The sequence below is a fragment of the Periophthalmus magnuspinnatus genome, chromosome 1, assembly GCF_009829125.3.
Source record: "Periophthalmus magnuspinnatus isolate fPerMag1 chromosome 1, fPerMag1.2.pri, whole genome shotgun sequence".
Classification (NCBI taxonomy): Eukaryota; Metazoa; Chordata; class Actinopteri; order Gobiiformes; family Gobiidae; genus Periophthalmus; species Periophthalmus magnuspinnatus.
In genome coordinates, this window is record NC_047126.1 from 33,127,065 (window position 1) to 33,185,858 (window position 58,794).

The 58,794-nt window shown below is 43.8% G+C and overlaps 1 protein-coding gene across 1 annotated transcript; it reads left to right on the plus strand.

Moving 5' to 3' along the window:
- Window positions 1–437: 437 nt before the first annotated feature.
- Window positions 438–55,055, plus strand: LOC117370434 (multidrug resistance-associated protein 1-like). Its single transcript, XM_055221758.1, has 32 exons — window positions 438–479; window positions 1,384–1,563; window positions 5,108–5,230; window positions 5,273–5,451; window positions 9,295–9,452; window positions 9,677–9,780; window positions 13,794–13,916; window positions 13,992–14,053; window positions 14,292–14,431; window positions 15,921–16,137; window positions 17,167–17,344; window positions 19,739–19,900; window positions 21,554–21,646; window positions 21,966–22,169; window positions 23,016–23,162; window positions 24,778–24,865; window positions 26,191–26,414; window positions 26,866–27,042; window positions 28,108–28,275; window positions 28,770–28,959; window positions 30,914–31,001; window positions 31,368–31,464; window positions 32,024–32,231; window positions 33,921–34,231; window positions 35,641–35,840; window positions 40,962–41,088; window positions 42,107–42,208; window positions 42,636–42,782; window positions 48,014–48,172; window positions 48,986–49,152; window positions 53,651–53,845; window positions 54,947–55,055. Exons 1-32 carry the CDS (start codon window positions 438–440, stop codon window positions 55,053–55,055), a joined length of 4,869 nt encoding a protein of 1,622 aa, XP_055077733.1.
- The last annotated feature ends 3,739 nt before the right edge of the window (window positions 55,056–58,794 follow it).

The window sequence follows — 58,794 nt, forward strand, 5'->3', positions numbered from 1 at the left end:
TATAATGATGCTCTGTTAACATGCTAGTTGTTATATTAACTTGAAAGTTGTGAAAACTGCTTGTAATCTCATTGTGGTGAATAATGCTCTGAATGCATAAGGTAAGTGAGGAATAACTTAGGACAGCTGCACACTTTTTAAATTGAACTAGTTCTGTTTTTCAGTAATCAGGTATAGTGCCTTTAAGCAACAAAAACACCTCTGATCTGCTGAAGGCAAGCTGATGCACCCCGAGAGCTTGGTGTGTGTGTGTGTTCAGTGGATGTTTACAGTGCCACAGAATGTATCAGCATTGTGTGACAGAGGGCCAGCCTGTGCATGTTACAGCTCTCACCTCTCTGCTGAATGACTCTTCGAACATTATACTGTCCACTCAAAAGGACACAAGCATCAAACCCCATCACACTCAGAGCAGACGCGCAGGCAGAGGCAGAGACATGGAAGCCGTGTGTAAGCTCAGTGGACTGGATCCATTATGGGTAAGTGCCACAGCAGCCCTCTGGTCAAACTGTCCCTGGGGTGGGCTGTTCAAAGTGACCCCTATTTAAAGTGGGGTGTTCAAGGGGAATTTCTCTTTACACTGTGGGGCGTTCAAAGGGACCTCCTGTTTACATTGTAGGGTGTACTTCCTGTTTACACTGTGGGGTGTACTTCCTGTTTAAACTGTGGAGTGTACTTCCTGTTTACAGTATAAGGTGTACTTCTTGTTTACATTGTAGGGTGTAGTTCTTGTTTACACGGTAGGGTGTACTTCTTGTTTACACGGTACGGTGTTCTTCTTGTTTACACTGTAGGGTGTACTTCCTGTTGACAATGTAGGGTGTACTTCCTGTTTACACTGTAGGGCGTTCAAAGGGACCTCTTGTTTACACTGTAGGGTGTACTTCTTGTTTACACGGTAGGGTGTACTTCTTGTTTACACGGTAGGGTGTTCTTCTTGTTTACACTGTAGGGTGTACTTCCTGTTGACAATGTAGGGTGTACTTCCTGTTTACACTGTAGGGCGTTCAAAGGGACCTCTTGTTTACACTGTAGGGTGTACTTCTTGTTTACACGGTAGGGTGTACTTCTTGTTTACACGGTAGGGTGTTCTTCTTGTTTACACTGTAGGGTATACTTCCTGTTTACACTGTAGGGCGTTCAAAGGGACCTCTTGTTTACACTGTAGGGTGTACTTCCTGTTCACACTGTAGGTTGTTCAAAGGGACCTCTTGTTTACACTGTAGGGTGTACTTCCTGTTTACACTGTAGGGTGTATTTCTTGTTTACTCTGTAGGGTGTACTTCCTGTTCACACTGTGGGGTGTACTTCCTGTTTACACTGTTGGTGCTAATACTGTATCACATGCCCTTTGACCTCTGATGGTGTTCTCTGCTGCTTTAGGACTGGAATCTTACGTGGTACACCGAGCGGCCAGACCTGACCCAGTGCTTCCAGCAGACAGTCCTGGTGTGGGCACCATGCATTTACTTATGGACTTGTTCTCCATTTTACCTGCTCTACCTGCTGCTCCATGCACCTGGCCCCCGGCTGCCCCTGTCCTCCTTCTGCTGCGTGAAGACAGTGAGTCCTTTTACTGACCAACCAGACCTGCACTTTGTCTTTGAAAACAAAGACAAAATCTTAGAGAAAAAGGCCAGAGTCAAAGTGTTCAGATCATAGACTGTATATATAAATGGACACAGCTAATCTGCTAGCCGCCATGCTCCAAATAGGAAGTGAGCATGGGTGAGCTTTTGGCTCCTTCAACTCTGACTCCAGTTTCCACTTTACACTGGAAAAACTGTGTCCCTTCTCTCTGTAACTGCTACTGTCAGACTGGTTTTAAAATGTTCATATTAACCCAATCATATTAACCCAATCTACAACCCCAATTCCAATGAAGTTGAGACGCTGTGTAAAACTTTAAAAAATACAGAATACAATATTTGCAAATCCTTTTCAACCTATATTGAACTGAATAAACTACAAAGACATGATATCCAATGTTCAAACTGATAAATGTTATTGTTTTTATGCAAATATTCACTCATTTTCAATTTGATGTCTGCAACACGTTCCAATAAAGCTGGCACAGGGGCATGTTTATCACTGTGTTACACCACCATCCATCCATCCATTTTCCATCCATTTTCTTCCACCTATCCGGGGCTGGGTCACGGGGACAACAGTCTAAACAGAGACTGCCAGACTTCCCTTACCCTAGACACATCCTGTAGTTGCTCTGGTGGGACCCCAAGGTGTTCCCAGGCCAGCCGAGAGACATAGTGATACATCACCTTTCGTTTTAACAACAATCAATAAGCGTTTGGGAACTGAGAACACTAATTGATGAAGCTTTGCAAGAAGAGTCCTTTCCCATTCTTTCTGAATGTACAACTTCAGTTGCTCAGCAGTCCGGGGTCATGCTTTATAATGTGCCACACATTTTCAGTAGGAGACAGGTCTGGACTACAGGAAGGCCAGTCTAGTACCCGTACTATTTTACTACAAAGTCAAGCAGTTGTAACACGTGCAGAAGGTGGTTTAGCATTGTCTTGCTGAAATAAGCAGGGACGTCCCTGAAAAGGACGTTGCTTGGATGGCAGCATATGTTGCTCCAAAACCTGTATGTACTTTGGAGCATTAATGGAGCCTTCACAGATGTGCAGACCATCACAGAGGCACTAACACACCCCCAGACCATCACAGAGGCACTAACACACCCCCAGACCCATCACAGAGGCACTAACACATCCCCAGACCATCACAGAGGTACTGACACACCCCCAGACCAATCACAGAGGCACTGACACATCCCCAGACCATCACAGAGATACTGACACACCCCCAGACCAATCACAGAGGCACTGACACACCCCCGGACCATCACAGAGGCACTGACACACCCCCGGACCATCACAGAGGCACTGACACACCCCCGGACCATCACAGAGGCACTAACACACACCCGGACCATCACAGAGGCACTAACACACCCCCAGACCATCACAGAGACACTAACACACCCCCAGACCATCACAGAGGCACTAACACCCCCCCAGACCATCACAGGGACACTAACACACCCCCAGACCATCACAGAGGCACTAACACCCCCCCAGACACAGAGGCTTTTGACCTTTGCGCTGATGACAATCCGGATGGTCCTTTTCCTCTTTGACCCGCAGGACACGACGTCAATGACTTCTGTTGTTGTCTTCTGTTGTTGTAATTTCATAGATGTCAGAGAACAGCTCATCACCGGTGATTAGACACTTGTAGATGATCATGTTTGCTGTCTCGGTATTTGCTCTCACACAGTAAAGGCCTGTCACTGCTGGTGTAGCAGGGAAAAAAAGCCCCTTTGCTTTTTAAAAGTTATATTTGGATCCAAGGTCAAGCTTAAAGTAGGTATTTACAAGGTGGGAGACTGGGTCACATGACTAGAGACGAGTCAGACTTACTGATGTCCCATACAGACTTGACTTAGGACTTGCCCTGTTTGACTTGAGACTTGATTTTGTCTTGAGCCAAAGGATTTGTAATGACTTGTGTTTTACATGTTACTTTTCTAAGAAACAAAACTATTTGCTCCAATGTTTGTAATGTATGTGTGTAAGGTGAGGGGTAATAAGGTAAGACCCCTATTATCCCTCACCTTTACAGAAAATCTTTGAGTTGACCAGAACTGTCCCAGAGATAGCCTCCTCATCATCATTCAGACACATCCCACGGCAGACCTGCTGTGTAGGCTAAATAGAAGATTGTTACGTGCAGCAACACTGCGCTTAAAATAGCATCACTGCACACAGGTCTGGACTAAAGCTGTTGGAGCATTTTGTATTCTCTGGAGCCACAGTCGACTCAAACTGAAGGGGCTTTAAAGCGGGAGCACTCACTGAAAAACCTTAAATAGATTTCGCTACAGTCAGTGTGTAGTACTCAGTTACATTAACTTGAGTAGGAAATGCTTCTTTTCAGAATACTTTCCTAGCTGCATATTTTTACTCCTACTTGAGTAATGTTTTTAATTGTTTATTTTCAAGATCCCATAATGCCGATTAATCCTCATTTTCAGCGCTACACCCATTGCTCTCTAGTTACTTCGTTCTCCAAGTTTACTTACAATTTTAAAATTTTTCTTAATCAGTGATATATGTAGGATTAGGCAGTGTTGAGATATATGTAGGATTAGGCAGCTGTCCATAGTAGAGGCAAACAGCAAGTGGCACTTTGTTGTGATGACGTTCACGGCAGCGTCAGCTCTCATTGGGCACCACAGTTTTGTAACGTGGAAGCCAGCAGACTTGTTTCTTAAGTTGTTTTAGATGAACATTGTGATTTAAAAGGTGTAAATTAAAACATAATGATCCACGGGTGACATAGATTATGACTATAGAGCAGAAACAAGCACAATAAGTGTTTCAAACACAAGTGACCACTGCATTACTACAGATGACTACACCTGCTGGCTAAGCAGAGATTTGTAGCTATTTTTTGTTAAAAGTAGGATTTTTATATCTGACCCCGCTACATATAGCTGGAAAGTTTTATTACTAGAAGCATCGGATCATCTCTTTGGCCCTTCTTCATACCATAGACTGTATATATAAATGGACATAGCTAATCTGATAGCCGCTGCGTTACAAACAGGAAGTGAGCATGGGCACACTTCCGGCTCCATTGGCTCCATCGGCTCCATATGCTCCAATTCACTTTCTACTATAACTACTGCTGTCAGGCTCATAATAATAGACCAATGAGGCGCCTTCTTTCCTTGAGGTTGTTGCCGGTAGCATTAGCAACAAGTTTGATTGACAGTGTTGCTCAGCACCAGCTCCCTACTAATGGGGCATTAACTTCAACAACCTTGCTCCCAATTGGCTCTTTGGTTGCTATGATACTCGTGGATTTAATTCCAGATATGGTTCGGCTCCAGATTCGCTGCTATAACTGCTAGCCTTGCTTTATTTGACTGGAGCCAAACATGATAGGTGACATCACTTTGGCCACTTCTTTATACAGTCTATGGTTCATACTCAGGTTTTGGGGCAAAGACTATTTGAATTGGGTTGTTTATGGCATGCAGAGTTCTCTGAGTGACTGTTGTGCTGTTGTCACACAGGCCTTGGCTGTCATCCTGCTGTGCTGCTGTTTGGTGGAGCTCCTATACATTTATGCTCTAAAAGAAGAGACCCATCGCAATGTTGTGTTTCTGCTCGGCCCACTGCTCCACATCATCTCACTGGTAAGTACCCAATCTCACACTTGCTACTAGACGCTCAACTAGGACCTCACCCAGACCCCCAACCAGGCCCTTAACCAGACCTTCACCCAGATCTCCAACCAGGCGTTCCAGCAGGACTCACAACCAGGCCCTCAACCAGACTCTCAACCAGGCCCACGACCAGGACCCCCAACCAGAATTCAACCAGGCCTTCAACCAGGCCCTCATGACCCTGATGAAGAGTCAGAACAAGGAATTGGGGAGAATCCATTTTTATTAAAAAAAAAAGAAGGACATATGGTACACGCACAGAACCACAGCTCCCAAAGTGGTCATAAGTAACAGGTTTCAAACAAGAAATTGGAATGAATTCTAATAGAAAGTAAAAATTAGTTCAGATGAAACAAAATAAATACAATTTGAAATATGTAAATAGAAAGTCTGTGTGGGCTTATCCCTTTAATGCCAGTGCAGTGAAACCTTTCACGGGAGATGGACACCACACTTTGAAAACAAATGTGAGCTTAGAATATAGATAAGAGCTTTGGTCTTTAGCATAAACTCACCTCAATAACCATCGTGTCAGCTTTACCTTTGAGCTGAAGGTGAAGAAAAGTAGAAAAGAGGCTGTGCACTCACCCAATCAAACTTCCTTTGCCTTTTCATATATGTCACATGACCCAGCGCTGCCTCTTCTTCAGTCTCTATATATACATCACATGACCAAGCGCTTCACATGTCCCCATCCTCTTCCTCCTCATAACTTACGTATCTGTGCATGCAGTTGCATCAGCTGCGCGGCTGTTTCACAGTGCAGTTATTTGTGATTAACGGGTTCCACAGAGAGAACAGCCTCATCTGACATTTAGTCTACGTGCACACACCAGTGTGTTACACAGGCAACTCTGCATTTGAGCTCAAGTCTAACACATCAAGCATTAATCAACATTAAGCAGAAAGCCGGCAGCTGCAAGCTACAGCTAACATGGAATTCACTTTCATATAAAATAATAATACTAACGCCACCTTAACGTGGTGGAGGGGTTTGAGCACCCGAATGATCCTGGGAGCTATGTTGTCGGGGGCTTCATGCCCCTGGTAGGGTCACCCATGGCAAACAGGTCCTGGGAGACGGGTCTGACTAAGAGCGGTTCAGAAGCCCTACATGAAGAGAAAAAGAACAAGGCCAGTTACGTCGCCCGGACTGGCATTACCGGGGCCCCACCCTGGAGCCAGGCCTGGGGTGGATGCTCGGCAGCGAGTGCCTGGTGGCCGGGCCCCGTCGGGCCCAGCCCGAAGGAATGACGTGGGGCCGTCCTCCCGTGGACCCACCACCTGCGGGAGGAGCCATGCGGGGCGGGTGCAGAGAGATCCGGGTGGCAGTCGAAGGCGGGGACCTCAACGACCGGATCTCCGGACATGGAGACTAGCTCTGGGGACATGGAATGTCACCTCGCTGGGGGGGAAGGAGCCTGAGCTTGTGCGGGAGGTTGAGTGTTACCGGCTAGATATAGTCGGCCTCACCTCCATGCACAGCTTGGGCTCTGGAACCCAACTTCTTGAGAGGGGTTGGACTCTCCATTTCTCTGGCGTTGCCCGCGGGGAGCGGCGGCGAGCTGGTGTGGGCTTGCTCATTGCCCCACAGCTCAGCCGCTGCGTGTTGGGGTTCACTCCGGTGAATGAGAGGGTCGCGTCCCTGCGCCTTCGGGTCGGGACAGGTCTCTCACTGTTGCGTCGGCCTACGGGCCAACCAGCAGTGCAGAGTACCCGGCCTTCTTGAAGTCTCTGGGAGGGGTACTAGACAGTGCACCAACCGGGGACTCCGTTGTTCTCCTGGGGGACTTCAATGCCCATGTGGGTAACGACAGTGACACTTGGAGGGGCGTGATTGGGAGGAACGGCCTCCCCGATCTGAACCCGAGCGGTGTTTTGTTATTGGACTTCTGTGCTAGTCACAGTTTGTCCATAACAAACACCATGTTCGAGCACAAGGGTGTCCATCGGTGCACGTGGCACCAGGACACTCTAGGTCAGAGGTCGATGATCGACTTTGTTGTCGTGTCATCTGACCTCCGACCGCGTGTCTTGGACACTCGGGTGAAGAGAGGGGCTGAGCTGTCAAATGATCACCACCTGATGGTGAGTTGGATCCGCTGGCGGAGGAGGAAGCCGGACAGACCTGGCAGGCCCAAGCGCATTGTGAGGGTCTGCTGGAAACGTCTGGCGGAACCCTCTGTCAGGGGGGTCTTCAACTCCCACCTCCGGGAGAGCTTCTCCCTGATCCTGGGGGAGGTTGGAGAGATGGACTCCGAGTGGGCCATTTTCTCCACCTCTATTGTCGATGCGGCTGCTCGTAGCTGTGGTCGTAAGGTCTGTGGTGCTTGTCGCGGCAGCAATCCCCGAACCCGGTGGTGGACACCGGAAGTAAGGGATGCCGTCAAGCTGAAGAAGGAGTCCTATCGAGCCTTGTTGGCTCATGGGACTCCTGAGGCAGCTGATGAGTATTGGCGGGCCAAGCGTGCCGCGGCTTGGGCAGTCACAGAGGCAAAAACTCGGGGTTGGGAGGAGTTCGGGGAGGCCATGGAGGAGGACTATCGGACGGCCTCAAAGAGATTCTGGCAAACCGTCCGACGCCTCAGGAGGGGGAAGCAGTGCTTCACCAACACTGTTTACAGTGCGGGTGGAGAGCTGCTGACCTCGACTGGGGATGTTGTCGGGCAGTGGAAGGAATACTTTGAGGATCTCCTCAATCCCACTGTCACGTCTTCCGAGGAGGAAGCAGAAACTGGGGACCCAGAGGCGGACTCGTCCATCACCCTGGTACTCAGGACAAGATCCGTCCTGAGTACCTCAAGTCTCTGGATGTTGTGGGGCTGTCTTGGCTGACACGTCTCTGCAACATCACGTGGCGGTCGGGGACAGTACCTGTGGAATGGCAGACCGGGGTGGTGGTCCCTCTGTATAAGAAGGGGGACCGAAGGGTTTGCAGCCGAGTGTGAAGCAGCTGGGATGAGAATCAGCTCCTCCAAATCCGAGGCCATGGTTCTCGACTGGAAAAAGGTGGTTTGCTCTCTCCGGGTGGGTGGTGAGTCTCTGCCCCAAGTGGAGGAGTTCAAGTATCTCGGGGTCTTGTTCACGAGTGAGGGAAGGATGGAGCGGGAGATTGACAGGCGGATCGGTGCAGCGTCTGCAGTGATGTGGTCGCTGTATCGGTCCGTTGTGGTGAAGAAGGAGCTGAGCCCAAAGGCGAAGCTCTCGATTTACCGGTCAATCTACGTTCCTACCCTCACCTATGGTCATGAGCTCTGGGTAATGACCGAAAGGACAAGGTCGCGGATCCAAGCGGCTGAAATGGGCTTCCTCCGCAGAGTGGCTGGGCGCACCCTTAGGGATAGGGTGAGGAGCTCGGTCACACGGGAGGAGCTCGGAGTAGAGCCGCTGCTCCTACACGTTGAGAGGAACCAGTTGAGGTGGCTCGGGCATCTGCTCAGGATGCCTCCTGGACGCCTCCCTAGGGAGGTGTTCTGGGCATGTCCCACCGGGAGGAGGCCCCGGGGAAGACCCAGGACACGCCAGGGAACGCCTTGGGGTCCCACCGGAGGAGCTGGAGGACGTGTCTGGGGTGAGGGAAGTCTGGGAGTCCCTGCTTAGACTGCTGCCCCCGCGACCCGGCCCCGGATAAGCGGAAGAAAATGGATGGATGGATGGACTAACAGAGGCAGGGTTTTAGTCGAATAAATGCATTCAACAGGCAGTGCTGCAGTACAACTGAAGTATGTGAAAAGCCCTAAACTAGCGATCACTTAGGACATTCATACTTCTTATGGCCATAGATTTAGCACTTAAAGTAACTTCCCCATCCATTCTGGGTCTCTGGGTTTAGGTCTACACTTGACGATTTATGCTGTTGACATTCCTGCATTATTTAACCCCTGTATCACCAAATGATCTCACAATTATTTACTGACAGGTGTGACTGGCAGGTGATGTGACTGGCAGGTTATGTGACAGACAGGTTTGACTGACAGCTGACGTGACAGGTGATATGGCAGATGATGCTGATGGACACATGTGCTGACTGACAGGTGCTGTGGTTGGCAGGTGCTGGCAGTGTGTGTGATCCAGGTGGAGCGTCTAAAGGGAGTGTGCTCCTCCATCTTGCTCTTCTTGTTCTGGCTCCTGACGGTTCTCTGCTCTGTGGTGCCTCTGAAGGTGGCTGTGGAGCAAATTATCCACCAAGTAAGTGTGGCTCAAACATGTCGCAATTTGAACCAGCGACGGTGCGATGAGTGTTGAGCCTATTCAGTACTCAGGAACAGACACTCAATAGATACTCAATACTGATTCCAATACCACAATGATAATTAAAAACTATTTAGACAACAGAATTTGATTTTCAATGGTAAATGGTAGAACTTTCTTTTCTATTCCCATGTGGCCTGTCGGTTTCTGTTCTGTTGCGTGAAGAGCAGACGCAGAGGCACACGGATCGTGCTGTGGATCTTTATTGTCGGTTACAGCAATACAGTCAGGTGAAAGGCAGTGTTCAGCAAAATTCAAAGCAGAGTCTAGTGAGTAATGTCCCAAGCAATGTCTGAAGCAGAGTCTAAATAAGGTCAGACTGCACCAATGTTATATCGTACAGTGGTCCCCTCGGATTACGTTCTAAAAATAACACGCAATAGGCGAAATCCGAGAAGTAGTCAGCTTTATTTTTTACAATTATTCTATATGTTTTGCAGCTGTAAAACCCCTCACCACACACTTTATACACACAGACATTAACATTTCTCTTGTTTAAACACTCTCAAAGTTCAAACCTTCGTATATCATATCCCTCTTCCTCGATGTTCACTTTAAATGTGTTGATCTCGTGCCTCTGCTCCAGCGGTATCTGCAGAGGTGTCTCTCTGTGCAGAGAAACACTTAAGTCCAAAGCTTTTCTGAAATCCGTCAGTGCAGAAAGTGTAATCGACATTGTGGGTTTTGTCGAGGAGAAAACTTGCAAACATACAGCACTTCAGAGTCACACTGCGAGGGAACATTTATGTAAATTTGTCTGAACACATTCTGTACTGTACAGGAGACATGGCACAGAGGAGACTGATGGACAAAGGTCTACAGTCCCTCAACCAATCAGGACGTAGAACACAATGCACATTCATACAATGTAAAAAAAAAAAAAAAAAAAAAAAAAGGATGTAAGATTGCACTAAAAAAAGAAACAGCGAGATCACGGAAGGTGAACCGCGATATAGCGAGGGACAACTGTACTCTCAGAGTGGAGGTCACACAGACCTGTGATGAAAGGGGCTACAGATAAGAAATGTGGCCTTAACCAAAATGACCAAAATGTTATTTTCCCTTAGTGGGATGTATGGCATACTAGTCTATGTGTCTTCTACTTGTTCGGATACAACTCAAGATCAGTCTAAAACTATTCAAGAATGTGATCTTCTTAGTATCGATTGGTATCTGATTTTCGATACTTTTGACAACCCTAACGCACACACATTCTATCAGATCAGAAGAAGCTGCTCGGATTCTACATTTTGTGAGTTGTCTTTCTAAAGACTGCAGTGTTCTCTTCACTGACCCTGTGTTAGCAGTTCTTAAGTCAATATAACACCATGAAACAGGAAGTAAAACTTGTGTGCTGTTAGCATACTAGTTGTTATTAGCCATCAGCCGTAGACTGTACAAAGAAGCAGACTAAAGGAGTCTGATGTCACCCGTATCCCGCGACTATCATAGCAACCAAAGAGCCAATCAGGAGTGAGGCTGTTGAAGGTAACGTCCGTTCTTATCAATCAAACCTGTTGCTAACGCTAGGGGGAGCTACTTCAGGGAAAGAAAGGCAATTTGTCTGTTATTAATGTTCATATCTTGAATGGCGGACACAATAGAGAAATAAAAATAGCAGGATCATGTAGAGCGGGTTAATTTTAACTTTTTAAGTCCAAAATAATGAGTCTGACAGCAGCAGGTACAGAGAGAGGCGACACAATGTTTCAGAGTCAGAAACAGTCGATGGAGCATAAAGTGTGCCTAGGATCACTTCCAATTCTGAACGCAGAGGTTAGCATGTTAGATAGGTCGATATATGTATACAGTCTATGGCTGTGAAAGTTGTGCATGTGTGTGTCAGTGTGTGAGTGCTTATGAACTCATCAAGGTTGAATCATTAGGATGCTCAGAATGCATAAGGTAAGTGAAGAATGACTTTTTGGACCACTGTCATTTTTGGGACCTCCTCTCAGACGTACTCGTGAGCTTTTCTGTCACATGGCTCTTTGACAATTCTCAGAAAGTGCGGCAGAGTAGTTAACACATATGTGATGTGTTCAGCGCTGTCCTGTCACTACTGTGTTCTAAAAACACCCCCCATGTACTGGAAAAGAGAGTACCACCATTTAATGAGGAAAATCACATTCTACTGTCTAAAGAAAGAGTGTTTTTTATTACTGCTGTAGTATCGGAATCAGTATTGAGTACTGAGTCGATTCCTTATTAGTAGAGAGAGGGGGAGGAGAGAGAGACAGAGGAAGAGATTGAAAGGGATGGGAGAGAGGGGGGGAAGTAGGGAGAAAGAAAGAGAGAGGGAAGTGGGGAGAGAGAGAAAGAGGGAGAGGAGAGAGGAACAGGGAAGAGGAGAGAGGAGAGAGCAGGACGAAGGGAGAGGGGGAGGAGAGAGAGAGACAGAGGAAGAGAGAAGGAAAGGGACAAGAGAGAGAAAGAGGGAGAGGAGAGAGAGGAACAGGGAAGAGGAGAGGGAACAGAGCGGGATGCAGAGAGAGGGAGAAGGAGGGGGAGGAGAGAGAGACAGATGAAGAGAGAAGGAAAGGGTCGAGAGAGGGAGAGGAGAGAGAGGGACAGGAAAGAGGAGAAGAGAGGGAAGAGAATGGGATGAAAAGAGGAGTAGGGAGAGAGAAAGAAAGAGGAGAGAGGGAGAAGGAGAGGGAGGAGGGAGAGGGACAGGGAAGAGGAGAAGAGAGGGAAGAGAGCAGGATGCAAAAAGAGAAAGAGGACAGAGAGGAGCAGGAAAGAGGAGAGGAGAAGGGAGAGAACAGGATACAGAGAGAGAAAAGGAGGGAGAGAGCAACAGAGGAAGAGACAGAGAATTTATATTAAAAATAATATAATATGTAAAGTTTTACTTGAAACAGCGCTCAGGTGTTTACAGCAGCCTACATATCCCTCCATAAAGATTACATTTTTATCTAAAGTTGCAAAATATCTGCTGCTACATTTGTTCTTGAACCAGGCAGAAGCGTGAGGAGCTATGTGTTTATGTGTTTACAGCCCCGAGGTGCACTGAGGCATCTTAGTACATTTGAATGGCTGCTTTACAAGTTTGATTAAAACATTTCCGTCTTTTGGTCGTATAAATAGAAATACAATTCTACAAAGTGATGAGAGCAGGGTCATAATGTGGTCAAATGTGAATCACCAGTAGCTGAGCCCAGGTGCATCCACTGCCCAGGGGCCCAAAGATGCATTCTGCTCAGGGCCCCTGAAAGGTGGGGCCGGCCCAGTGAGAAGGTACAACATCAACGGTCGAATAGACGAAATTAGCAAACTGCAAAGGCTGCAAACTCTACATAAAAACTGCAACCCTGTAGTTTAGATCTAGACAAGTTCTGGACAGTTCTGAAATGTGATTCTTGTGCTGTGTCCAAATTCGACGGTTGCACTCTTTGTCGGCTGCATTTGAAGGACACTTACGTCACTTCTGACGAGACAAGGCTTGTCCCATTTCATGCACCCAACCAACGCAGCCGACAAATGTGCCCTGCGTTTCCATGGAGATTGGTCAAACAGACTTCGTGCACTTCTGTATCCCATCGAGCACCACGCAGGACTTCTTCTATGGGACAAACAAGGTATATTTTGTTAAAGTTACTAAAGATACAAGCTACAATTTTGAAAAAATCACCTCGAACATTATATTTGCCTATTGATATTCAAAGGGAAAGATTAATTCCTTACTTTATTCAATCTAAACAGAAATAAACAGCTGCGATGACGACACCTTGACTCTTCTTCTATGAAATAATAAGTAATGAAAAGTAAAACTGTACTCTTCCTTTGAGGTCAATGGAGGCTACACGGAGGAGCAGCCTTCGTCAGCACTTCAGACGGTACTTTGAAGTGTGCAATCGTTGAATATGGACACGGCACTGGATTAGTTTGTCAGTTCAGATTTCAGTGCTTCAGTCCTTGTAAATGGTCGTGTGTAGCTGTGCGTAGCTGTGAGTCGTCTTGAATCTTGACACTTGAGAGTGTGTAAAGAAGTGGGCTAATTGAGTGTGACGTCACCCGCAGCGTTCAGCTCCAGTCACATGAACCACGTCGAGATTAGGACTTACAGGGGCGACTTTGGAGCAACACTGTCAATCAAACCTGTTGCTAACGATAAGGGGGAGCAACCACGGGGAAAGGGGACACAGTTTTTCTGTAGAAAGTGAATTGAAGCCACGGAGCCGGAAGCGTGCCTATGCTCACTTCTTATTTGGAACGTGTTAGATATGTCCACGTATATATACAGTGTATGCTTGATACTTGTACTTCCTGTGGTCGCCAGAGCTTCTCGTCTGACCCGGTCCGCTTCACCGTGCTCTTCTTGGAGGTGTTGCTTCAGTTTGTTCAGATGCTCCTCAGCTGCTTCTCAGACCCTCCACCCATGAGCAAAACTCGCCCGGCTTTGGTGAGTTAGAGAAATAAAATACAATCAAATGAAACAGAATACAATGAGTTTGAATTGTGATGTGTGTTGTTGTAGAGGAGATGTCCTGAAGAGAGCGCCTCGTTTCTCTCACAGTTCTTTTTCTTCTGGTTTAGCAGGTAAAATGAACCACAGTGGTCCTTCATTTACTGCAGGGGTCACGTCCTAAAAGTAACCCACAATAGGTGAAATCCAAGAAGTATCAGCTTTATTTTTTACAATTATTTTATGTTCTATGTTTTGCAGCTGTAAAACCCCTCACCACACACTTTATACACTTTTCTCACACAGGCATTAACATTTTCTCACATTTCTCTCTTGTTAGGTCTACTGAAGTTTGTTTTTTACACATTTCAGTCTGGTGCTGAAGGGCTGTTGCTGCCCCCTAAAGGCTGTGGACTTGTGGGCTCTGAGGCATCAGGACACCTCAGCACAGATCATGCAGGAGGTGGAGCTGATGTGGGCCAAAGGACACCAGGAGACTAGGTACGAACACAGTGTGGAACAGGCCTGAACGATCTCTGCACTACAACACAGCACCAAGTCTGATTTATACAAACTGGACTTCTCGGAGCTTTTAACCATGGTGTAGTTTTTTCTCTTCTCATTTTCTCTCTGAAGTTGTGTTTGGAGTGATTCCTGTTTGAGTCATCTTTAATCGTTTATTTTCAAGATGCCATTTGGCAGATTAACTCTTGTTTTCACTGGTACACGACCGCTGTGACGTACGCACTTTGTTCTCATTTTAGATTAATAAAACGATGAAATGAAATGAATATATTTATGGAAAATGACCATTTGGGGGGTGATTTTTTACAATTATTCTATATATTTTGCAGCTGTAACACCCCTCACCACACACTTTATACACTTTTCTCACACAGGCATTAACATTTTCTCACATTTCTCTCTTGTTTAAACTCTCAAAGTTCAAACCTTTGTAGATTTTTTAAAATAAGCACAGTATTATAGAACAAAACCAAATACTATACTGTACTGTAAATACATCTTTTAGAAATACTGTATCAAATTTAATTTTAATGATCAACCTACGAGGTTGGACACATAATAATTAATAGTGACTCATTTGTATTTCACAGTTCCTCTGACCGTGCCTCTTTGTCCTGGCGTTGCTCCGCTGTAATGTCCCGTAATGTTCTTTTTCCTGCAGTCACTGATCCTCAAAGCTAAAGCAGACTCCATCTGCACGATGGTCTTGTTGCAGTTACAATCCTTTACGCTCCTTGTTCAAACTTATTGCTGCTGTTGTCCTTATGTTTTTTTCCTCCTTCTTTATGTGACACCAAAGATTCATTTATTCCGTAATGGCGCCCCCCTACAGCCGCGTAGGGGCTACCTTCCCTCATAATGTCCAGAAGTCCAACTTTTTCTGTTATGGTTAACATCTTCCACGGCCTTTTGGGCACAGGCGCCCTTTATCGGTACAGAACGTTTCATTAACGTTGTGGGTTTTGTCGGGGAGAAAACTTGCAAACATACAGCACTTCAGAGTCACAACGCGATCCAACATTTATGTAAGTTTGTCTGAACACATTCTGTACTGTACAGGAGACACGGAGGAGACTGATGGACAATGGTCTACAGTCCAACAGCCAATCAGGACGCAGAACACAATGTGCCTTCATACACTGTATAAAAGCATGTAAGATTCCACAAAAAAAAATAAAATAAAATAAAATTCCATGAAACAGCAAGACCATAAAAGGTGAAACGATATAGTGAGGCACCACTGTACACGCTTGTACTGCTAACTGTAAGAAGATCGCAAAATTACTGAAGCATGCATGGATGATCTAAAACCTCTTCTGGAATGTTTTTGATTTTTGATGAGGGAGCAACGTTATAACAGGATAGAAAGTTATCTACTATCCTTCTCTTACAACTAAATTTTCTTTATTTATTTATTTTTATTTTTTTTACAATTTTGTAAACACAAAATAAACTTGAAATACTCCATAATAACAGACGCAGTTTGTGATAGTCTTCTGTGCAGTGCTGGACTTGAGGCCTGTGGAGGTCTCTCAGAGAAGAGTCGCCTCCTCCAGCCTGAGGAGCAGAGGCAGAACCTGAGCTGGCTCCTCCTGAGGACCACAGGGCGGAGCTTCGGACTGTACTTCCTGTGTGGGACTGTGTGCCTGCTGCTCCATGACGTCGCCATGTTCACCGTGCCCCAAGTGCTCAGGTGAGGTACAGGGGCACGGAAAATATAACTCAATACAACTTCTGTTAGTGCCTCACTTATGTGTTTAGACTTAAAAACACCCCAGAATACTCTTACTTTCTTATTTAGGATCTAGTCCTTGTTCTAAAGGGGTCCAAGGGATCATGGCACTGAATCTTCATGTTTCCTCCTGACAGTGTCATGGAGCCAGTAGTACTATATGTACTTTCTACTTCACTACTTTTCTTAACTGGACTGAAAAGGATAAGTATTTTTATAATAGTTTCAGACCTGCTGAAAAGGCAAAAGGAAAACAATCACTGCACTTGAAGTTTTACTCTTTTTTTACATTTTTAAACAGGTCCCTTATAAGTAGATTTTTTCATGTGATACTTTTACTTTTACTTGAGTTTTCTTTTTTTTTTTTGCTCTGGTATTTGTACTTTAATTTAAGTAACAAAATGGAGTACTTGTTCCAGCACAGAAACAGGACCATGAGCTCGGACTGACCACAGGCTCCTGAAAACCTGCTCTTTAAAAACATGTTGTGTTTTCAGACAATCTTAAAAGTGTTTTGTCAGCATTGGTTAAGGTGTGCATTGTGTCACCATGGTAACTGCTGAATATTCCACCATAAAGGTACATGTAGAACACCCCCAGCATGATGTCACTGCAATGTCAACTGTCCATTTGGATACACAAATTCATAGTCCTGCACAATCTCTACAAACTCTTTCTCCACTTTCACCTCTCCTCCTCTCTTCTGCTCTTTTTCACTACTCTCCCTCCTCTTCCTCCTCTCCCTCCTCTCCCTCTTCCTCCTCCTCCTCCTCTCCCTCCTCTTCCTCGTCTTCCTGCTCTTCCTCCTGCTCTCCTCCCTCCAGTCTCTGCTCTTTCATCAGTACATGTTTGATGTGTGTGTATTTTGCAGTCTGTTGCTGGAGTTCATGTGCGACTCTTCCTCCTCTTCCTTTTCTTCCCCTTCTCCCTCTTCTTCTTCCTCTTCTTCCTCCTCTTCCTCCTCCTCTTCCTCCTGTGTGTCTTTTGCAGTCTGTTACTGGAGTTCATGCACGACTCTTCCTCCCCGGTGTGGAAGGGCATCCTGTTTGCCGTGCTCCTCTTCCTCCTCTCGTGCGTCCAGTCTCTGCTCTTTCATCAGTACATGTACCACTGCTTCACTGTGGGCATGAGGCTCAAGACTGCACTCACCGGCCTCCTCTACAGGAAGGTACTGTACACTACACTTTCACTGCGTCTCATCACTCCTGCATTTAGACGAGAGACACACAGGTCCAGCTTTTTCAGGTCCGATACCGATCCTGATACTACAGCTTTGAGTATTTGCTCTCAAGAAAATATAGAACAACTCTGTGTAAATAAAAGTCCAAACATTATGACACTTTCTACAACCAGTAAAGAGACTTATTACATCAGTGTGTCCAACCAGGATATCGAATGCACTGATATTTGGAAGCCGATATCTGATCCAGTCCTCTGAAGGACTCAAATACATTTCAAATATTTACACATCAAATATGTGTCAAGTCTTAAGGGAAGTATCATTTACTACAATATATTTTAAAAAACTAATTACAATCTTTGTCATTATTGGTTTGACCAGAGCTACACGAGCAGTCAAAAGTTTGGACACACTCTCTCATTCACAGTTTTTTTTTTTTTTTTTTCCTAATTCCTATATTTTAGACACACACATTTTTCATGAAAAGCCTGTTTCAACGTTTTTTGAAGCCTGGCAATGAATGCATAACTCCACTAGAAGGCAGTATTGACCCATGTACCACCCATTGGCACATGTGTCAGTAGGGTATATATTTATAAAGAGCACCGGACCTCATTCATGATACACTCTTACCACACGTGAGCACTTAACACCTTCTTACAGTTTGGCATTCACAAAATGTTTTCTTAACTGAAAATGTTCTTCTGGAAGAGCAGATCCTACGAACACTCAGGAACTCTCAGGAGCACCCAGGAGCACTCAGAGGCACTCAGGGGCATTCTATTACTGTGATAATGCAACACAAAATTGTAATTACTCCATGATTGGAAGTTATATATTTTCTTAAATCATTTCTTATGAAAAATATGACTATGTGATCCAATAACATTTATGAGGGGTTTTATAAAGGATGTGACCTATTTGGTGTGACAGACTTTCTACAGGCGGCAGTGTCAGCCTCAGTCTGTCCCAGCCCCAGTGCTCTCCATATGGGCCTCTCCATATGGGCCTCTTCATATGGGCCTCTCCATATGGGCCTCTGTTATAGCCCTGAGCCTAGTCACCGCTCTGGGCCATGAGAGTTCTCTCAGTATCTTCTTAAAGTGAAAGTTACAAAAAAAAATGTTTTACGAAAACATTCATGAATGGGTGTTGGTGATGGTGGGAGGGATCGATGGTGCAAATTGGCAGCCTCACTTCCGTCAGTCCACCACAGGGCAGCTGTGGCTACAGTAGTAGTTTATCACCACCAAGTGTGGAGTGACTGAATAATGACTTCAGTGGAGCTATTTAAGGGGCTTCGACTGTAAAGAGCATCTGGAATTGAGTTCAAAATCCTCAGCTTATCCATCCATCCATTTTCTTCCTCTTATCCGGGGCCGGGTCGCAGGGGCAGCAGTCTAAACAGGGACTCTCACACTTCCCCCACCCCAGACACGTCCTCCAGCCAGGCCAGCAGAGAGAAATAGCCCTCCAGCGTGTCCTGAGTCTTCTCCGGGGCCTCCTCCCAGTGGGACATGGAACATGCCCAGAACACATCCCTTGTGAGGTGTCCAGGAGGCATCTGGAGCAGATGCCCAAGCTCAGCTGGCTCCTCTCGACGTGTAGGAGCAGCAGCTCTGCTTTGAGCTCCTTCATTGTGACTGAGCTCCTCACCCTGTCTCTCAGGGAGCGCCCATCCACCCTGCGGAGGAAACTCATTTTGGCTGCTTGTATCCACAATCTTGTCCTTTCAGTCATTACCCACCCAGAGCTCATGACCATAGGTGAGATTAGGAACATAGACTGACCAGTAAATTGAGAGCTTTGCCTTTTGAATCAGCTCCTTCTTTAGCACAACAAAGTGATACAGCGACCGCGTCACTGCAGACGCTGCACCAATCTGTCTGTCAATCTCACGTTCCATTCTTTCCTCACTTGTGAACAAGACCCCGAGATACTTGAGCTCCTCCACTTGAGGCATGGAGCCGCTTCACACTCGGCTGCAAACCGCCCCAGTGCCTGCTGCAGGTCCTGGCTCGATGAAGCCATCAGGACAACATCATCTGCAAACAGCAGAGATGAGATGCTCAGCTGATGTGAAGTTGTAATCGTCATCCTGATACTTGTAATTGTATTTGTATTTGATGCTCTCCCATCCCTTTGGTCTCCGCGTTACATTGCAGCATTAACCTCTTCAGGCATGTTTTTGATGACGGAACATTATAACATGGTAAAAAGCTCAAAAAATTCAATTTTGCATAATACCCCCTCTTTAACACTGTCAATATTTTAAGGGAGTGTTTCCTTAGCCTGGTTCCTTTTTGTTTCCTCCTTGTTCCTCCCTGATTCCTCCTTGTTCCTCCTTGGTTCCTCCTTTTTTCTCCTTGTTCCTCTGTGCAGTGCCTGGTGATGAGCAGTGGAGCACGTAGACAGTGTGCTGCTGGGGAGGTCATCTCTCTGGTGTCTGCAGATGTCCAGAAGCTCATGGACCTAGTGGTCTACATCAACAGTATCTGGACTGCTCCGCTGGAGATCGCACTCTGTTTCTACTTTCTCTGCCTGGTAAATATTTAATTGTCAGATTCAGATTTGTTGACCTGGTTTATGGTTAATATCTCTGTAATTATACAGACACTATATATAAATGGACAAACAGTGGGGCAAAAAAGTATTTTGTCAGCCACCAATTGTGCAAGTTCTCCCACTTAAAAAGATGAGAGAGGCCTGTAATTTTCATCATAGGTTCACTTAAGCTATGAGAGCCAAAAGGGGGGGATGAAAATCAGGAAATCACATTGTAGGATTTGAATGAATGAATGAATTGGTAAATTCTTCGGTAAATAAGTATTTGGTCACCGACAAACAAGCAAGAGTCTCTCACAGACCTGTAACTTCTTCTTTAGGAGGCTCCTCTGTCCTCCACTCATTACCTGTATTAATGGCACCTTATCAGTATAAAAGACACCTGTCCACAATCTCAAACAGTCAGACTCCAAACTCCACTATGACCAAGACCAAAGAGCAGTCAAAGGACACCACAAACAAAACTGTAGACCTGCACCAAGACTGAATCTGCAATATGTAAGGCATACAAGACCACAGATATTCTCCGTCGGTCTGGGGCTCCACGCAAGATCTCACCCTGTGAGGTCAAAATGATCATAAGAACGGTGAGCATGTATTGTGAGATTTTGAGTGAAAACCTCCTTCCATCAGCAAGGGCATTTAAGATGAAATGTGGCTGGGTCTTTCAGCATGACAATGATCCTGATAGGTTCACCTTTTTAACCTATATTACAGTTCAAAAGAGAAGAGAAGACAAGAGAGATTATTTTGTCTCAATATTGAGGAGAAAGAGCGGGGAGGCAAAACCTTCAGTTTACAACCTCACTCCTTTCTGAAGTTTCCACCGTCTTTCTCCTCCTTTTATTTACTTAGGGACCCTAGTTACAAATGCATTCTCAAGGGATGGGGGACATACTTTACATACTTTGCAAGCAGTGTAAAAACATATGACGAAATTCACAGAGAAATATATTTTGTTTTTGCATTTCTAAAGGTCATTCCCAAGATGTTTCTGTTTCAGGGTTTCAGAGTGACCTTCTTCCTGTGGGATCCTGCAACTTTCAAAAGACATTTTCTGCAAGACTCAAGAACAAACATTAGTGCAGATTACATAGTTTACATAGTTGAAATGAATATAATGATTATAATAAGAGTGAACATTACAGTACCTACAGTACCTTTAAAATGAACAGTGAGATAACATAATATAACTTGAATATATATTTTGAATCCATCAGATCCCAAACACAAAACTCGGGCAACAAAGGAGTTGATTCGTAAGAAGTATTTCAAGGTCCTGGAGTGGCCTAGCCAGTCTCCAGATTTTAACCCCATAGAAAATCTTTGGAGGGAGTTGAAAGTCTGTGTTGTCCAGTGACAGCCCCAAAACATCACTGCTCTAGAGAAGATCTGCAGGAGGAATGGACCAAACTACCAGCAACACTGTGTGAAAACCTTGAGACTTACAGAAAACATTTGACCTGTCAGCGTTTCTGTCATTGCCAACAAAGGGTATATAACAAAGTATTGAGATGAACTTTTGTTATGGACCAAATACTTATTTCCCACCATAAGTTGCAAATACATTCTTCAGCTGGTTACAATTACCTCTGGCTGGTGTCTGTGTTGAATTGCTGTGTTGTCTCACAGTTGCTGGGTCCCTCGGCTCTTGCTGGACTCTCTGTGGTTCTTCTGCTCTTTCCTCTGAATGGTTTCATCACCACTGTGCGCACTAAACTACAGGTAGCGCCCACTACAGAACACAACACTTCTCCTACTCACCCGTCCTACTCACAGCACAGCATGTTAAATTAATTTTGTATTTGTTCTTGAGTTTTCATCTTTTTTGACAGTGTTTGCTAATGTTAGCATTGTGCCAGCATAGGAACAGCTGAACATTTTGCCAAACAAAAATACATGTAAAACATCCCAGTGCGAAGTCACTGTATCGATATACCTTCTGACAGAGTAGTGTCCCCAGTTAGCATCACACCCACAGTAAATGTTAATGACATCAGTAGTTTCAATCAAAGTGTGTTTATCTGGCTGTTCACTCTTTTAGGAGGTCCAGCTGAGTTTCATGGATGGCCGCATTAAGGCGATGACAGAGATGGTGTCTGGAATGAAGATCCTGAAGTTCTATGCCTGGGAGGAGGTGTTCCAGAGGCAGGTGGAGGCTCTGAGAGAGGGAGAACTGAGCGCGCTCAGACGCTCCCAGATCCTTTACTGTGTGTCTCTGGCCTCCTTCACCTCCTCGTCCTTCCTGGTGAACAACTACACCTCCTGCTGTCTGCTTTTTTCACTATGGAGAGACATGGAAGATAGATAAACAAACAGACAGACAGACTGGCAGATAGACAGAGAGATAGACAGACAGACAGGAAGATGGAAAAACAGATAGATAGATAAACAGACACACAGACAGACAGATAGATAAACAGTCTGACAGACAGACAGATAGATAGAGAGACAGACAGACAGACAGAGATAGATACAGGTACAGTGCTATTGGCCCAGTAGGGTCAACAGATCCTGTGTCAGGGATGAGTTTTGCTGTTACAGTAAAGCTAACAACAACCAACACTACCAATTTAAGGCTTTATAATTAGTTGTAGACAGCACACAGCGGACATATATTGATCTCAAGAGCTGCTCATACGATATATCTGAACTGGGACAAGACACATTTTACTTAGATACACGGGGAACATTTGGTAAATGGCCTTTACAAGTCCTGTATTACATTATTTGGAGCTTGAAGCCATGTTATAATGTTGTTACCTCATCAGAAACCTGGAATTGTGTTTTGTTTCATTCACACATGTTTGAGTAATCCTGATTTATTAGTCTGTAACATGTCCAAAGCTCAAAATCCTCTGTTCCACCTTATGATGTCACATAGTGGTAGTTACCAGCTAACTTTTACCTTTAGTTCAGTGAAGATTGGCAATTCTAGGGCTGAAATCATCCAAATGATTCTAGTGAAGGTGTGTAGAGTTTAAAAACACAGTGGAGCACTTCCTGTATTACCACATGACATCACAAGGTGGAACAAACTGTACTATGGGCCTTTAAACTGTGTGAACATGGCTGTGACCTCCTATCTGTCCAGGTGATGCTCACTGTGTTTGGAGTCTATGTTCTGATGGACCAGAGGAACGTTCTGGACGCTCAGAAGATCTTTGTGTCTGCTGCTCTCATCAACATCCTGAAGACTCCACTGAGCCAGCTCTTGTTCGCCATCAGTACAGCGGCACAGGTGTAGGCCACAGCTCCTCCTACTCTGCACCACAGAAGCCTTCTCTGCACCTCTGATTCCACCTCTGCTCCCCTGATTCCTCCTCTCCTCCCCTGACTCTACACTTCTGAGTCCTCCTCAGCCCCCTTGACTCCTCTGCACCACTAAGTCCACCCACCTCAGCTTCCCAGACTCTTCCTCTGCTCCCCTAACTCCTCCCCTGCACCTCTGAGTCCTTTTCTGCCCCGTCACTCCTCCTCTACACCTCTGAGGCCTCCTCTGCACCTCTGAGTCATCTTCTGCTCCCGTGACTCCTCCCCTGCTCCTCTGAGTCCTTATCTGCATCTCTGACTTCTCATCTGCTCCTGTGACTCCTCCTCTACACATCTGACTCCTCTACACCTCTCCTCTACACCTCTGATCCCTCCTCTGCACCTCTGACTCCGCCTCTGTTCCTGTGACTCCTCTTCTACACATCTGACTCCTTCTCTACACCTCTCCTTTACACCCTTGACTCCGCCCTTGCACTTCTGAGTCCTTCTCTACACCTCTAACCTCTCCTCTGTGCCCGTGACTCCTCCTCTACACATCTGCCTCCTCTACACGTCTTCTCTACACCTCTGGGTCCTCCTCTACACATATGAGTCCTCCTCTACACCTCTCCTCCACACCTCTGGACCAGGTTCAGTCTGCACTGATTTCCCTTCTTCTTTTGCTTCTTTTATCTAATTGCTGTTTTCAGTATCAAGATTTTAAAATGTATCACAAGCTCCACAAGGTTATAGTTACATTTAGCACAAAGCAAGTTCTTACTAAAAGTATTTGACCTGGGTACAATTAGTATTTTCATGATTCCTGTTTAATTATACTCTACCAGTCAAAAGTTTGGACACCTTCTCACCTCTCCTCTGCACCTCTGAGTCCTGCTCAGCTCCCCTGACTCCTCCTCTGCACCTCTGACTCCTCCCCTGCTCCCCTGACTCCTCCCCTGCTCCCCTGATGTGCAGTGGCTCTATTTCCTTTATCTTAAAAGCTGCATCATTTGCATTTCTCCGCGTTTTCCATGATGAGGGTTTGTGCATGATGCGCATAATGATAGTTCAAAATCAAAACTAGTGTATTCTTCAGCGTATAATCTTTCCCCATGTCTGTCACACTTTCTCATTTACTGCTAGAGAGTGCCCCCCGGTGTCCGTTAGCCAGTAAAAATCTATACTATAAATTAGCTGCACCGTTGTATAGGCCACAGGGTTCAAAATATGGGAAAAAAGTCATGGTTTATTGTCCAAAATGTACGGTATTTCAGATTCAAATCCTCAAAGTATCCACTCTTTGCTTTGTCAACAGCACTGCAAACCCTTGTCCTTCTCTCAGTGAGCTTCATGATGAAGTCTCCTGAAATGGTTTTCACTTCACAGCTGTGCTATGTCAGGGTTAAGAAATACCAAAAGTGCACAGCAGAGAACAAACCAAAGGGTGGCTCTGTGTGTCCAAACTTTTGACTAATCGTGTACATCCAACACTGTTACTCATGACTGTTAAAAAGACTCATCCCATTCACTGAGGACAACTGAGGAACTACATTCTCAGTACCATGAAAACCAGAAACATGACATCATCTGCTCCTCTGCTTTAGGCTTTGGTTTCTCTCAAACGTATCACCAACTTCCTGCAACAAGACAAGGTGAAAGAGGACAGTGTGCGCAGGCTGGCCTACAGTGCAGGTGAGACAAGAGTAAGACAAGAGTGAGACTGTCCCAAAGAGTCCTCAGAGTGTACACTCAAAAATTTAAGGATTCAACATTTTATTTTCATTGAAAAGCATAAAACAAAGCAGTGTTTTGATGTAAAGTGCAATATCAAAGACTCAGACTAGAGCTCATCTGAAAGCCCACCTCAGCACACACACCTCTGCGCGCACACCTCAGCGCACACACCTCAGCGCACACACCTCAGCGCACACACCTCAGCGCACACACCACCATCAGAAGCATAAACACACTTTTGCATTTATGTTTTTTCTTTATTTACATGATTATTTACACTGTAGATTCTCACTGAAGCATCAACATTATGAATGACACATGTGGAATATAGTAAACAAAAGTGAACTCAAAATAACTCCAAACTTATTTTAGATTTTTTTTAACAGACATTCTTTGCTTTGAACCCTGGTTTGCACTTTTGGCATTTCTTGACCATGAAGACAAAACCATTTCAGGGGAAGCAAAGGGTGGATACTTTCAAGATTTCAAGATCAAATATAAAAACTATTTTGTTGAGTTATTTACCTTGTTTTACTACATAATTCCATATATCTGGCATCACATAGTTGATGTCTTCCATGTGTGTATACAATGTAGTGATAAACATAAAGAAAAGAGACCATTGAATCAGAGGGCGTCTCTTGGTAGTGTATTAATAAACGTGGTAGATCAGCAGTAAAGCGCCTCACCGGGACAGGGACCATGTACAAATTCATTAATCTAACAAAAGAAGAGATGATTTGTACCAGATTTAGCTACTGTTACTTTCTGTGTGCAGTCCCTGGGCAGTGAACACACTTTGAAACACACATTCCATTACGATTACACAAAGAGTTCATCATAGACATTAGCAGGAAAATACAATAAATGTCCTCATGTCCAGTACAGTATGTTTCCCACAGTCCAAACCTATTTAACAATTCAATCATGTGCAGATTTTTATAGTGAAACAGACCAATACAAATTGACTAGACTGATGTGGACACATTTGATTATCTAAAATGTACTTTTTCAAATTCCTAGTAAAATTATTCAAATCTACAGAAAATGTCAGAGTCTGAAGCTGATTCTCTGTCTGATAAAGGCGACTGAGCAAACGCCGAGGATCTTTTTGGAACTGTGCAATTTCAGAGAATGAGTGGATCGGGAAGTTTGTTCAAAATAAACTTTAATAATTTGTTTTATAAATAAAGTAGGTGGAGCTGAAGTCCAGTCCTGTGTTATTGTGGATGTGGGGACTGTCCAGGGTCAGTCTGGCCTGTATGGACCTGTACTTTCCTCAGACTGTGCCCTGTCTATCCTCTCTACAGACGCTCCAGCTGTAGAGGTGCATGCTGGGTACTTCTCCTGGTCCACAGACTCCCCTCCTTCTCTGAGCAGTATAAATGTGATGGTGGAGCAGGGGGCCCTGGTGGCCGTGGTGGGACCGGTGGGCTCGGGGAAGTCCTCTTTACTGGCAGCCGTCCTGGGGGAGATGGAGAGGAGGAGTGGCTCTCTCAGCACCCGAGTGAGTCCTACACACACACACACACACACACACACACCCACACACACAGCACCAGAGTGAGTCCTACACACACAACACCAACACACACACAGCACCAGAGTGAGAGAGTGAGTCCTACACACACCAACACACACACACCCACACACACACACAGCACCAGAGTGAGTCCTACACACACACACACACACACAGCACCAGAGTGAGTCCTACACACACAGTATCCTACAGACACATGCACAGAGCAGGCAGTGGCACAGAGGTTGTGTGCAGACACTGTTACTAATAGCAGTAATAAAAGATAATAACACCTGACACATCACACACACGTGCCCAGTCTGGGACTGCTGAGTGTTCAAAGCAGAGGTGAAGGTTAACACCATGTGTTAAAGCTAAAGTTTGATTTCTATGTTAGTCTAAGAGATGTGTCCACACTGAGCTCGTGTTGGTGCAGGGCTCGGTGGCCTTAGTCCCTCAACAGGCCTGGACCCTGAATGCCTCGGTGAAGGAGAACATCCTGTTTGGAGCTCCTCGCTCAGAGGGCTGGTATCACCGTGTGCTGGAGGCCTGTGCTCTGCTGCCCGACCTGGACCTGCTGCCTGCTGGAGACAGCTCTGAGATCGGAGAGAAGGTCAGAGCACCTGATATAAAGTTCACCTTTCAGCTGAGATGATTCAGATGAGATTTTAGGGGCTCACCAGAGACTGTACAAATCTGTCAATCAAATCTGTTGTTAATGCTAGCAGAAGTGTCCTCAGGCAAAGAAGGCACCTGATTTGTCTGTTATTAATGTTCATATCTTGATTTACTGACACAATAGTGAAATAAAAACACCATGTTCATGTAGAACGGGTTAACATGAACATTTTAATTTAAACCAGGACGGATTGACAGCCTTGCTAAGTGCCTGACTCCTATGGGTGATTATGTTCAACAGTCTTGCTCCTGATTGGCTCTTTGGTTCCTATGATACATGTGCTCAAATTTCCAAATATGGAACCCATCTTCAGATTATTAGCTGTAACTGCTAGCCTCGATTGGCTTCATTTGACTGGAGCCAAATGCAATGGGTGACGTCACAGTCACTCAGTCCACTTCTTTATACAGTCTATGAAACACAGACAAAGTCTAAAATTCTACAGTGAAATCTATTATTTTCCAGCAAATTTGTTCTGTAAGCTTGTACTCATCTGTGTGTTTTAATAGTAGTATTGTATTATTTTCACTTTTTGGCAATTTTAGTGCAAACCAGTTACATTTGGAGCTTTGCTACTGCAATTTCAAGTACTATGTAACTTCATGCAGGACTGTCCTGATTACAGCCAAGTGTGGACAGTGTTAGACCAATCACATTGCTCCTTTGTCTTCCAGACCCCCCTACCCCCAACCTCCCCTTTAGTCCTCCAGACCGTGCCCCTCCTCTCCCCTCACTCTCCCCTTTAGGTACTAGTACTGTTCAACTCAGCAGCTCTGTTTGAAATGTGCTTGTGGGCGAGTTTAGGTGTTTAGTCCCACTTTACTCTTTCTTCCAGTTATGACACATGCTTCAAAGCAAAGGGAGAGAGGACCACAACAACATATTTACATGCAATCTAGTGAACATACAAGAAAATGAAACCATGTTTGATTGTCATGTGATATTGAGAGTACATTGGTGTGGATGCTGGAGGGGTGTTGTCTTTCTCCTGTTGCCCAGGGCGTGAACCTGTCTGGGGGGCAAAGGCAGAGAATCAGCCTGGCCCGGGCCGTCTACAGGAAGTCCGACATCTACCTTCTGGACGACCCTCTGTCAGCTGTGGACGCTCACGTGGGACAGCACATCTTTGATCGAGTCATTGGACCCAACGGGCTGCTCCGGGACAAGGTAACCATATCAACCACCCACCGGGCTCATAAAGAACTGTCCCTATGTATACTGCCTGTCAAAAGTTTGGACACACTTTTTCATTCATGTTTCTTCATTATTGCCATGATTATTTACATTATAGATTGTCACTGACTGGACACTCAAACACATTCAAAAGAACAACACAATATAAACTTGTTTTAGAGTAAATTCTAGCTACTCTTTAGTTTGATCACTGCTTTTGCACTTTTGGCATTTCTTGACCCTGACACACATGGACACATGTGAACTGAAAACCATTTCATGAGATTTCATCATGAAAAGGTCAAAGGCAAAGCAAAGGTTGGATACTTTAAGGATTTGTCTATAGAATTTTATTTTATTTTTTTAATAGTTTATTAAAAACCTTGAGCCTTGAAGGTGGAAAAGTGTGAAATAAAAATGTGACCCATGTGAGCATACAGCACTGGCCTGTCACATGTGGTGTCTGTCTGTGTGTTTGCTGTGCTCAGACCCGGATCCTGGTGACCCACGGGGCGAGCCTGCTGCCCCAGTGTGACGTGGTGCTGGTGCTGGAGGAGGGACACATCTCTGAGAGTGGCTCTTTCTCTCAGCTCATGGAGAGGCAAGGCGCCTTTGCCAAGTTCATCCAGATGTTTGGCGTCAGACCACAGAAAACAGACGTCCAAGCCCGTGAACGAGGTACCCCCCCAACCACTGAGCCATTTAAAAAAGCCTTGAGAGGTCATCACCATAGTAACCAACATCCAGTTTAATGCTCGCACAAGAAAATCTGCTGGTTCATCAGTTTATCTGACATATTTGAGCTATTTGATGAAAGTCACTTCATTTAGGGGTTTACAGAAGAACGGATCAGCACAGGAAAGACCTGAGACTGTTTCACTAATCACTGATGTAACGCTAACTAGCTAACGAGAACAAATAATGTTTAGTTTTGAGAAGGCTACCAGCAACAAATCTCACACTGGGGGTGTTCTACATGTATCTCTATAGGAAAATGTACAGCAATTAGCCTACCATGATGATATAATGCAGACATTAGCAAAGACTGTCAAAAACATTTAACATAGTTTGAAAATTAAATAAAAAAAATAAAAAAAAGAATTTAAACAGCACATTTTCAGGAGCCTGTGATCAATATGAGCATTTATGGTACTGTTTAGGTCTTTGATTTTCTTCAAAAAAGGTGAGAAATGTTGGCTAATGCTTGCTAGCTAGCTAATCAGTGAGGCAGCACAAATCAGCTTTTCTGGTCAGATCAAATTAAAGATCAGATTAAAGTCTATCAACCCTCAGACAGAGCAATACTTTTAGTTAGCATCACACCTACAGGAAATGATGATGAAAATGTCAAAGTGTCAGCCAGAAGGTATGGAAATCCTACAATATTAGAACTGTCTTACAGTTAAGATTAGGGTTTAGGTTAGGCTTTGTAGATTAAATGAGTTTATTTAACAGGGGACTGTGCAGTTTCATAAATACATGAGTAAATATGAATAAAAGAGCCAAAATTTGCCAAAAGACCTTTCATGTGTAGTCCCCTAGGTTTAGGTTGAAGAAGACATATCGTGCTTGTGTCTGCTCTATAGTCATAATCTATGACACATTTCCATCATGATGTCATAATTTGGACAAAATTGAACTGAAAACTGAAATATTTATCTAAAATGATTTAATAAAAGAAACAAGTCCGCTGACTTCCATGTTAGAAAACTGCAGTGCCCAATGGGAGCTGATGTTGCCGTAAACGTCATCAAAACAAAGAGCCGTGTATCTGTCGGCTCCTCCTGTGGATAACTGCACATTACACTAGCGAGCAGTGTTTTTTCTCCATTTGTACCAACATGACTACACGACACTGCAGAATCCGATGCACATTACAGTTGTCCCTCACTATATCACGGTTCACCCTTCACGGTCTCGCTGTTTTGCGGATTTTACCAGTGCAATTCTATATGCTTCTTTACAGTGTATGAGCGTGCATTGTGTTTTGCGTCCTGATTGGCTGAGGGACTGTAGACCATTGTCCAACAGTCTCCTCCGTGTTTCCTGTACAGTACAGAATGTGTTCAGACAAATTTACATAAATGTTGGATCGGCACTACAGTGGAGCAGCGCCAGGACGAAGAGGCAACGTCAGAGGAACTGTGAAATACACCTGAGTCACTATTAATTAAACAAGAGAGAAATGTGAGAAAACATTAATGCTTGTGTGAGAAAAGTGTATAAAGTGTGTGGTGAGGGGTTTACAGCCTTAAAACATATAGAATAATTGTAAAAAATAAAGCTGACTACTTGGCGGATTTTGCCTATTGCGGGTTATAAACCCTGCGATAAACGAGGGACCACTGTATTGATTGAGAAAATAAAATCGGACAACAAAGTAATAACAAAGTAGTGGGAGTATACCAGGGACGGAGAAAACAGGTTGATTGACCATATGGTGTCTTGTAAATATAAGCGATAAAGGATTGCTCAAATGCATGAATCAATCCAAATATAACTTCAAAAGGGTATCTGGTGACAGGAAACAACTTTAACATGGTTTAAACTTTTAAAAGTCGATTTTGCAGAATAGGTCAGCTTTAATTTCCCCAACAGACATGAAAGCCAAAAATGTGTATTTGTGTTTCAGGCAGCAGAAGAACCAGGTCCAGGTCTTTGTCTCGTCTAAGTATGACTGAGTTCTCCACTGACCTGTCCCAGGAACAGCAGCTTCTCAGGTACAAGTCGATATACAAGCACACACACACACACACACACACACACACACACACACACACACCCCTACACGCACACACACACACACATACATGCACACACACACACACGCACACACAGACATACACACAGATAGACACACAGAAAGATATGTATGAAAAACAGAAAGAGATGAAATGGTTAAAGGAGACAGATTTCTTTATTCCAGATACATTTTAAATATGTGTTTTTATTTATGAAAAGGAAAAAATACATTGAAAAAGTAGAATTGACCAAGATAGAATGAGTGAGACAAGAAAAGGAGAGACAGAGAGAAGAAATAGAGGGACAGAGAGTGTGACCGTTGCTGACCCTGTCCTATCCCTCAGCTGTGACCTGAGCAGTGCCAGCACACAGCCCCTCCTGGACTTTGCCCCAGAGGATCCTGGGAAACTGACCGAGATGGACAGACCTCACACTGGACGGGTCAGTCTCACCTCTCTCTGCTTGTGTGTTTATTCTAATTACAAATCTACCCATATGTTTGTTTTTTTTTCTAAGCCAACCTGATACCTGTCGTTTTGAATGTACTCAAACTGAGACCCGATAAGCTCCGCCAATATTTATGGACCCTTTTCCAGCACTTTTCCCAAATTGTATCATTTACACAGATTTTTTCACAGATAAAATAGTCTAGTAATAGTATTTTTGCTAAAAAAGGACTGAAGTAGTCGTCATGTTTGTTTTGGTTTGCTTGGGAGCGTCCACGGGCGCTTAGCTTTTGGCTTTCATTTCATTTGGCTGTCACTGATCCACCAACTAGTGGATGGGCCCCATGGCACCAGTGGGGGCACCCCAAGATTAATTCTCATGTGTTTGTAAACTTTGAACTGAAATATTGTGTGGAACCATCTTGCTGTTCAAGGTTAAGAAATGTAAGGGCAAGAGCTGATATGCTAAAAAGTTCAAATATTGGCCCAAAGTATCTATAATTGTTAAAATAACAAGTGAGTATATTAGATCTGAGCTGTGTGTGTGTGTGTAGGTGCGCCTGCAGACATATAAGGAGTACTTTGAGACCATTGGGCTGGCCTTCCTCCTGCTCATCGTGCTGCTGTATGCGTTCCAGCAGGGAGCATCTCTGAGCTTTAATTACTGGCTGAGCATGTGGGCAGATGACCCTCCAGTGAACGGGTCCCAAACTGACCATGACCTGCGGCTGGGAGTGTTCGCCACGCTGGGGCTGATGCAGGGTGAGAGAACTCAGCTTTTTAGAGTCTGTGGCATCATGGTTATTAAGAGATGTTCTGTACTCAGTCTGAGCTCAGTCCAGACTAACACTTCACTCAAATGTTTACACTGTTGCCAGAGCAATTAAATGGTACGAGGGCTGAATGATTTGGGAAAAATATTGAATTACGGTTTTTTGATTTAGCATTGTGATTTGCCAACTATGCCCATTAAAATTACTATTTCAATTTGATTGCTGTTAATCTTTCTGCTCAAAGTGGCAAGAAGCTGAATGTCATTAACAGTTGTTCTGCTTCTTGCCATTTTGTCTCATCCAATAGGCACGCTAGCTAGCTCAATGTGTCTCAAACATAGACTGTACATATATAAATAGATATAGCTAGCCTGCTAGCTGCCGTGTTCCAAACAGGAAGTGAACATTGGGCGCACTTCCTGCTCCATCGACTCTGGCTCCAATTCTCTTTGTATTGCAAAACTGTGTTCCCTCTCTCTGTAACTGCTGCAGTGAGCCTCAACATTTTGGTCTTAAATGTTCGTATTAACCCGCTCTACACGAACCTGGTGTTTTTAATTCGCTGTTGTGTCTGTAAATCAAGATATGAACATTAATAACAGATAAATTAAGCACCTTTTTTCCCCAAGGTTGTTCCTATTAGTGTTAGCAACAGGTTTGATTGACAGTGTTGCTAAGCACCCGCTCCATGCTAATCCAGCGGTGTGGCCGGGTAAGGGTGTTACCTTCAACAGCCTCACTCCGGATTGACTCTTTGGTTGCTATGATGACATCCAGCCGCAGCTCCCTGTCCACTGCCTTATCTTCAATTATTTATTAATTTTACTATAAATCAGTATAAACCCCATAGAGATAAAATTGGACAGGAAGTAGTGATGCTAACAGTGAGGTTGCCGGGAGCTGTTGTGCACAGAGCTACTTCAATGACAAATTCTCAACTTGAATTCTGCTTGAAAGAGTAAATAGTACTTGCATCCAAAAAGCACAAATGGACTGGTAGGACAACTCCCATGACCCGAAGACACAAGACAGAATGGGTTTATGGTTGGGCCAGTGTTCCATATGTTTCAAATCCTAAATTGGTGTTGAAATCTGCTCTTGGATCTAATTATAAAGCATTTTATTGTCCAGTAATCAGGAAGTGAATGTTAGCATGCCAGTTGTTATTCATGGCGTCATTTGGCTATCTTTGAGTTGAAGCGCATATACAGAAATCGTAGCGTGTATACAGAAATCATAGGGCGCAGTATCTAAAAGTGAGCGGTGAAAATGTGAAAGCAAAGCACGCAGGTGTCTGACCGCGTGCTTCGATTTTATTTATTTTTTCTTCAGCGGAAATACGTCATCAAAAAACTACAGTAGAGGATCTATCCACTTTTACGCGTTTGTGTGATGAGATATAGTCTATGCTACAGATGTTGGCATGACTTGTAGTAGTAGTAGAGCCTCCAGGAGTAGGGCGCTGGCTTAAGAAAAAAAATTAAAAATTGAAGTGCGGTCACACACATGCGCGCTTCGCTTTTCACTGCCCAATTTAGATATTGCACCCAATGATTTCTGTATACGCTTCAACTTAAAGATAGCCAAATGACCCCATAGTTATTAGCTTTACCGTACCACAAAACTCAACTCTGTGATGTCTCCACGATACTTACTGTGTGGACATTGTCTTTTGCAGGTTTAGCCATGTTTGCCACCACCTTGGCCATCTCTTTAGGGGGCATAACCGCATCCAGACATCTCCATGGTGATCTGCTCCAGAACGTTCTGCGCTCTCCCATGGTGTTCTTCGAGAGCACCCCGAGCGGGAGCCTTCTGAACCGCTTCTCCAAAGAGATCGACGCCATTGACTGCATGATCCCCGACGGCCTGAAGATGATGCTCGGCTACCTGCTCAAACTGCTGGAGGTGTGCATCATCGTGCTGCTGGCCACGCCCCTCATCGGACTGGTGCTCCTCCCATTGGCTGTGCTTTATGTCCTCTTCCAGGTAACAAGGTCCTTACGTCCGCATCAGAAAAAAGCCATTGCTGTGACCACTCCGGCTTGATGAGGGAGGCATTTTAGGCACCACCAGTCAGAAGTTTGGACACACTTTTTCATTCATGTTTTTTCTTTATTTCAATCATTATTTAGACTGTAGATTCTCACTGAAGCATCAGAACTATGAATGACACATGACAGGAATTTAGTACAATTTTGTACAATAAAAAAATAAACTCAAAATAAATGTAAACAACTTTGGAGTTATTTTTTTTTAGATATAGCCACCCTTTGCTTTGATCACTGCTTTTGACTTTTGGCATTTCTTGGCACAGTTCATTTTAGGAGACTTTATCCTGAAACTCACTGAGACAAGGCCAAGGGTTTGCAGTGCTGTCAACAAAGTAAAGCGTGGATAATTTGAGGATTATAAAAAAAAAAAAAAAAAGTTGACTTATTTAACTTTTTTCTTTGTTACATAATTCCATTTACACTGCCTGGCCAAAAAAAAGTTGCCACCAAAAAAAACAAAAAAAAGGCATTCGCTGTGACATTGTTTCGATTTCACTTTTGCAATATCACAAGATTTATTTCCATCCAGCATGAATTTTTCACCAAGATGTTGCATTGATGATGGTAGAGTCTGACCGCTGCACAAAGCCTTCTCCAGCACATCCCAAAGATTCTCAATGAGGTTAAGGTCTGGACTCTGTAGTGGACAATCCATGTGTGAAAATGATGTCTCATGCTCCTGAACCACTCTCACAATTTGAGCCCAATGAATCCTGGCATCATCATCTTGGAATATGCCCGTGCCATCAGGGGAAAAAAAATCCATTGATGGATTAACCTGGTCATTCAGTATGTTCAGGTGTCAGCTGACCTCATTCTTTGAGCACAGACTGTTGCTAAATCTAGACCTGACCAACTGCAGCAACCCCAACCTATTTGCTTAGTTAAATCCAGGTGGCGACTTTTTTTTGGCCGGACAGTGTATCTTTTTTCATATATTTGATGTCTTCAGTATGAATGTAAAATGTAGAAAGTGATAAACATAAAAAAAAAATAAAAAAAACATTGAATGAGAGAATGAGAGGCTTGTCCAAACTTTTGACTCCTTTTGATAAATAAATACAGGGTATTATAGCTAGAGGCCCCCTAGAGTGCCAGGTAAAAGCAAATTGCTTTAGTTCGGCTAACCTATAGCTGTTTTCAAATCATAAACTCTTTCACACATAAAATTACAGTCACAAGCTAGTTAGCATTAGCCAACAGTTTTTAGTTAGTCACTCTCACCTTTTTTGTTGAAAATCAAACTCTAAACAGGACCATGAACGCTCATAGTGATCACAAGCTCCTGAAAATGTGCTGTGGCAGTGTGCAGACCGGGTTGACTGATTTGTCGTTGTCCTGCAGAGGTTCTATGTGGTCTGCTCCTGTCAGCTGAGGCGTTTGGAGGCGGTCAGTCGATCTCCCATCTACACTCACTTGAACCAGAGTGTCCAGGGCGCAGTGGTCATCAGAGCCTTCAGAGAGCAAGAGCGTTTCATCCAGTCAGCCAACCAGCACATTGACACCAACCAGGAGGCGTACTACCCCCGCTTTGTGGCTACAAGGTCAGAGCGCACCAGGTCCACTCGGAGGGCCAAAAGAAGGGGAATGTACAGGGCTGAAGGCGACGTTAGCAAAACTTTATCTCTTGTTGTAATGGTGCTTTTTTCAGGCTTTCTTCATTAATATGGGAAACTATTAAAAGCTCATATTACACTATTTTCTGATCCTCCTCACAAACAGACCTGGAGTTGTGTTTTGTTTCATTCACATATGTTTGAGTAACACTTTATTATTAGTCTGTCTACATCTCTAAAGCTCAAAATGCTCTGTTCCACCTTGTGATGTCATGAATTGATAGTTTTCAAGTTAACAGCTCCTTTTACCTTTAGTTCAGTAGAGATTGGACATTCCAGGGCTGAAAACATCCAAAGGATTCTAGTGAAGGTGTGTGGAGTTTAAAAACACAGTGGAGCACTTCCTGTATTACCACATGCTGACATCACAATGTGGAACACAGAGTTTTCTGTTTGAGAGAAGAATTCAGCCTAAATATACAAGGTTTGTGTGAAAAATGAAATAAAACACAACTTCAGGTACAGTGGCTACGGAAAGTATTCAGACCCCCTTAAATTTTTCACTCTTTGTTATATTGCAGCCATTTGCTAAAATCATTTAAATTCATTTTTTCCGCATTAATGTGCACACAGCACCACATATTCACAGAGAAACACAAAGTTGTTGAAATGTTTGCAGAATTATTAAAAAAGAAAAACTGAAATGTCACATGGCCATAAGTATTCAGACCCTTTAGTCAGTGTTTAGTAGAGTTTTTCACTCCTGGATTTGGGAATCCTCTGCCATTCCCCCTTGTAGATCCTCTCCAGTTCTGTCAGGTTGGATGGTGAACACCGTAAGTCACGGCTCTGGCTGTGCCATTCAAGAAAAGTCACGGAGTTGTCTCCTTTGTTATTTTAGTTGTGTGCTTAGGGTCATTGTCTTGTTGGAAGGTGAACCTTCGGCCCAGTCTGAGGTCCTGAGCACTCTGGAGAAGGTTTTTGTCCAGGATATCCCTGTACTTGGCTGCATTCATCTTTCCTTTGATTGCAACCAGCCGTCCTGTCCCTGCAGCTGAAAACACCTCCACAGCATGATGCTGTCACCACCATGCTTCACTGTTGGACTGTAATGGACAGATGATGAGCAGTGCCTGGTTTTCTCCACACATACTGCTTAGAATTAAGGCCAAAAAGTTCTATCTTGGTCTCATCAGACCAGAGAATCTTATTGCCCACCATCTTGGAGTCCTTCAGGTGTTTTTTTTTAGCAAACTCCATGAGGGCACTGTGAGCTGTAAGGTCTTATATAGACAGATGTGTGGCCTTCCTAATCAAGTTCAGTCAGTTTAATCAAACACAGCTGGACTCCAGTGAAGGTGTAGAACCATCTCAAGGATGATCAGAAGAAATGGACAGCACCTGAGTTACATATATGAGGGTCACAGCAAAGGGTCTGAATACCTATGGCCCTGTGATATTTCAGTTTTTCTTTTTTAATAATTCTGCAAACATTTCAACAACTTTGTGTTTCTCTGTGAATATGTGGTGCTGTGTGCACATGTGCGGAAAAAATGAACTTAAATGATTTTAGCAAATGGCTGCAATATAACAAAGAGTGAAAAATTTAAGGGGGTCTGAATATTTTCCGTAGCCACTGTACCTGAAGTTGTGTTTTATTTCATTTTTCACACAAACCCTGTATATTTAGGCTGAATTCTTCTCTCAAACAGAAAACTCTGTGTTCCACATTGTGATGTCAGCATGTGGTAATACAGGAAGTGCTCCACTGTGTTTTTAAACTCCACACACCTTCACTAGAATCATTTGGATGTTTTCAGCCCTGGAATGTCCAATCTCTACTGAACTTAAATGATTTTAGCAAATGGCTGCAATATAACAAAGAGTGAAAAATTTAAGAGGGTCTGAATACTTTCCGTATCAACTGTATGTTTGTGATGAGGAAACAACATTAGAACAGAGATCAGAAAATAGTGTAATATGGGCCTTTAAGTTAAAGCATTTTTTTCCATTACATGTATGACCAGCTAAGTTTCGTGCTTTGATATATAACATTTGTCTCATATTCAGTGTTTTGAGATGCACTGGTACAATGTTTACAGTTGGCACAGTGGGAGTGTCATGTAGCATATCCTGTCTCTGGACATAAGCCCAGCTCTGCACTTTGCACACTGCTCATGAGTGTCTGCTTAAAGTCCCATTCAGTACACTGCATATGAGCTAAACATGTCAAATTTAACATGTTATGTGTTACTTCTTAAAGCGTAAAGTTGAACTACCAGTAGTTAAAATGTGAACATTTATTTGTCAGAACTTGAAACTTGACACTTGACCCATTCAAACATGAACTTGTTGAATGCCATTACACTGTCATCTTATTTTATTTATTTTTATTTTTATTTATTTATTTATTTGATAGGGACAATGCACATTAATGAACATCTGTTGTGAACAAATGTAAATATGCCGGATTATAGCTACAGAGCTAATTTACATCCGCAGTCCCCAGGCAGGTAAAGAGTACAACAAATACATCACATTAGTACAATATACAAGAGTTAAAAAGTGAGAAGTAGAGTAAAAAAAAAAAAAAAAAAAGGTAAGAAAAGTAAGAAGGGAGGTCCATGTATTGATTAGTGATCACATGACTGATTTGATTTCAGCCAGAGTTGAGTTTTAAAAGTGGATAATGTGGAGCACTCTCTTATTTGAAGTGGAATGCCATTCCAGATCTTACTCGCCTTCACAGAAAGAGCATTTTGTCCAAAGGCAGTTTTTCTATAGGGCACCTCACAGTCTCCTCTGGACGAGGCCCTGGTCCTCATGCTTCGGGTGTTTTTTGTTTTGAAAAGGTCTGACATGGGAGGCGGGGCTAATCCATGTAGCACTTTGTAGATAAAACATGCATATTTAAAATGTTTAAAATGATCAAAACTAAAAAGATTATGCTTTTTTTAAATATTACAAACATGGAAAGAAAGGGGTTTCCTATCAAAGACCTTTAGGGATTTTTTGTAGAGTGATTCCATTATTTTGAGTGTATTTAAATTTGTTAAAGACCAACTTGTGATACAGTATTCAATGTGAGATAATATCATTGAGTGGAGAAACACTCTGGCAGCATCAAGGGTTATAAATGGCCTGATTTGCTTAAAATTTAGGAGATTGAATTTAACTGTTTTGGTAATTCTTTTAACATGATTCTTAAAACATAAAGTAGAGTCAAGTGTGACACCAAGGTACTTAAATTCGGTTACAATTTGTAATTCTTCTCCTCTCAAGAACACTCCTGAATGTTTTAAATCTTGTGGCTGCTTTGTAAACATCATACAAACAGTTTTTTTTAGTATTTAGCAACAGACAAGATTTAAGCAGCCATTCATTTACAGACTCCATTGCTGTAGTTAAAATGGAGGATGCCTCTTTTATACTCCTCGCATGCGTGTAAATCACGGCGTCGTCGGCATACATTTGAAAGTCAACATTTAAACAAATTGAAGGTAAGTCATTAATATACAGTGAGAATAAAAGCGGGCCAAGTATTGATCCTTGAGGCACACCAACTGGAACATCTACAAGGGACGATTTGACACTGTTAATATGTACACATTGCTTCCTGCAGAGTAGGTATGATTTAATCCATTCAATTGCATCTGGAGAAAAATTGAAGTTTGTTAATTTTGTCAATAGTATGTCATGATTGACAGTGTCAAACGCCTTTTTAAGATCCAAAAACACTGCACCAACACATGTATTATTGTCTAATTTGCTTTTCACCTGTTCAATAAAGAAACTATTTGCCAATTCAGTGGAATGATTTACACGGAACCCAAACTGCATCGGGTGTAGAGCAGAATGGCCTTTGTTTAAGTGTTCATTTATAATTTTTGCAACCCACTTTTCAGCAAACTTGGAAACTACTGGAAGGATACTAATTGGCCGGTAGTTGGTTATATTTGATCTGTCACCAGACTTGTAAATTGGGGTGACTGTAGCCAGTTTCCAAGAAGATGGGACAGCTTTTTGTTTAAATGATAGGTTAATCATATGTGCTATTGGTGCAACAAAAGAGTCTTTGCATAACTTTAAAAAATGTGTATCCATCCCATAAATGTCTTTGGTTTTAGAGTTTTTTAATGAACCAATAATATTGGCAACTTCTAGCCCTGTTATTTCCTGTAGATTAAAAACAGGCAACGCTTGGTCAATGGGTCTAATGCTGAGCTCAGGTGGTGGAAACAACTTTGTTATCTCTAAGACAGAGTTAAGAAAGAAATTATTGAATTCAGTGACTAATTGATTTGAATTCGACACTATAGTATTGTTTATTTTAAGCTCAATTTCTTGTTTTGTGCTTCTCTTTTCTTTTCCAAGTAATTTGTTAAGATTTTGCCAGACCTTTTTGCCATTTCCCTTTGCTTCAGAAATAATGTTCATGAAAAATTTAGCTTTCGCTTTACGCAGACATTGTGTCACTTTATTTCTCAAGGAGGTGAGAAATAAAGTTTGTTGAACACTGATACAAGAACATTAAACACAAGATCAAATGATTGTATAGGTTTTAAGGACTGGCCACACTAGAACTGAAATGGGGAAAAAAAGCTTTTGGCTTTTTTGCTTCACAAAAATTGAATACACTGAATATAAAACTGGATGGATTGGTGACAGTGACACACTTTAATAATCTGGTGATAAACATTTATAATCACACCTGCTCCTGGTTTTAACATTTTAAATGGACCTGTACAGTGATTTGTTTTGTGTGTTTTTGTTTGTATTCTGTGTTTGAACAAAGCGGTCATGAAAAGGAGAGTCTGAGTGCTCTCAGAAATAAAGATAAATGAAATTAGAATTCATATGAATAGGCCCAGAAATTACTAAGATACTAACCGTAAACATCACCATTTACCAGTGAAAAGGTCAAATATTATTATATAGTATATTATAATACTACTTTGTAATGAAGCACATGTTGGTAATAACATGGTGTGGGTGTGTGTGTGTGTGTGCGTGTGGGGGTGTGTGCACGTGTGTGTGTGTCGGTGTGTGTGTGTGCGCGTGCGTGTGTGTCGGGGTGTGTGTGGGTGTGTGTGTGTGTGTGTGCTGCAGATGGCTGGCGGTGAACCTGGAGTTTCTGGGGAACGTCCTGGTCTTAGCGTCCGCTCTCTTCTCGGTGCTTGGGAGACATGAGCTGAGTTCTGGAATAGTGGGGCTCGCCATTTCCCATTCCTTGCAGGTACGGCTAAATCAGGAATATTCAACTCGATTTAATCAGGAACACTTACTTATTTGGATTCTTTACAGCATCACAGCATCTTTAACCCAAAATATTTGTCAACTGAATACATTTTTTTGACTCAGTTTGTTGGCTTATTACTTACTTATATAATTATCTTATCCCCGGTCCATGTCCCCCTAACTCAAGCACAGGGGATAATTAAAGAGGGGTGTTACACTTGGTGGTATTCATTCCTAAAACATAACATATTTAGATCACTGTGTGAGGGAATGATTTGCAAAGACTTAAACTTAGAATAGATTCACAAAACACCACTCAAAGAACAGCCTCGAAACCAACTACAATTTCAGCTGTACGGCCGAACAAGCCATGGACGTAACAGAGGGACTTGAGACTGACTCATTTATTTGATCACAATCCTTAAAATATAGGATTGAGTAGAAAATGTCAAATTGTATTAAAATCTTTGACAAGGTGCAACACTCAAATAAAGCACAAAGATTATAAAGCGCACGGCAAATTATGAAAATAACAGGCAAAACACGTAATGCAGCAAATTATAAATGCAAACAGGAGAAAAGTAATGAAATTAAAAAAGATCAACTAAGTAATACCGTTCCTGCATTATACAGGGCTACTTCATTGTGCTTTAGTTGATCAACAGCGGAGAAGTTTGTGAAGAAGAAGCAGTAAGAGCCTTTTCTGGGGGCGACTAGTACCTGCTGCAGCTCAGGATCTAAAGCAAATTGTTTTTGTGGTCAGGTTTGACATGATGCCAGAAATATAAGGTAGGACAACCAGAAACTTACCCCAACGTGTATTATTTTGTATCATGTTTTTGTGTATTTATGTAGTGTTGTCCTGTAGAAACATGGGTGATGTAGGCTTGTGGGCGGAGCATTACACAGAATCAGCGAACCATAAGGAGGTTTCGAATAGGACCCAGGAGAGATTGCTAAAATACTAAAATGGATGACATCTAACACCTCAAATCTATGTGTGTGTGTGTGTCTAGGTGACAGGTGTGCTTAGCTGGATCGTCCGCTCATGGACAGATGTGGAAAACAACATTGTGTCCGTGGAGAGGGTGAAGGAGTACGCCCACACCCCCAAAGAGGTACAGACCCACCCCCAAGAGGTACACCTACACCTGCAAAGAGGCACAGACATCCCCAAAGAGCTACAGACACACTCCCAAAGAGAAACGCCCACACTTTCAAAGAGGTACACGCACTCCCAATGAGGTACGCTCACTGGGCTTGAAGCTTTGACACTAGGGATGGAGCCTCGAAACTGGAGGTGGAGTCTAAACACTAGGGATGCACCCTAGACACTGGGGAAGAGCCCAGAGAATGTGGGTGAAGCCTAAACTCTAAGGGTGGAGCATACACACTGAGGGTGGAGTCTAGACACTTGGGGAGGAGCTTAGACACAGCACAATGTACTGTTTGTGAGAACACGTCAAACATATGTCCTGGAGGCAGCAGAGTTAATATATGGCATGTATTTGATTGAAATGTAGTGAGAGTGTATATGTTGTTGAGGCCCCCTGGAGGTCTGAGCTTGGGGCCCTCTCTCCGCTGTGGCCCTCCTCTGGTTCCATCAGCTTTGAGGACTTTGGACTACAGTATCGCCAAGGCTTAGACTGGGCCCTCAAAGACATCGACTTCCACATCCAGGATGGAGAGAAGGTACAACACAGAACTCTAAGTAAATGCATCACTCTGCTTACTGTGAATAAGTACACAGCGTTTTCAGTATTTTTTGAAAGACTAAAGGGTCAAGATGAAGTGTGCACAATATCACATGTTTACTGTGAACTGACACATGGCCAGAGATGATTATGTCAAAGTTAAACCTTGAGGAGATGATGACTCCCAGAATTCTCTCAAATAAAAGGGTGAATGAGACTCGCATATATTTTATAATATTTTTTACAAAAGTTACCACTGATTATTTACATCACTATCAGTCCTATCACTACAAAATAAAAACTGGAGCAGAGTTTAAACTGTGCTCTGACAGAATATGTCAGCTACAAGTCTGTATGTGAAGGAGTCTTTTATCTACAGCTGCTCAAAAGTACAAAACTGAGCCTGAGGGAAGCTCTTTCAGGCTTGTCCCAACTGTAAAGAGGAGGATCAAATCTTGCAAGAATGGTTAGGGTCCCATTCCTACTCTGTATAGTCAACGGTGGGGGCCAAAGGGCTTTGTTGTCCCAGGCCCTTATGAGCCCGGTATTGGACCCTCTTTGTATTAATTTATGATAGAGGGGGGAGTGAGGCTTCTTGCCCCGGGCTCCCAAATTTCTGTCGACAGGCCTGAGTGCAGACAAAAATCATTAACAAAATATGATTAGGATTATTTTGAATAGTCTCCATTTGTCGTAACGGTGGGTGTAGCGGACCAAAGAGTGCAGACTCGGGGAAAATTTACAGTGTTTATTGTACAGATTATAGACCGATACAAAACTGAGGGTTGATCTGATGTGAGCAGGAAGCCAGGTGCGGGCCAGGATCCAGGAACGTGGAGTGCAGGGAAAAACCAAGACAGTACCAGGGCTGAGAAGCAGGGTCGGAGCAGGGTCGAAGCAGGGCTGAAGGCACAAATAGGATCCGGCACCAAACACAGATAATCCAGAACGGAACAGGGTGAAGCAACACAGGCACGACAGGAACACAGGGAACGACAAATGCAGACAGGGTGAGGACACGCAGACGATCTCGCACCGAGTGTCTTCTCCCAGCTCCTCTTATCCACGGCAGGTGTGGTGATTAGCCAGATGGACAGCAGGTGCGCGTGGGAGGAGCCGAGAGCTCCGCCCAGCTCCAGGTAGACAGCTGAGGGAGGGGGAAGAGCACACAGGGAGGCAAAACAGGAACAGAAATACACACATCATGACAGTAACCCCCCCCAAGGGCCACCTCCTGGTGGCCCAACGGACCGATAAGGGTGGGAGGAGGGGAGCCGAATGGAGGGCAAAATGTCACTGGTGCGGGCCGGTAGACTGTCCAGTGGGGCAACAACGGTCCAGGAAACGGGTGGACAACACAACGAGGTCCCTGGATGGAAAGCTGTGTCCAGCGGAGCTGCGAGGGTCCCACTGAGGGGGCAGAGGACACGAAGAGGTCCCTGGACGGGAAACGGTGTCCAGCGGAGCTACAACGGTCCAGGCGAGGGGCGGACAGGTTGGGAGTGGACCGGTTGGGACAGGACAGCAAGCGGGGAACAGGCCCGTGAACAGGAGACAGACAGGTAAGCAGGGTGGGCAGGTCGTGTTGTCCAATGAATCCCGAGTCTGCTTGGTCCATGGTTGGCGAGATCGGTCGTAACGGTGGGTGTAGCGGACCAAAGAGTGCAGACTCGGGGAAAATTTACAGTGTTTATTGTACAGATTATAGACAGATACAAAACTGAGGGTTGATCTGATGGTGAGCAGGAAGCCAGGTGCGGGCCAGGATCCAGGAACGTGGAGTGCAGGGAAAAACCAAGACAGTACCAGGGCTGAGAAGCAGGGTAGAAGCAGGGTCGAAGCAGGGCTGAAGGCACAAATAGGATCCGGCACCAAACGCAGATAATCGAGAACGGAACAGGGTGAAGCAACACAGGAACACAGACAGGGTGAGGACACGCAGATGATCTCGCACCGAGTGTCTTCTCCCAGCTCCTCTTATCCATGGCAGGTGTGGTGATTAGCCAGATGGACAGCAGGTGCGCGCGGGAGGAGCCGAGAGCTCCGCCCAGCTCCAGGTACAGACAGCTGAGGGAGGGAGAAGAGCACACAGGGAGACAAAACAGGAACAGAAATACACACATCATGACACCATTATTCTGATTAACCTTTTGCTGCTATAGTTTTCAGATATCATGAATTTGCTCCTACTTGAATACAGTGGTCCCTGGTTTACGTTCTAAAAATAACCTGCAGTAGGCGAAATCCGCGAAGTAGTCAGCTTTATTTTTTACAATTATTGTAGATGTTTTAAGGCCTGTCCTCACCACACACTTTATATACTTTTCTAAACACTCTCAATAGATTATATATATTATACTTTAAATGTGTTGTTCTCGTGCCTCTGCTCCAGTGGTATCCACAGAGGTGTCTCTCCGTGCAGAGAAACACTTAAGTTCAAAGCTTTTCTGAAATCTGTCGGTGCAGAACGTTTCATCGACATTGTGAGTTTTGTCGGGGAGAAAACTTGCAAACATACAACACTTCAGAGTCACACTGCAATCCAACATTTATGTAAATGTGACTCTAGTATATTGTTCTCTTCAGTCTTTGAGGCTGTGTTTTGGCGGGTCACAGTTAGATTTAATATGATGTATTTTCTTGCTTCTTCTTTGCTTAAATAGACCAACAGCAGGACAGTTACAGCTCGTCTTTATGCAACAACTGAACTCATCTCATCTCTGTGCACACCCTGAGTCGTAGCTTCTCCAAATGCATTTTACTTGTATTTGTCAATTATAGTGAGACAATTCTTTTGAGTAATTTGGAGTCACACTACACTTACCTCTGCCTCTACGTGTCACTGACACTAGGACATCTATAACAACAACAAGACTGAAACACTCAAGAGCAACTGTGGCACTTTGAGAATCTCACAGTCTCATTCTAGTCTCATTCAGAGGCTTTATTAGTAACTTTTCCAGCTTCAGTCACATTTCTGTAAATGTCGTGAGTAGGCCTGTCACGATAAACTTTAAGCCATATAGAGTTTAAGGAAAAATAGACAATAAACGATAATATTGACGCTACATCATACATCTGACACCATAACTCTAAAGCAGGACTCTTCCTAAAAAAATATTTGAAATGTATAATATTGTTCAAAAACATTAGCTGCAATCAATACACAGTGAACTGAAGTAGTTACTCTGTACCTGCAATGACTCATTAAAGTTATTTATTCGCAGTGGTGGAAGGTAACAAAGTAGTAAAGTACTGTACTTAAGTAGAATTTTAGGTATCTGTAATTTACTTAAGTACATTTTACAGTGTGTACGTTTTACTTTCATTTTGCTGCATGTTAGAGCAGTATCTGTACTTTCTACTCCACTACATTTTTAACAGGACTGAAAAGTAAAAGTACTTTTCATATGATTTGAGGGGATATTTTGACCATGTTTGTAGTAACATCCTGACTCAGGTTTTTGAGTTCAAGCTTTGGCTTTGAGCAAAACAAAAATAAAAACACAAAACTCAAGAGAAAAATAAAGAAGTGGATTTGTATGTATCATTTTCTGATCCATATCACTACATTGAACCTTTGTGTTTTTACTCCTAGTACTTTTTATAATAGATACTTTAATAGTTTTACTTAAGTCGATTTTCCATGTGATGCTTTTACTTTTACTTGAATAACAAACTGTTTATTAACCCTCAACAACTGTGGCAGTACAAGAAGTAGTGTAGTGTAGTACAAAAAAGTACCAGTGATTGTTTTATCCATCATAATAAGTTGATATAGTAATTATTCAGACATGCCCGGTGACGTCATCTGAAAAGTAGTTGTCCTCATATGAATATGTGAACACCACACAGTACATGACCTTCAGAGTAAAACATGTACAAGACAAGTTCCATCATTCAGTGTATTCTTTTAGTCGATAAAATTAACTCTGTAATTACATTCAGCAGCAGGAGTCCTGTTACCAGCCTTTCCCAGTAACAACGTGATGAATGTCCCCTGAGTGTCCCCTGCTCTGTCCATGGCAACAGGCTCTGGACACAAAGGACAGTGTCATAAACTAAATAAAGAAGAGGACGAAGTGAGTGTGACGTCACCCACAGCGTTCAGCTCCAGTCAAATGAAGCTCATCGAGGCTAGAGCAGTTAGAACGGCCAATTTGGAGCAAAGTTCCATATTTGAAATTCCGTCTGTGCATATCATAGCAACCAAAGAGCCAATCCGAAGCGAGGCTTTTGAAGGAAACGCCCCTTTTCGACCACTTAGCAATTCTGTCAATCAAACCTGTTGCTAACGCTAACAGGAACAACCACGGGGAAACAACGCGCCTGATTTATCTGTTATTAACATTCAGTTCAATTCATTGTATTTTTGTTCCTCTTAGGGTTAAACATGAGAAACAATTTAATCAACAGAAAGTTTGAAAATCAACAATGAAACAGAAACAGACAAGCAAATGAATCAACAGAAAACAAGCTAATGGAGAAGTGTCCCAGAGCATCTCCTGTCCTTAGACCCTCCTCCTCTAGCACCCACTGTCCCAGAGCGCCCCCTGTCCTTAGACCCTCCTCCTCTAGGACCCACTGTCCGAGAGCGCCCCCTGTCCTTAGACCCTCCTTCGACCCTCCTTCTGTGACAATGACTACAAATAAATTTAATTGAATTGAATTGAAACTAAAAATCCCAGTGGGAAAAAGAGAAACCTCAAGGAGAACCACAGTGAATTAGAGATCCACTCCCATGGACACCAGAGCCTCTGGAGCCAGAGCCACTCAACTAAGGGACAGAGAGGGGCCCACCACAGCCATGCACCGGGCCGTCCAGCCAGGCGAGGGAAAAGAGAGTCATATCTAATGTTCATATCCTGATTTACAGACACAATAGTGAAATAAAAATTCTGAACAAATATAATATGATCATTTTAAGACCAAAATGCGACCCTGACAGTAGCAGTTATAGCGAGAGGGGCCAGCAAGGTGGCAAGCAGGTTAGCATGTCCATTTATATATACAGACTATGGCTGCAACGAATGATTATTTTAGTATCGACCAGTCAGATACATTTTTCAATTAGTTTGCATGATTATTTCTATTCTACACTTTTGAGACTTTTTAAATACATTGTAAACAAATGAAGGTTGAAATATGGATATTACAATTCAATATTTACAATTAAAGTGTATTCTTGGTGAAAAAAGCATATTGTTTTTGACTCTTCCTGCGCTGTAGATCGGGATCGTTGGTCGGACTGGAGCTGGGAAGTCCTCTTTAGCTCTGGGATTGTTCAGGATCCTGGAGGCAGCGAACGGGAGGATCTGCATCGACGGAACTGACATCTCCCTCATCGGCCTCCACGATCTAAGGTCCAGATTAACCATCATCCCCCAGGTCAGTGAACACACCGCGGACACATGAACAACTGCAGCAACCTATGAAACCAGGACAGATGACACTGCACCGTACTGATGTGATCCAGATGTTCAAACCTTATTTTCCCTATTTTAGTTTTGATAGATCACTTTAAAGGCCCATATTAGGCTATTTTATGATCTTTGTTATAATGTTATTTCCTCATCACAAACAGACCTGGAGTTGTGTTTTATTCAAATTAATTTAACACACATATTTGCACACATATTTGTTCTTCTCTCAAACTGAAAACACTCTGTTCCACCTTGTGATGTCATCATGTGGTAATACAGGATGTGCTCCATTGTGTTTTTAAACTCCACACACCTTCACTAGAATTATTTTGAGAATTTCAGGTCTGGAATTGTCAGATCTACCACTTAATGACATCACAAGGTGGAACTGAGCATTTTGAGCTTTATAGATGTAGACAGACTTATAATAAAGTGTTACTCAAACATGTGTGAATGAAACAAAACACAACTCCAACTTTTATTAAAGTAACAACATTCTAACATGGTTTAGAGCAGGTGTGTATACTACAGGACTTGAAACATGAAGCTTGTTTGAAAACGACTGATATGAGATTAACACATGTGACTCAAAACTAGTTAATTTTAAATAATGGTTTGCATTGGTCCAAAGTTGTTCTTCATTTACTTTATGTGTTCCAAATATTATAATTATTCAACAACAACTAGCATGCTAACGAGCACTTCCTGATTCTGGGATAGTAAAGTGTTCTGTGTGTGTCTCCTGTTGTGTCTTTGTCCCATGTGTCTCTGAGCCCAGGACCCCGTGCTTTTCTCTGGGACCGTCCGTATGAACCTGGACCCCTACGAGACCTGCTCTGACTCTGCTCTGTGGGACGTCCTGCAGCTGTCCCACCTCACCACCTTTGTGTCCAACCTCCCCAACAAGCTGAACCATATGTGCAGCGAAGGAGGAGAGGACCTCAGGTCAGTGAGGAAGAGAGAGAGGACCTCAGGTCAGTAAGGAAGAGAGAGAGGACCTCAGGTCAGTGAGGAAGAGAGAGAGGGCCTCAGGTCAGTTAGGAAGAGTGAGAGAGAGGGCCTCAGGTCAGTGAGAAAGACAGAGAGGACCTCAGGTCAGTGAAGAAGAGAGAGAGGGCCTCAGGTCAGTGAGAAAGACAGAGAGCCTCAGGTCAGTAAGAAAGAGAGAGTGGACCTCAGATCAGTGAGTAAGACCTGATGAGAGGACTTCAGGTCAGTGAGAAAGAGAGAGGACCTCAGATCAGTGAGACAGAGAAAGATGAACTCTGGTCAGTGTGTGTGTCTGTGAGAGAGAGAAAGATAAGATAAGACAAGATATGCCTTTATTAGTGATAGGTTCACAACCTATATTAGAGTTCAAAAGAGAAGAGAAGACAAGAGAGATTATTTTGTCTCAATATTGAGGAGAAAGAGCGGAGAGGCAAAAAACCCCAGTTACAAACCACCACCCTCTCTGGGGCCCAGACCGTCTTTCACCTCTTTTATTAAAGTTAGGGAACCCTAGTTACATACACATCTGAAGGGGGGGGGGGGGGGGGGGGGGAATTCACAGAGAAATATATTCTGTTTTGCATTTCCAGAAGGTCACAAAACATCCTTCCATGATGTTTCTGTTTAGGTTTCACCGTGACCTTCTTCCCGTGGGATCCTGCACTTTCAAAAGACATTTTCTGCAAGACTCAAGAACAAACATTAGTGCAGATTACATAGTTTACATAATTGAATATAATGACTAAATAAAGTAGTGAACTGACTAATACTAATAGTAATAACTAAATAAAGAGTGAACATTACATTACAGTACCTTTAAAATGAACAGTGAGATAACATAATATACTTGAATATATATTTTGAATCCATCAATTAGTCCCACAGTGGGGAAATTCCAGTATTTCACCGCACAGTTAAAGAACAGAAGGAAAATGGTACATGCAATAAAACAAGATAATAGATAATTAGTTTAAAATAATTTAAAAAATATACTTAAAAATAAACTAAAAATAGACTTTAATATAACATCTTCATAAAGTGACTTAAGTATTGCACATAGGTATGGATGAATGACACATGTTCAGTGTTAAGAGTGTTCATTGTACAGTCTGACAGCAGCAGGAAGGAAAGACCTGCAAAACCTCTCCTTCACACAGCGAGGGTGAATCAGTCTGTCACTGAAGCTGCTCTCCAGGGCAGACAGAGCGTCCTGCAGGGGGTGAGACTCATGGCCCAGCATAGAAATGACCTTAGCCAGGACCCTCCTGTCCCCCACCTCCTGCACTGAGTCCAGAGGACAGCGCAGGACGGAGCTGGACTTCTTGATGACCTTGTCCAGCTTCTTCCTCTCCCTCTCTGTGATGCTGCTGCTCCAGCAGACCACACCGTACAGGATGGTTGATGCCACCACAGAGTCATAGAAGGTCTTCAGGAGTGGCCCTCTCACTCCAAAAGACCTGAGTCTCCTCAGGAGATAGAGCCTGCTCTGGCCCTTCCTGTACAGTGCATCTGTGTTGTGAGTCCAGTCCAGTTTGTTGTTCAGATGAACACCCAGGTACTTGTATGAGTCCACTCTCTCAATGTCCCTTCCCTGAATGTTCACTGAGGGGGCAGTAGAGTGGCATCTGCGGAAGTCCACCACCATCTCCTTGGTCTTCTCTGCGTTGATGATGAGGTGGTTCTGCTGACACCAGTCCACAAAGTCCTGTGTTAGTCCTCTGTACTCCACATCGTCATCATCCTTGATGAGGCTAATGATGGCAGAGTCATCAGAGAACTTCTGCAGGATGCAGCTGTCTGTGTTGTGTCTGAAGTCTGCAGTGTAAAGGGTGAAAAGAAAGGGCGCGAGGACAGTGCCCTGGGGCGCCCCTGCACTACAGGTCATTGGCTCTCACAAACTGGGGCCGGTTTGTGAGATAGTCCAGGATCCAGTCTGCCAGGTCACAGTCCACCCCGGCGGTCTCCAGCTTGTCCCTCAGGAGCAGTGGCTGGATGGTGTTGAAAGCACTGGAGAAGTCAAAGAAGAGAATCCTCACAGTGCTGCCGGGGTTCTCCAGGTGAGACAGTGAGCGGTGCAGCAGGTAGATGACGGTGTCCTCCACTCCGATGCCAGGCTGGTACGCAAACTGCAGCGTGTCCATCGCTGAGCTCACGGTGGAGCGTAGGTGGCCAAGGACCAGTCTCTCCAGTGTCTTCATCAGGTGAGATGTTAGAGCCACCAGCCTGAAGCTGCTGAGCTTCTTGGCCTGTGGTGTCTTGGGCACCGGTACCAAACAGGAGGTCTTCCAGAGTTGTAGTACCACCCTCAGCTTTAGGCTCATGTTGAAGACATGCTCCATAACTCCGCACAGTTCATCTGCACAGGACTTAAGGAGCCTGGAGCTGATGTCGTCTGGTCCTGCTGCCTTCTTAGGTCTGATCTTCTTGAGCTCCAGTCTCACCTGGGCTGAAGAAAATGACAGTGGCAGGCTGGGAGGATGAGTGAGTCCATGTGTATTGGTGGGCTGAAGAGCAGAGGCAGAGATGTGAAGAGGTGCAGGAGTTCCCCATTGTCCAGCCGGGGAGGGGAGAGCAGGCAGCTGGGTGGGTGATTGATCAAATCTCAGAAAGTGAGAATTGAGGTCGTTCACCCACAGCAGGTCCCCCTCCGTCTGGGCAGGAGGTGCTTTGAAGCCTGAGATAGTCTTTAGACTTCTCCACACCCCCTGGATGTTCTTCTCCTGTAGCTGTTGCTCCATCCTTCTCTTATGGCTGTCTTGGCTTGTCCTGCTTTTCCTCCTCAGCTTCTTCTGTACAGCCTTCAGCTCCTCCTTGGTCCCTGACCTAAAAACTCTCTTCTTCTCCTTCAGCAGAGCTTTTATGTCAGGGTTAATCCACGGCTTGTTGTTCAGAAAACACCGCACCATCTGGGAGGGAACGATGTTTTCAAAACAGAAGTTTATGTAGTGCGTGATGCAATCAGTCATTGCCTTGATGTCCTCTCCATGTGGGTCACAGAGCTCTGTCCACACTGTGGTGTCAAAGCAGTCTCTCAGAGAATCCTCGCTCTCAGCAGTCCACTTCTTCACCACACGGGACACCACAGGCTGTCTGTGCACAATGGGCTGGTACACAGGCTCCAAATGGAGAATGTTGTGGTCAGCTCTACCCAGGGGAGGCAGTGGGGATGAAGAGTAAGCCCCCTTGGTGTTGGCAAAAAGTAAGTCCAATGTTTTATTGTCTCTTGTGGGGCAGGTGACATACTGAGTGTATGTAGGCAGGACAGGTGCAGGAGATGCATGATTAAAGCCTGTGGGTGCTTTGTTTGGAGTGTGCTGGTACAGGACTGCAGCGTGTCACAGGCCGTCTCAGCATTAGCAGAGGGAGGAACATACACAGCAATCACAATCATATGTGAGAACTCCCGGGGCAGATAGTATGGCCTCATGCTAACAGCCAGCAGCTCAATGTCTTTGTTACACAGCTGCATCTTCACTGTACAGTGTCCACGTTTGCACCACTTCTCATTCACAAACAGAGCCAAACCTCCTCCTTTCCTCTTGCCGCTCTCTGCCGTTCTGTCTGCGCGCAGAAGGTGAAAGTTGTCCATGGCAACAGCTGAATCCGGGATTTGCGGGGTTAACCAGGGCTCCGTGAAAAGCATGATGCTGCTGTCTCTGTATTCCCGCTGATATCACGTGAGCGCCGCTAGTTCGTCCGTCTTGTTCGAAATAGACCACTCGTTTCCCGCGATGACAGAGGGGAACACAGGTCTGGAGCGTCTCTTCTTTTCCCGGAGTTTACGTCCCACTCGTCTGCCCCTCCGCGTTCTCCGTAGCAGCTCCGCTGGGATGTCATGTCGATCCTGCGGGAGCACGACGACGTCTCTGTAGGCAAACTGCAGAGGGTCCAGGAGGGGGGAGGTGAGGGACTTGAGGTGGTGCAGGACCAGGCGCTCAAATGACTTCATGACTACGGGCGTCAGCGCCACAGGTCTGTAGTCATTAAGTCCAGTGATCCTGGGCTTCTTGGGGACGGGGACGATGGTGGACAGCTTGAAGCAGTCTGGGACGTGACATGACTCCAGGGAGGTGTTAAAGATGTCCGTGAAGACAGGAGCCAGTTCCTCAGCACAGTGTCTAAGGGTGGAAGGAGAGACACCGTCTGGTCTCGTGGCCTTACGGTTTCTATGTGTAATTTGCATCATCTTTGCATCATCTTCCTGTATCTGGGTGGGTTTCTGTAAAACATGCACATTAGTTCAAATCCTCCAGCAGAGGTAGTCCTGACCAAGACTAGCTCAAGATCTGGAGATGGGTCCCTGAACACTGTGCTGCAGTGCTCACTGCTCCTGACAGGTCGCCCCAGTGGCATTGAAGAGGGACAGAGGACAAATTTTCCCTTTGTGGACAATAGTGTCCTTACCTTATGTGTGGAGCCCACAGCTCTTGTTTAGTCTGTTGTCTCTGTGCAGTGTGGGTCAGAGACAGCTACTGTGTCTGGCCCGGGCCCTGCTGAGGAAGAGCCGTGTGCTCGTGCTGGACGAGGCCACAGCAGCAGTGGACCTGGAGACTGACCGGCTCATCCAGTCCACCATCCGCACACACTTCAGGGAGTGCACTGTCTTGACCATCGCCCATCGACTCAACACTATACTGGACTACAGCAGGTCCCTCCTCTCACACACACATACACACACACACACACGCATGCACACACACACACAAGCGCACACACTCACATAGGCACTCACACACACACTCACAAACACACCCACATACGCACTCACACACGCACACACACACCTGCACACATACATGCACACACACCCCTACACACCCATGCGCACACACATGCACACCCCCACACATACATGCACACACACATGCACACACACATGCACACACATGCGCACACACACATACATGCACGCACACTCACTTAAGGGGTGTGTACTGACCAACAGCCACTGTCTGAACACTATACATCATTTATACATTGCATGAATATGTAAACAGAAATATGTGTACAATATACACTTCTGTAGGTAGCTTGTAAACGCCGAGTGTGTAGATGCATATATTGTTACGAGTGTGTATGTATCTGCCCTACATGTTGACCATTGTGAAAAATATCATTGAATTGAACTATACTGGACTACAGCAGGTCCCTTCTCTCTCTCTCTCTCTTTCTCTCTCTCACACACACACACACACTCACACTCACCTGATTTTTGAAACTTCTGTATATCTGATTCATGATCAAAATGGGATCTATCCAAACATGGGTGCACAGTGTGCACATGTACTCCATGTGCTGGTTCTGGGTGGGGAGAGACCAGTGGGCAGTGCCTCTCCAGATGGATTTGATAGATTGACTGTCCTGTCAAGGGCCGCGGCTGGTTCCGGGGTGAAGCAAAGCATCCAGACTGAAGCACAGATTTCATCTGGTTGGTTGTATCTGGTTGTGAGTGGCACTTAGTTGTTAGTCTTGTACTTTACAATTGTTTGCATTATTCATTCTTTCCATAGGCAATGGTGTTAAGCTCGGGCAGTCTGACACAAGTGACGCTGCCAGTCCATCAGCCCTTCCCACCACCACTCACACATACACTCATAAAATACAAGGTGATGAAATGTCATGCCCAAGCACAAATAGTTCTATAAATCTCTGATAATGTAGCATGACCTCTGACCCCCACATTGTATATAAAACTGTATATAAAGCCAGAAGCGCACAGCTGACCTCTGACCTCTCCTCTGGTCTACAGGGTGGTGGTGATGGACCAGGGCTCAGTTGTGGAAATGGCTCCCCCTGCAGTTCTCCTCCAGCAGCGTGGACACTTCTACAGGATGTGTGTAGAGGCCGGCTTGGTTTAGACACAGCACCTGTGTCTGGACTTAACAATGTTGCTGTATGTTTACAAATCTGGTATTTATGGTGACTGTAGTAGAGATATTTTGGAGTTGATGTTATCAACGTTCCCTGGAGGTGTGATGCTAAGTAGAGGCACTGCATTGTCTGAAGCTGTATTACTCTTTAATCTGAGCTTTGTTCTAACTTTGTGCTGTTAAACAACAAGTCTCTCACATAAAATTCAGTAGCTAGCTAGCACTAGCCAACGGTTTTTCAGTTCATTCTGGTGGTGATATCATACTCTCAGATGGCTTGTTTGTTCTCAAAATGTTTTTGCAATAAAAGTCAATCATTATAAATAAGCCTGTTTTCAATATTTCAGTAATGATAAACAGCTGCATTTCAGTTCAGAAGCACATTACATCACTGAGCAACAGTGGTGTGACTCTATCAACTGAGCCACAGTAGTTCAGTTGGTAGAGTCTTTGTCCTTTGATCCGCCCCCGACAGAAACATCATTGACTGAGCAGTCAGATCCACTGGTCACTGACAAAGGCCTATCAGATTCTATGGGCATCTCGCCTTAGTCTTAAAGTCTTCAAGTGGTATTTTTTTAAACCCAAAATCGCAGCAGGTCATTGAGCATCGGTTTAACCAACAGAAAGAAAATCCAACAGTGAAACAGGTTAATAACAGACAGATTAACAACATTTACAGAAAACAAGCAGATGGAGAACTGTCCCAGGGCATCCCCTGCCCTTAGACCCTCCTGCAGAAACAACTCATAAATAAAGTGTCCCAGAGCGCCCCCTGTCCTCAGACCCTCCTGCTGCAGAAACAACTCACAAATAAAGTGTCCCAGAGTGCCCCCTGTCCTCAGACCCTCCTCCTGCAGGAACAAATGAAATAAACTGTCCCAGAGCACCCCCTGTCCTCAGACCCTCCTCCTGCAGAAACAACTCACAAATAAAGTGTCCCAGAGCGCCCCCTGTCCTCAGACCCTCCTCCTGCAGGAACAACTCAAACAAACCCAGAGGGAAAAACAGACAAACCTTGAGGAGAATCACAGTGAAGGAGAGATCCACTCCCATGGACCAAACCGGGTTATTAAGCTTCAGTGAAGAAAAAACAAAACTGTCCACTCTGCACTAAAATATGTTTCAATATTTAATTTAATTCTATTTCATAGAGCCTCCATAGAGTTCTGTGGGACATTGTAACTTCAAAAGCTGTTGTGTCCAAATGCATTTTCCTCCACAGGGACATAAGGATCAGCCCTTAAAGTAGCACTTACATACAGAAAACTTTACAACTGTCGGTTTGGTGAAATGTACAAAAGGAGTCTGATTTATCAAAGTTTTAACTCCAAAAAAACAGATGATATTTTCATTTTTAACCAGTTTTTCAGTGAGGTTTAGTTACTTTAATACTAAATAAGATCCAAAATCCCCTCTGTATATTTTAGTCATTGCCATTTTTACACATAACATGATTGTTTTTTCTTCATTCTGTCTCTCATAGTTATGGAAGCCTGTTTCCACCATGGAAAAAATAAATAAATAAAATCCCCACAGGCAGTCGAAATTTTGAGTTTTAAACTCATAATTAGGAGATTATAATAATAATGAGTTTTAATCTCCCAATTATGAGTTTAAAACTTATAATTAAAACTTGTAATCTCCTAATTACGAGTTTTAAACACACAATTAGGAGTTTTAAAGTCTAGTAAGTTTAATTAGAGTTTAAACAGGTCCCACTCGTGTTCAGAATGACTCACAGAGGTCGTGCTGAGCTTAAAGCCAGTGCGCACATTGCGAGTGTACAGAGCAGAAGAGACAAGCGGAGGACTGTTGTGTTTATCACCTATATAGATGAATAAATTAAGCTCCAGTAAATTTTCTGGCGTCTTGAACAAGTCAGTGGGCTGTGAGCGCTGTTCTGACCACTGTTTCGTATCGTGAGCGCTGTTCTGACCACTCATGAGCTCTGGTCTGGGTCTGTGAGCGCTTCTGTCCCGTGGTCTGAGCAGAGTACTAGTTTGGTCACAACCCCTGCTGGTTTATTGAGGAAATTATTAAAATACCAAATTAACTTAACTTATCAAAATTGATAAGGTCCACATTTTGTGAATGTTACATTCCCACTTTTATCAATTATAATTTCTCAGAAGAACTATTTGGAGATAAAATGTGATCATGACTAATAATAAACAAATGAGCATTAATTATTTATTATTAATCTCTTTTTGAGGATCAATTATATGTTTGTTCATTGCTGTTGCAACTCATCATTGATGAGCTCTCGTAAAACAAATGTACAGATCAATAGTTTGATACACATGATTTGAAAAAGACAAATTATGCTCAGACATCAAGTCCACACAGATATTAAACACATCTTCGTCACAGGGAAAATGTTTGATGCTGCACTCCTCAAGGCAGAGTGAGATCATGTCCATGGTTATGGGATGTAAATAATTTTGTCCACCATATAGTTGTGGAACAGCATACAATATAGAAGGCCTTCCATACGGAGATCTTGCATTGTTTACTGCACGAATGCGATGGTTGTTCCAAGTCAAAATGACCTCATTAAGTTCTTATTAAAATACAAATATGAAAATAATCATTGCATGTTCAGTACATTGGTCATGAGCCTAAGTCAGTGGGCTCCAACCTTTTTGCAATTCATTTAATTCATTAATTTCATTCAATTTAAAATCAGGTCTACATCAGCACTAAACTAGACCAGTTTTGAAATATTTCTGTCAGAAGGTATAAAAAGTTAAAAGAGCCTACCTGTATTGTTTTCATGAAACAGAACTGGATCAAGGATTTATCCAGAAAGTTGTCCAAAAAATGTCCATCTTTAACTTTTTCAAACAGTTCCATCCAGTACTGAACGCATTCACTTCGCAGGGTGAGCCACCGTCGTTCAATTCGCTGCATTATGTCCATTTCCTGTTCCCAAATCAAGCCTCACTCTTGCAGGACAGCCAGTGATTACAGCATCCATAAAATACCCAGCAATAACTTTTGGATCATTGTTTGTTTTATAGGCTTCAAGCCAAATGATCTTCCTGGAGAAACCATCTATATACCCGCTGATCGCTATTCCAAATGGTTTTGAGTGTGTCATAGTCATCTATATGCTAGACAAAATGTGAGCTCCAACTGGGGTATATTCGTCTTCATAGTCTGTTTCTTGACTGCAGATCAACACCTTCACTGTTCAATAAACACAGTAAAATATGGACAGCTTCTCTGTCTGTCACAATATTGTTTACCCAGCTCTTTTGGTGCATCCATCGATAACCATGGTACTGACCAGATGTCTCCAGTCGCTGATCAATAAAAGCTGCCACTTCAGCCACATTTGTTTTATTTTTCTGCACCATAGAAATGCATTCAAGGATGTGTTTGTTCACTATTATTCCATGTGAATGTTCAAGTAAACGCAGTATTTCGTTAGTTGTAAAGTCGACTCTAAAGTACTTCTCTGTCAACTCGGAAGCCATTTTGTAAATACTTAGAATGGGCTTCCTGTTTATATACCCAGAAACTCGTAATTACATGTTTTAATCTCTTAATTATGAGATTTAAAGTCCTAATTATGAGTTTAAAACTTGTAATTAGGAGTTTTAAACTCGTAATTAGGAGTTTTAAAACTCCTATTATGAATTTAAAACTCATAATTAGGAGATTAAAACTCCTAATTACAAGTTTAAAACTCATAATTAGGAGTTATAATCTCGTAATTAGG

Bases quoted from the DNA above. Each gene is read 5' to 3' on its own strand.
- LOC117370434 (XM_055221758.1), top strand. From the start codon at position 438: ATGGAAGCCGTGTGTAAGCTCAGTGGACTGGATCCATTATGG. The intron at 14,054-14,291 runs GTAAAATGAACC...TACACATTTCAG, and splicing joins TTTTTCTTCTGGTTTAGCAG to TCTGGTGCTGAAGGGCTGTT. The intron at 28,276-28,769 runs GTAACCATATCA...TGCTGTGCTCAG, and splicing joins ACGGGCTGCTCCGGGACAAG to ACCCGGATCCTGGTGACCCA.